Source organism: Amblyomma americanum, chromosome 8 (genome assembly GCF_052857255.1).
Source record: "Amblyomma americanum isolate KBUSLIRL-KWMA chromosome 8, ASM5285725v1, whole genome shotgun sequence".
NCBI classification, from domain to species: domain Eukaryota; kingdom Metazoa; phylum Arthropoda; class Arachnida; order Ixodida; family Ixodidae; genus Amblyomma; species Amblyomma americanum.
The window spans coordinates 21706022-21778110 of NC_135504.1; the positions used below are offsets into that span (position 1 = coordinate 21706022).

Sequence of the window (72089 nt, forward strand, 5' to 3'; positions counted from 1 at the left end):
CCTTCCTTTTCCTTCCTTTTCCTTCCTTCTTTTTCCTTCTTTCCTTTCTTCTTTCCTTTCTTCTTTCCTTCTTTCCTTCCTTCTTTCCTTCTTTCCTTCCTTCTTTCCTTCCTTCAATACGAGGCGTGATCGGCTGCGCCGATATCCTAGTGCTGTCGCGCAGTGGCCAGCGAAGCTGATCTGTCCACAGCGCCACGGGTTTGCATCAGTCATGATAACGGTTATTTTTAATTAGTAATGGTTTGGCACGGTTGCAACGACGGTGGCGACGCGGCTCAACCTATGAACGGGCGCTTAAGAGCTGAGCTCTAAATGGAATATGGCTGGTTCGTTCACAACCATTCTTTGTAAAAAAAAAAAAAAAGATACTGGCCGGAGCCTTGCTCAGGCTATCGTTTCGCCCATTTTCAGCGTGAGATTTTTCACGCTCGTAAGCGCAAAGGGAGAGACCTGCCGCATAAGCGACAGACATGGTTATCCGCCTCTGATCGCGGATGCATTCCCCTTGTCGCCCGCATAACAGGTGAGCTTGAAGAGACAGCATAGACAGCCGATAATGCGAACGTGCAGCTGAAACTAATCAGTTCAGGTTTCAGAGATAACACGCATTGCACGCCAGTTGTCCAAGGCGCAGCAACAGCGTGAAGCGCGTTGACTCATATGAGGAATTTTTCTCGTGACAAAGCCCTGTCTGTTAGCATGGCGAAAGCAGGAACAGTGGTGTGTTTTCGGGTGCTGTTATTCACGTCGGCGCTTTCTCGCATTTGCGCTGGCCAGCAGACACAAAGCAATTTGACATCCACCTTCGCGGCTTCAGCGGCTAGCACCCCTAGGGCACTTCTGGGGTACGCAAGCTTACATTTCGCAGTTTAACCCATTCGTGACTCACGGGAGTAGCAATGTCACATAATCTAAGCGCTAAACCGCGACGTGTATACCCTTATATAACAAGTCTATAGGCAGTCTATAGACTTCTTGTGGACTCCTTTGCCTTGCTATAGATATTTCTTTGTGTCTATTCATAGTCTACAGACAAAAGTCTACTAAATATGTACGGCCATAAATCTATAGATTGTCTATAGGCAGTCTATAGGATTTGTATTGCCTATAGACTAACCTATAGAAAGTCTGCAGACTCTATAGACAGTCTATAGGCTTTCTACAAACAACTTTTGTAAGGGCACAGCTGCGTGCTCAGTGGTGCTCTTGTCGGCGGTCATATAAGCCTTAGGGTTGCAATTACTGCGATAGCAGTACCAGAGGTGCTTTTACTCTCGAGTTAAGTAGATGGACAACACAGGTGCAGGGCGTTCCTTACAAACGTGGTCCCACTAGAAAGATAATGATGGTCGGCGCCATATCCCATCAGCGTCCTTAATAGTGAACCGATAATGACAGCGTGTGTGAGATATAGAACAATGGAAGCTCAATCAGTCTGTGAGACATGGAATGCTTCATTGTCTTTCAATATCTCTCAAAGTAGTAAGGCCTGAGATAAAGCACGAGGATTAAAGCTATGTGCGCGGCGCAGAGGCGGGAAATCATTGCTTTATTCAGGGAAAAATGTGAGTATGGAATAATTCATTCACATGTTTATGGATTGACACAAGAGTCACCCCATAAAACGATGTGAGGTGAGCTTCACGCTGACCTCAATTTCCTTTCCCGTGGAAAATAGATGCAATTGACGCCCTTAAAACTAGCTGAATCATGCTGATGCAAGAAAACGCAGCTCGATAAGATAAGGTACCCAGGATACAGTGACCGTTACATAAGGATTCTTAATTTTTCAGTGAGGAAACTCATTACCGCACACGCACATTAAACGGCCCTGACACCTGTACTTTGAGAGTGCAGGTTCAATTGTTCTATTACTTCTCCCCCCCCCCCCCCCCCCCCCAGTAGTGCAGCAATGCGGACATTAATGCGTTACAGCTCACCGTGCGGACTAGCTTGCATAACTCCGCGCGGATAGCATAACTAAGCCGCTGAGGAAGCATACAAAAATGTCACGAGGTAAATAAGTGACAGTAACTAAACAATGGCCCTCCGTAGGATAGGTATTAATCAGTCGGAAAATGTGCCAATAAAGTAGGAGCAATATTACTCTTGTTAATCGTTGCGTGCATAAGAAAATGCGCTTAGGTTTTTGAAGAATTATGCTTAAGAGATAACGAGGAATACATCTGCAAAATCCAATTTGCTGACGATGACAGTTATGCAGTAATTAATCCATGGATTGCTTGCAAACACTACTGAAATTAGAGAAAATTAAATATAGCACAATGCGTGTAAATGTAACATGAAGCAATCCGAAGCAGCGCTCAGCAGTCCGTAAAAGAGCCAAAAATTTAGGCCTGCGATGCTCAGTCGATGAACATGTGGAGTACAAATATTGAACCTCAAGCTTCGTCAGTGCCTTCTCATTGAAGTAGCGTAGAAAGATGGCGCGCTGATTCACAAAAGAAAAAAATTACGGGGGGCACCTAAGGAACTTACGTCCGAATGATGCGAAAGCGTTGCAGTTCTATTCTAATTCTATTTCAATTCTGTATGAAGCCTATTCCAATTCTATTCTAGTTATATTCTATTTGTTTGTAGTTGGTGCAGCTGTAAGGACTAGAACTGACAAAAACTGGTTAACTTTTCGTATTTTCCCGCCTTTGATGACGTCACGCCGTTACAACTGATCACTACTTTCGTAACACCGCCACTTTTTTGACGACGCCAGGTTGTCGTGTCGACGCTTTCGCATTAAAAGTACTTTCTAGTTCAACTGGAAAATAACAATACGAACAATGAAACGGCGCGCAGAGAATTAAGTGCACGCTACAAATGTGTAGCAATTGATCCAGAAGCATTTCCTCGAGTGCTGATGTAGTGTGGTTTTTGAAATTAGATCTGTTATTTCTTCTGCTAGGAGCAAGGTTTTGCTGGAAGAGACCTCACGGTTAGCCATCAACGTCACTTCCTCTCCCGGGCAAAGTGCCCGGAAGTGGACTTGTAACGCTGGGCTGCTCGTACTTCAACTCGGTATGAGGATTGGGGGAGGGGGGGGGGGGGCTGCGAATCGGAGGTGTACGCGTGCCCATATGGCAGCGGCGTGCTGGGGTCGATGTATATTTGAAGAGGCAGCGCTGGACATCATTCTCCAGCAGGCGTATCTCGAACGTAACGTCAAGGACCAAGTGCTTCAATGATAAACTGCAGGCTGATTGCGTGCTTGGCACCACAGGGCAGGACGTTGGTGTCAGGTCACACGCCTACATCCAGCCTTGCTACAGGACAGCTGCACTTCTTTGAGAGGCCTTTGTTTGTCGATGTTTGGTGAAAGTGAGACCCTGGCATTGCGAGGTCACACTCGGATGTCAATGCGACGAACACAGAGGCGCAGGAAGTTTATCTCGCCGCACGTGTCCAAAGCGGTACGCAGCGAATTATCTGCTGTCGAGCATCAGACCTCCGGATTGGAGATCAACTTACGGCTTTTACGATTACAGAATTTTATAGGACTGAGGGCCGCCCATTTTGTACTATAGGGCAACTGGAAAGGGAAGTCTGAATAAGTGGGCGCCGGAAAGATTCCTGCGTTGCCATGCTGAACTTTTCAGGATGACTGTATCAACATATTCCAAGAGGTCATGGTAGCTGCCTACCTGTTTTGCTGAAGCAACAGGTAGCCATGAGTGATACCAAAACCCTTGTACTGTGCGACGTCAGTGCGCGTTAAAGAAGCCCAGGTGCTCAGAACTATCCGGAGCGCTTCACTACGGCGTCCCACATAGCCTCAGTCGCATTGGGACGTTCAATCTTATAAAGCCAAAATGAACCAATGGCTGCACATCTGGAACATGTGGGTCATGCAGAGAAATCTGCATGCCTGGGGTTACTGGAACAGCGCCTAGACCTAAAACATTGCTATATCAATCCCCTATCCACGCAGGCAAGATGGACGACGCGGAGACAAGCAGTGTTCTTATCTAGGGCACTGATACTGTTCATCTATGCATGCCAGCCGGTTCGCCGTCTGACCATATTATACACTGGGAATGACCTGACACTATCCCGGCAGGCTTATGGTGCGAATTAGTTCAAAGAATGCCAGAAGCGGAGAAAGTTTCTGGAAAACTCATTCATCCGCCATTTGATAAAGACATCACTGCCATTTCATCATGGACAACTGAATGCAAAAAAAAAAAAATTGGAGGGGACAATTAAGGTTCGCCCTAAGGATATGAACGCGATAGCGAATGGGCTAATGTAGCACAAAATCTAATTAACGGATTCGTTACATAACAGCGTTAGTGAGAAACATGACGTAGTTTATCATTGTCTTCCACTTGATTACGTGTTTTTTTCCGGTGGCCAGTTGCACCAAATCTAATTACATGTCGGCGTTACTGTCCGCTTCTTAGAAACCAGCGGTACCAAATGTAAACACGAGTCGGCGTTACTATCGGTATGTGCAAGCACAGGCGACGTTCAGGGGGGGCACGCTGACTCACCCATTCAGGTGCATCGGCGTGCCCTTGCTCTGTGTTTTCCTCCTCGGCCGCTCCCTCTATCCCGATACACTTGGCGCTGCGTGTGCAAGCACTTTCACGTTCATTCGCACCGCGGCAAAGATAACGGTCGCGCACCTTCCTTTCTTTACTTAACTATACAGGGAGTGCCGAGTTCGGACTGCCGAGTAGATAGCGTTTGCTATCCAGCGTTCGTGCGTGACAACGTGCGACAGGTTAAAGATCAATGGTTACCTAGGCTATATGTACTGCTGGTATGTGGCTGTTAGGCCGCTGGGTCACTGACCTTTAGTTCAGGTTCTCGAAATCACTGCACCTAATGCGACGGAACATTTTTATTCAAATTTATTCCATTGGATTTTATTCCAATTTCATTTCATTCTTATTCTTTTTCTAATAATCTCACGCCTTGGATGTCACACGAACGAGTTACGCACGCAAATGGATCGTGAAAATCGAGCAGAACTCGACGGAAATTATGCATCACATTGACATTACATCTTCCACTGTGGTTCGAGCATCCGCCTCGCAGGCGGGAGGTGCGGGGTTCGATCCCCAGTGCCGCCGGGTATACCCACCAGTGATACAATGGGTACAAGCTTTCCCCTGGTCTGGTGCTCGGCTTCTTTAAGGTGAAATTCTTGGGAAATGGGTATTTGACCCCGCCTTGAGAAGAAAAAAAACCTTGTGCCATGGCTATCTTTGGCCACATTGTCCTTGCGCAACAAAAATTCATGATCATCATCATCATTCCACAAGGTGTCGTTGCTCCGAGGAAAATTTAACAGCGCACGAAAAAAGGTGACCTCATTTCTATCGCGTTCCATCTGTATACGCATGGTTATAAACCTATATTTATAGTCTCATGTGGTTAATAATGTTCACGGTTATGAATACGAACCAAAAGGAAAGACTTTAAAAGTTCAACGCCAAACAGAGAGCGGCAAGCTTCAGCTCGCTTGCTCATATTGTGCAGAAGGAGCGTGTCGATCGTGGGATCATCCTGACTGCTAAGCCTAAACGCAAAAAAAAAAAGATTTTCGTTTCCTTATTTGCCCGCTCTGCAAACGTTTCTATCTTCAACGCCTTTGGGTATTTTAAATCCTCTCCAAAGGGCACGTCGAAGGTGTACTTCACTGCTCTCACTCCAAACGTTCCCGTGCTCCCCAACAACACTAGTCTGTTAGCCTCACAGCAGGCCGCAGCCAAGGGCAATCAAGCGAGAATTAATTACGTAACTACCTCAACACTGTCGGCTGACCACAGAAGCAGTCCTCATTGACACCGCCATGTTGGATCAGTTCACGCGCCACCAGTGTCGCGAAGATCGCCAATAAATCGCAGACGTAAACTCGTTGTAAGCAATTTAAACCGACAAGCCGCGCGAAAACATGACGCGACAGTCTTTATCAGAGATGCACTGCTGGGTCTCTTCTGCGGGTTCTAGCCGTGATAGATTGTATACGATCGAGAGCAGCTGTAAGGACGTCTTTTGTGCCACTCAAAATTTGCGAAACAGAGCCAGAACTTTCCCGACGTCATCAGCTATGAGCATAGCGTCGGCAAGGTGGATGATGCACTTCAGCTCTCTCTGTCTTCTCGCCCAAGCGCTTTTGAGTTCCAGCAAATTTTTTTGCATGCGGTGATCTGGGCCACCGTACGCAGACGGCGTTGTAGCAGACTGTTGTAGCAGACGGCCAGCTCTTCAATCTTAATGCCGTGGTAGACCTGTGGACCTAATCACGTCCCTAGGAAGCGAGCTTGCCTTTGAAGCCCTGTGCCCCGAATGCTTCACACCTTAAGCCATGTACCGCGCTCAGTTGCAGAAGAATGGACAGCTTGGCGAGTTAGAGTAAGTTCTCCGGCTCGCAGTGCAGCAGATTTCTGTTCTTTGCCTCTTTCTGCTGTACGGCAGCGAAGGACATATTTATTGGTTAGGAATTTGCATGTAGACCATTTCCCCGCTCTCGATTCAAATTCGGGACGTCTACATCGAGATTGACTCCGTGATCACCGTTTTGAAGCGAATGGCGCTGTAGCCTAGCCTCTTGGATCAGCACAGGAAGAAACCGCGTCGACGCACTGCAGTTCAATTGCGAAACTGCCCGGCGGTGTCGACACCTGTAGTTTCTTACTGGCCTTTTTTAGCTTATGAAAGCTCCTTGTCCATTGAACAGCGTCTATTAGCAAGAGTTGGGAACAAGCGTTTCTAATTCCCTTGCGTGCCACCACGCGACGCATCGCTTTCAACGTTCAAAAATACAGCGCTATAGGCCGCCATTCTTAGCGGCACAGGGTGGATAATGTCCCGAATCCCTGGCAATGTATCGTTAGAATACGGTAATCTATGGACAGAGGCTAACCTAAGTTTTTCTTTAGTGTCCCTTTAACCTCTTCTGGCAGAATCCTTGCAGGGGATAAAGGGAGGGAAGGTTCGGGCGCGACACACAACTGTTACAGTAGCGCTAACGATGGAATAAAGGTCAAGGGAAGGTCACTAGTAGAAAGGGCCTGCGTACAAGTTCTTAAACGGTATCTACAGCACCCACCAGTTTTTCAAACTCTGTATAGGTGGTATCAAAAAGCTTGTAGGAGAGAAGCCTGAGGAGGCGCGAAGATAACATTGTCGCCGCAATGAGAACGTTGTGATCCCTCTGCTTTATCTTACACACGTTAACAAAGCCTACAGTGCGGAGAAATCTCAAAGGCTTATCGACAAAATATTGAAGACTGCGCTGACAGCACCTCTGTATATGCGTTCTGTAGAGGTTTTATAAGCGTATACGTTCTGCGAGTATAATAAATTGAAGATGTTGATAGCGCCGACGGGTTTTGTCAGATTAAAATCGTAGGCGTCTTTAAAAAAAGCGATATCGGTATTCCCAAGTCCACCATTTCGTGGCACCCATGTCAATTATGAAACGCTCGTTGATATCGTGCGGCGGCGATGCCTCACTGATGAGCAATGTCCAGTTGCTTTCGCAACATTCGCTATCGCGACACATCCAAGAGGTCCCGATGATGTCACCCGCGCGCGTACATCGAATACAAGGAGCGCCGCAAACTTGCGCGCAATTATCCCCGGATTTGTGCAATAAAGGGAAGGGAATGGGGAAGAGGTATACATTGGAACGTCGTAGCGTTGAAAGCCCATCGGTATCTCAATAAGGACGTCCTGAAACCAGCGCCTGAGTGGAGAAAGAAACCGATAACTCTTATCAGTGGCACAGTCTCTCGCCCCATGTAGTTGTGCAGCAGCCGATGTCCATCGGAAGGACCCCGATCCTGGGGACCTCTCTCAACTCTCGCGCTCAACGCGGCACCGGCTTGCACCGGTCTCACAGAGATAGTAAGGAAGACTCGAGAGACAACTGAGCACGCGCTTTTTTTCTGCTACCCTCATCCTGGGCTCTGACTCAGCTCGAAAAGAGAGGAGGGGGCCAGCGTCCGCAATAAAAGGCGCGAGACCTGCCGGAACCGGGACAGTTCCCCGCGCACACCGCCGCATCGGTCTCTTACCCAGACCGGCAGCGAGATCCGTGGACAGGAGTGAATTCCTGGCTGCCAGCGCCTTCGCGAAGGCGGTCCTTCAGTCCGTTTCCTGGCCACGCACGTGAATGATTTATACGGTCCCCAAGCGACAGTGGGAAGCCTCCGGTCAAAGCTGGGCTCCTGGCGTTGCCTGCGCGCTGCTTCCTAGGCGCTGACACTGAACCGGGGCTGCTCGCCTGCTGCCCACACGGCGCTCAGGTCAACGGCTCTGGTTCACTGCAAAACACACCCGACTCTGCAAGGAGAGTCAAGCGCCTCTGAGACGACGTTGTTCCGAGGCAGGAAGGACCCCTGGGGACAACATCCGGTGAGTGTCCTCCGAGACTCCTGGTCCCCCGTTCAGAACATGCCACGTCTGGTGGTTTCGCTTCTTATTTTATGGGGCGCGCAATGGTGTAATGTGATGCCAAGTGCTCGTGCACATACGACTGGCAGAAGAGTGCGGAACAACACTGTTCAAACCTGGCGTACTTCTGCTTCCAGAAGCTGCGCTCTGGCTATGTGATACGAAGCACTCGGCAGACTCAAGAGTCCGTATTAATCTCGACCTTTTGGGTTTTATAGCGGGCGTCAAAATTGTGACTCCACTTGCTAAGAAATGCCAACACCAAGGCTAGGTTTTTGGTTCCACCTTCTCGTCAAGTTACATAATCACTTGAAGAACTACTGCGGAGCTTGGAGATTACAGGATTAAAAACGTCGGTCACTGCCGACAGTAGGTGTCGCCATGACACGCTTTGCAGTCTGTCCACACCTAACTCTGTCTCATCTATCGTCATTGTCTCATCCATATCCGTGACTCAATCGTTTAAATCCCTCAACTCGTGCTCTAAATGTCATGTGGTACATGTTGGGGATGTCGGACAGCCCCTTAAGACTACTCTACTGAAGCGAGCTAAGCCGCGGCTGGCTCCACCCTTACAAAAATGGTCTATAGACAGTCTATAGACTTCTTATAGACTATATTGCCTTCCTCTAGATATATATTCGTCTATAGACTGACTATAGACAAGTCTACTAAAAGTGTATGGCCATAAATCTATTGATTGTCTATAAATTGTCTATAGGATTTTGATTACCTACAGATTTGTCTCTAGGGTTTGTTTATAGACAATTTACAGACTTTATAGACAGAAGTTTATACACAGTCTATAGACTGTCTAAAGAAATTTTTGTAAGGGCAGTTGGTATTAATTTGTTCATACAGGGATGTAGAACGCTGTCTCTAAGCATTTCATTGTTATCATTAATGAAGAACTACGGGCGTCAGTTCAATCCACTCGCCTGAGTAGAAAAGAGCAAGATTACGTGCGCGCGACTTACATGTACATGCTCGGAATGTATTGCTTGAAGTACTGACGGCAATCCGCCATTGATTGGACCCTTAGATGCCGTCCAGAGCACTCGAGAAAGGAACAAGGCGCTGATAATTGCTCATGTCGTAATCCTCAATTGAGGCAGCGTAGTGCGACGCGGTGAAAGATAAGCGATCTTCATCTCTTTCTGACTGCCCGTGTAAAAGTGCTCTATAGACAGTCTGCAGACTTCTTATAGACTCTATTGCCTTCCTATAGATATTTCTGTTTGTCTATCCATAGTCTAAAGACTGTCTATAGACAAAATTCTGTTAAAAGTGTATGTCCATAAATCTATAGAATGTCTTTAGGCTGTCTATAGAATTTGTATTGCTTGTACACTTCTCTAGGGTTTGTCTATAGAGAGTCTACAGACTTTATAGACAGAAGTCTGTGGGCAGTCTATGGACTGTCTAAAGAAATTTTTATAAGGGTGGAACACAGACAAGTCATTGATGAAGCGCTCACTGGCCAGCCGAAAAAAAAAATGTTGGCTAAAAGCGTGTTCAAGTCCTCTACATCTCTACACAACCTCGACAGAACATCAGAGAACAGCGCTTTTGCAGGCAAGGCATCCTCTGAGCCGTCCCAGAAGCGTTACGAGTTGTGCAAGGGGCCGCAGATGTGTGTCAAGGTTCTAGCGCGAAATTCAAATCGAGACACTCGTGACAGTCGTAGTGCCGTAAACTAGGTACCAGGGGCGCACCTCTGGAACAAATTCTGCACACTTTGACACGACTGGTTTGTCTTAATTCTCTCGGCTAACATACTAGCAAGGCATCATTAAGCGGGTACAAAGACACAGGTTAATAGAATTCAGCAAGAAAAGACTGGCAGCCATACGATGTGATGCTGATGCAGCAAATCGGCGTTAGCAGGATTGATTTTATATTTCGCTTTTACAATGACCGCCCTTCCCATTGCGCCGGTTTATGGTTCTGCTGCTGCGTGGGCCTGCAGTAGGTGGACCTTCTGTAGGGTTGTGGGCGGTTGTGGTGGAGGCGCGCGAGCGCACACGCAAACGCACGCACATTTTCGTAGTATGAGGGCTATACTGCTAACGCAGTGAAATGTATGTAAACGGACCGGAGCACGCTATACATTTTCCAGAACATTTTACGCTAATTGTAACGTGAAAGTATGGTATGTGTATGCCAGTAGCGATCGCCAGCGCGGTTTGTTGAAGGCAATGTTTCTTATTTCTGTTGGGCAACACACGACTGCACTTAGAACAAAATAATGCTGTCCGTTTACTTATGTCCGCGACCGGAAACATGTAATTGATAATCGTTACTGACAGAGTGAATGAATACAGAATAGAAGTGACAAATACGGGGGGGGGGGGGGCGGCAATGAAACCTGGTGTTTTTCAAAATAAAGCGCCTCGATTAAACGGACTACGAGTGATAATAAGCCTGAGACCATTTACTGCTTGTAGAATTTCTTTCGGTGACAAGTTGGGCACCCGTATTTTTCTCGCCGACGGCAGTGCGTGCTCAGCTGATGGAAGCTCGAGGCGGCGCTGTCGTCGTCAGTCAGATATTCGTGTGACGTTGCAGTCACGTAAGCAGCTTCGGGGGTCGGGAGGGGGGGGGGGGGGGGCAACGCGACTACCCGTTATGGGGGTATGACAGCGTGACGACGTAATTCAACCTCAGTTCAGCGCCTGGTGCACTATATAGAGTGCGTATATGTACATCGTATTTATTGCGCGGCCTTCTCTCCCTTCATTAAGGTGACTTAATTATTTATGAGATACCATCGATTATGTCGGGACAAAGATAGGTGTGGTGTGATCACACAGTGAAATTTGACCCTAAACATTTGACCAACACTGTTCCCACTTCGAGTTATTGATCAATTCGCTCTCGCCCTACCACAATCTTGCCGTCCCGGCTAGCTCAGTTGATAGAGCGACTGCTCCGGTGAAGCGGTGGTCCCGGGTTCGAACCCCGGACCAGGACGAATTTTTCTTTAACTCCGAGGTTTCTGAGAAAGCTGTACAGCTTTCCTTTGTAGCCTTATGGCTGCACTTGGGTGGATGTCAATAAGTAATCACTGCCTTATTACAAATATAAAAAAACGTAAGCATACTAAACTCAGTCAAAAAAACCCTGAACAGGGATACAAAATTAGTTCCTATCGTTTTCGATTGGGTTCTGGCGGCAAAAATGCACACGTTGACTAAAAACGAGAACAGCTCCAGAGTGACGAGGACCTGTGCCCGACCTTCCAAAGTCCGGCTGCCTCACCGGGTCTGCCCTGTCTGCAGCCCTTATCGAACGCACTCGAACGTGGTGCGTTCCCGGAGCCTACGTACTCATGGCTGTCACTCGGCCCTGATTGAGAGACAAGGCGACGAGAGGCCGAGGTCCGCCAGCCAGGTGACAAAAGCCTTAACGTGGTCGAGAAAGGTAGGGAGGGAAGCCCTTTGTTCGGTACAGCTGCCCCTCTTTGAATTGCAGACGTCGACACATACTTGGCGTTGCTTGCTGTTTTGGCATTCATGCTAAGAGCAACGAGTCAATGACACGAGCGCACGTGGAGATGGAGGCATGCTTTTCTAGAGCGCTCTCGAGCAGAGCGCTGCGAAGCAGACGAAATGAATTCTCGACGCACTTGCTCAGGTGTGGGCAAGGTGCTTGTGCCTGCTCGATTCGTATAGCTATTTGGCTGCGCTATTATCTCTGAAACTCTGTACCTGTTTTAAAATATTGCAGAGCACCGCTCGAGGGATTTACAAAAGTGTACTTACCCCTGTACAGTGCGCATGCGTTTCGTAGCGATAGCTACATTACAGTAGCATTTTGAGCCTTCAGCGTGGCGGTGGCACGTGTCGGTGGCGGAGCAGCTGCTGCTGCCGGCGGCGCGGTGCGCCGGGAAACCGAGCTGCAACAGCTTTGCGCATGCGCCGGGTCAAGTGGGACGAGGATGAAGGAACGCCCAGCGAAACGGAGCGGCGGAAGACTGACTTTGCAATTCGACTGAGCAAGTTTCACTCGCCCAGGTGTAGCTATCGCGTCACTCCAGGTTTAAGCAGAGCTAAACCACCACCAATTTCTTTCAGTCGACGTGCATACGTCTGCATTAGAACTGGCTTGAACGGTGAAAACCCGGGACTGATCGTTTATCGAATGATTTCCTGATCATTCATTTGACTGACTGACTTATTGACGGACTTAGACTTATTGATTGATTTATTGACTTGTTGACTGACTGACTGACTGACTGACTGACTGACTGACTGACTGACTGACTGGCTGGCTGACTGACTGACTGACTGACTGACTGACTGACTGACTGACTGACTGACTGACTGACTGACTGACTGACTGACTGACTGACTGACTGACTGACTGACTGACTGACTGACTGACTGATTAAACCTAAATCGATAGATGAACTAGCTGACTGACGGTGGGTGTACTGGCATAAAGGCAGAAAACGCCCAATACCCCATACCCATGGCTACTACCACTCCTATTGCCATCGCCATCTCGCACCAACCGAGCTTTAGCGCAAATTCGCACTGCCCCGATGACGAACATCCGGTGAATTTCTGATGCGAAAGCACTCATGCGCTAACCAACCCCGACCATGAATCTTGTCAACTGATCTCGCGTACTTGAGCCGCTGCCTAGCAACAGCGACGCCACGTTAAGCTTTCTGTGCGTTAAAAAATAAATAAATAAATATTGCCGCGACTGGTTTTCGAAGTTTAGAAGCAGCAGGGGACTAATGAAATCGTCAAGTGGCCCGGAAACTTTTGGCGGCGACTGCTTAGTCGTCAAACAAAACATGTGCGTGACAGTACAGCACTGGTCGTAAGGCAATTAAGGTATTCACGGCGTACCGATCCTCGGCTACTGACCTATGGCAGTAATGAACACTGTGCAAGCCTCTCTTCTCCTTTCGCCGCCTATTTCTCTCTCTCCCCCTCCCCCGTTTCCACCCTACTGTCACGCGCGTCATTCGCGCATTGCATGTTTACGCAAAGCGGGCGAGCGTAATATCCTTCCGCTATCAGCCACTGCTTATCGTGCGTATCATCTCTAACGTGGCTAGCGTGCCGTCGTATCGATACGGATGCGAAGCTCTTTACATCGTCCGCATTTGCATTTTACTCGGCGGTCTATACGAGCTAAGTGAGCGCGCTGCGCTGCTCGATGCCCCGACTAGCGGATACTGCATTACGAAAAAAAATAGCACTTTTATACCTTCATTACATACATAGACGTCCCAAGGCTAAAGAATGTAAAACAATGAGAAGTTAAAACGAAAGGAAGGAATAAGAATTTCAGAGCAAGATTTGCGAGAGGGTTTGGAGAGTTCATGGCGTTGCTGTTCGTGCAGTCCGAATAGAGTCTCTTTAAAAAAAAGGAAAAACCACGATAAGCAGGGTGTAAATGCTGCTGAACTTCAATCTCAGCGATTGACCGCCGAAGCCTTTGCAATCCGTAGAACTGTCTTGTTCTTCGTCAACGTTTACTTAATCTTATCGCCGCCGCGGTGGCTCAGTGGTTATGGCGCTCGGCTGCTTGCCCGAAAGACGCGGGTTCGATCCCGGAATTGGCGGTTGAATTTCGATAGAGGCGAAATTCTAAAGCCCCGTGTACTGTGCGATGTCAGTGCACGTTAAAGAACTCCAGTTGGTCGAAATTTCCGGAGCCCTTCACTACGGCGTTCCCCAAAGCTTGAGTCGCTTTGGGACGTTAAACCCCCATAAACCAAACCACTTAAACTTATTATCTTGATATTTTCCCCATGATCTTCTTGATAACACGGTAACCTGCACTCCTACCTACGGGACCATATATACGTGGTGTACATACGCTGTACGGAGCCATATTGGCGCGAGACTTTGTCATTCTTGTTTGTGCATGCTCTAAGATGTCTGCATGCGGCCTTATCACTTTTCTTTTGATGCTATAGAGACGATCGCATTTATTTGACCATTTTGTGGGCACGTGCCACTATTACTGCAGTGTTAGTCATTGTCATAGGCACCATACGCGTCTTATTCGGTAGTTCTTTGTCATCTTTATGCATTAAGCGAGCAGTCAAGTTCTGCTATTAGTCTAGCCTTGCACGATCATCCAGCGCGCTTGTGCTATATATATCGCCACCGCCGTTCAAATATTTGTGCGCGCAAGTCAGCCTGATGAATAATTAGTTTGACGCGTCATTCTGCTCGTCTGTTGTTCACGGCGTTGTAACTATCACGTTACAATATATAGTGCGCGCTTTCAGATGCTTGTGCGGCCTTCACAGTTATCGAAGTGAGCTTAGGCCAGGATTGTTATACAAGCAAGTTCTCAAGTGCGGACGCAAAATTGGACGCATGAAAATGTGGCGGGCAATAATAATAATAATATTAATAATAATAATAATAACTGGTTTTGGGGGAAAGGAAATGGCGCAGTATCTGTCTCATATATCGTTGGACACCTGAACCGCGCCGTAAGGGAAGGGTAAAGGAGGGAGTGAAAGAAGGAAGGAAGAGAGAGGTGCCGTAGTGGAGGGCTCCGGAATAATTTCTACCACCTGGGGATCTTTAACGTGCACTGACATCGCACAGCACACGGACGCCTTAGCGTTTTCCCTCCATAAAAACGCAGCCGCCGCGGTCGGGTTCGAACCCGGAAACTCCGGATCAGTAGTCGAGAGCCCTAACCACTGAGCCACCGCGGCGGGTCAAACGCGGGCAAATCCTTAAATGCATTCTTGAATTTGTTAAACAACCTGAGAGACTTAGCCGCACTGTACCGATACTTTACAACGCAAAACGAACAAAAGACTGCTCGGGAGCCTCAGTGTACACTGGATGGATTGACGAGCGGCTTCGTAGATGTGGTAACTGAAAGAACAGCTCTTGACGACAGCTATCTTAACACGTATCGATTAGCCAGAAGCGCTCGAATTTAGGTGGCTGTGACGAAACGCCAAATTGCATATTGACAATAAAATCTTAATTATTACCACAACCATAGGCATCAACGTTATTATCATCAAGTGACCTGAGCTACCGGCATGAAGACCGCTAGCGGTCTCGGCCTGTTACATACCTGTCCGGCACCAGACGCGGTCACCCTCTCCCAGCATTTTTTTCTACGTTCACTCCACCCCAGCGATAAAAATATTTCGTATTCAAGGCGCGTAAAAAAATCTCTAAATACGATTACGATTCTCCCTAATGCGAAACTTTAGCGATGCTCTGTCCCCGCTGCGGTGGCTCAGGGGTTGGGGCGCTCGGCTAATGATCCGGAGTTCCCGGGTTAGAACCCGACCACGGCGGCTGCGTTTTTATGGACGCGAAACGCTAAGGCGCCCGTGTGCTGTGCGATGTCAATGCACGTTAAAGATCCCCAGGTGGTCGAAATTATTCCGGAGCCCTCCACTACGGCACCTCTTTCTTCGTTTCTTCTTTCACTTCCTCCTTTACACTTCCCTTACGGCGCGGTTCAGGTGTCCAACGATATATGAGACAGATACTGCGCCTATTCCTTTCCCCCCAAACCAATTATTATTATTATTATTATTATTATTATTATTATTATTATTATTATTATTATTATTATTATTATTATTATTATTATTATTATTATTATTATTATTTCCTGCCGGCAGTTGAAGACGAAATATGACTCCTACTCGTCCTTCTACCTCACAGTCAGCGCGGAATTTTACGACCAGCTTGTTGACCCTTCGATGTGGCCTACGGGCTGCATCTTCAAGGCTTTTCGTGGAAAGCTCCTGGATGGTATGTTGCATCCTTCCGAGCTGACGGTTGATCGCAGTCGACCCTAACTTGGATATATATTACCAAAATGCCCGAGGTCTTCGGACTAAGGGACCTGTATTTTTTTCCAATGTTTTAGCCTCTTGTTATTCGGCTGTTGTAATTACTGAGACCTGGCTGTCTAGCGAAGTTAACTCAGGTGACTTCTTTCCTAATAACTATTCTGTTTTTCGAAGTGACCGCCCTGAATCAGCTTCTAAACAAAAGGGAGGGGGAGTGCTCATTGCTATTGACAGTTCCGTGCAGTGCGTTCGGCGTTCCGACCTGGAAACCATCGAAGAATCTGTCTGGTTAGAACTCACTTTAACTCGACATCAAAAACTCTTATTGGCAGCTTTCTATATTTCCCCTAATCTGCCTCCTCCTGCCTACGATGATGTACTACATTCTATTGAATATGTTATCACTTCTCATTGCAAGCACAAACTGCTCATTTTAGGGGATTTTAATACTCCAGGTATTAACTGGAATACCTTTACATATTCACACAACAATCATTATGTAGTTAGTAAGTGCAACCGGCTTTTAGATTTCATAGCTTTTAACACCTTGCAGCAACACAATTTAATTGAAAACTGTTGTGGTAATGTTCTTGACATTTGTTTATCTAATTTTGAAAATGTTCGAGTCTCGTCATCTGACATCTCACTTACTCGCTGTGACAAATTTCATCCTCCAATTCTAATAACGGCTTCGGTTTCTGTCCCACCTTCTGCTAATTCAAATCGTGCGGGGAATTCCCCCCGTTTCGCTTATGCACTTGGCGACTATGTTGGTCTCTTCGGTTTTTTCTCTTCTGTCGACTGGTCCGTCTTAAACGAAATCAGCGATGTTGACGAACAAGTCAGTCGCTTCACTGTAATAGTCCTCAATGGTATGCGCCAGTACATACCTGTGCACACTCCTACTCGCAGCAAGTTTCCGTTCTGGTTTTCCAAGGAACTTAGAACAGCGCTGAAACTTAAGGAGCGGGCCCACCATAAAGCGAAACGCCCTGGGCTGGATACATGGGCAGATGAATTTCGCCGCTTGCGTTCCCTTTGCAAACGCCTGTACAAGCGTGATCATGAGTCCTATCTTGAATATTTAGAGAATAGTGCCTCTAATCGTCCTACTGAATTCTGGAGATACGTTCGCAAACGCTCGAATAAATCTGATAGTCATATTCACTTAGTTGACTCTCATGGGAATGAAATTCGGAACGTCGCTGACGGCTTTGCTCAACACTTTTCCTCCGTGTACAAATCTCCACGTTGCGATTCCGTATGCCTTCCAGCTGGCGCACCTAATTCCGTTCTTCTTGACGAGAAGTTAGTAAGTGAGAGTCTTAAGTGTTTGAAACCATCTTTGTCCCCTGGACCTGATGGCATTCCAGCCGCCATAATAAAAGCCTTCAATAGTACCTTCGTCCCTGTTTTAACCACGATATTTAATAACTGTTTGAAAAATTCTGCCTTTCCCCGCGTGTGGAAAACGGCGCGTGTTTTCCCTGTCTTCAAATCAGGAAACAAATCTGATGTTTCGAACTACCGCCCCATTTCTCTTCTTTGTGCAACCTCTAAGCTTTTTGAATTAGCTTTGCACAAAGTACTTTCCTTCCACCTCAAACATGTAATCATACATAATCAGCATGGTTTTATAAAAGGTCGTTCTACTACAACTAACCTTGTGACTTTTATGACGTATACATCAGCTGAAGTCCTTCAGAGGAGTCAGGTAGGCGCTGTGTACTGTGATTTGAGCAAAGCTTTCGACGTTGTTACTCACTCATTACTTCTTCAAAAGCTTCTGCTGCTTGAGATCGACGTTTCAATTGTAGCCCTCTTACGCAACTATCTTCTTGATCGGTCCTGCTTTGTCAGTGTAAATGGACAGACCTCATTTGTTTACACTCCAACCAGCGGAGTTCCTCAGGGCTCGGTATTAGGCCCGCTTCTGTTCCCTGTTTTTATCAATGACGTTTCCTCCGTGGTCAAAAACTCCTCGTTTCTCCTTTATGCGGACGATATAAAAATGTTCAAGGCAATACATACTCTTCATGATTGCTTGTCATTGCAATCGGACATATCCGCCTTCTCTGATTGGTGCTTGAAGAATGGGCTCACTCTCAATTCATCTAAAACCAAGGTTGTCTCATTTACGCGTAAAACGCAGTCTTCTCTACTCTTACTCTGTGAATGGTAGGCCGCTGCCCAGGGTTGATGAAATTAATGACCTCGGCGTACTTTTCGACCGTAGCCTCAGCTTCTCCTCTCATACAAAACGCATTGCTCTACGGGCTATGCGTACACTCGGCTTCATCTGCAGGCTTTCGAGAGAGTTTCGATCCCAACTCCCTTTCATAAAGCTCTACCTCTCCATATGCTTGCCGCTTTTGGAATATGCGTCTGTTGTTTGGAACGGCACTTGCCAGTCGAACTGTGAAAAAATCGACAGAGTTCAGCTAAAGTTCTTACGCATATTTCAACATCGGTTTTCTTGCAAAACTTCCAGCTCTCGTCCCAGACGGAGTAACTCACTGCAGCTTCCTTCTCTTAGCTGCCGTCGCGTGAGGGCAGATATAATTTTCTTGTATAAACTTTTTCATGGTCACATTCTATGCCCTCAGCTCCTAGCGCGTATCCTTTTGCGTGTACCGCGAAAGAGCATAAGGGAATTCAGACCATTCCAAGTTTCTGCGCTCCTGCACTCCCTCTACCCTCTGGACAGAATGCAAAAGTTGTTTAATTCTCTTTGTCCTCACCTTGATATATTCGAAAATTCTCTCCCTTCCTTTATATTGAATGTCCGTGACGTTCCACTTTGAGCACTCTTTTTCTCATACATAACTTCCCCTTTCATGCATTTTGTCTTTACTACACTTGTGCGTTTGCACCGGTATTATATTGCTTTTTCTCTCCTTAATTGTACATCACGTATACTTGTTTTCATTAATATTATTTCTTTAATACTGTGTACTCACGCCTGATTGTCTGTAACGCGTTCACTAATTACATTTCTTACTGTGTATGATTGTATTTCTAGCTTGTATTTCATAGATCTCTTATTCGTTCATATTAGTATTGGCTTTATTCTTGTTTGTATTTTGATATATGCTGTACTTAGCTGTTATCGGTCGTTCTTGTGTTCATTCTCTTTGTTTATTGTTTTATTAGATATTTATATGTCTGTTGCCTGTTCTAGCTGTTTTCATTTACCGCTGTTCTTGCTGTTTCCTTGTTTTCGCTTTTTTGCTTCATGCTTGCTGTCACGCCTAGTTTTTGTCTTTTTTTTCTATCGCCTTTACAGCTGCATTACCTCCCCTGAGTGTCTTCCTTTGTAGTGAAATAAATGTACATTTTGTGCGTGTGAATGGTGTACCAGCACCAAGACCTTTGGGTTGTTCCTGGGCACCGAAAAAATAAATATTGATTGATTGATTGATTGATTATTATTATTATTATTATTATTATTATTATTATTATTATTATTATTATTATTATTATTATTATTATTATTATTATTATTATTATTATTATTATTATTATTATTATTATTATGCTCTGTCGGTGTCTCAGGCTCTGTAGGCTTATTGAGCTTTCCTGGGTTGTCGGCACGTCTGGCGACGATATTATTTCGATAGTAGTAATGAAGACTACGGTGTTCAGTGCACAGCGATATAGTGTGTTGCTGTTTAACACCAGGGGTGATAGGCTGCGGAGATAGCATAATGCTCTCGTGCAGTGGCCAACGAAGCTGATCTGCTCCAGGCGCCGCGGATTCGAATCCCTGTCTCAGCAATGTTTATTTTTGTTAAGTTGTTTATTTGTTTGCTTTTTTTGCCCGGTTAAACCGACGGCTCAACCCAGGACGGGCTCTCATTACGTAAGGAAAAAACGTGGACGCCACGCATTCGACAGGATAAGAACAGGATAAGCCAGGATAAGAATAGGATAAGCCGTGGACTTTCTTGCTGTCCTATCCATCTTCTGTTTGTGCCCATTCATTTCTTGCACAAGCGAACCAGGCCGGAAATGTGACTTTCACCGCAAGTGACTGTGAGGGAGAGTCGCCACCCAAAAGTGAAGAGCCATCCCAATGTCGTGCGTGTCGCTAAACGAGGACGAGCCTCGCACACCCTTCGCCGCCGCCGTTGCGACAACGGCGGCCGTAACGGCGCGTCGTAAAGCAAGATTTAACACCGGTGCGAGGTCATTTTGTTTGGCGCGCTTTCTCTCGCACACGCGCGGAGCACATGCATCCTTCGTGACCATTACTGCCCCCTTTTTAAATGTTCAAGATGCGTCATCATCCTTGCTTCATATCAGAGTCCGAGACCCGCCGCGGTGGCTCAGTGGTTAGGGCGCTCGACTACTGATCCGAAGCTCCCGGGTTCGAACCCGACCGCGGCTGCTGCGTTTTTATGGAGGAAAAACGCTAAGGCGCCCGTGTGCTGTGCGATGTCAGTGCACGTTAAAGATCCCCGGGTGGTCGATATTATTCCGGAGCCCTCCACTACGGCACCTATTCCTTTCTTCTTTCACTCCCTCCTTTATTCCTTCCCTTACTGCGCGGTTCAGGTGTCCAACGATATATGAGACAGATACTACGCCATTTCCTTTCCCCAAAAACCAATTATTATTATTATTATTATTATTATTATTATTATTATTATTATTATTATTATTATTATTATTATTATTATTATTATTATTATTATTATTATTATTATTATTATTATTATTATTATTATTATCAGAGTCCGAACATCCATCCAACATGTCGACCAGGGGATACGCTATAGTCGGATACAACTCAAGGGCGCAGCGGCTTTTCCCCGTCAAAGAACCCCCTTCCAGACAATGGCGTCGGCCTATTCTCAAGACCGTGCTGGCCTGACAACGCAGGGAGCGGCACCACAATAGAGTGGGGGTCTATCCCCGAACATAGAGAGAAGGGATTTTCCCGTTTCATCCACCATCCCCTGCTTTGTCGCACTAGCAGGATCATGAGACTCGGCCGACGCTATTGGCTGGAAGGGGTCTTTCGACGGGGAAAAGCCGCTCGCAAACTGCTAGGTATACATCAAGACAACCAGTGGGAGCTGCGACACATGGCATTTGCAGGACTTTGTCCTCCGTTATCTTGATTGGACATGTACCCCGTGATGTTGTCCTTGTCACACCTCATCGGTTTCTCAATGAAAAAGAAGTTTTCTTTTAACTCCTCCCTTTTTAATGAAAAAAAAATTAATTGGAACTAAAATTGTTGGCCTGCCCCTCTATTCCAGGAGTCCATTAGATCTTGCCTTCACCCTTACGGTCAGCTCCTGCTGAACTCTCGGGTCTGAGTTCGATAAAATTTCCTCCCACCGCTCAATCGTCGGTTCTTCTATCCTATCTATTTCCGCGTTGTCTTGACAGGCCCATGCCATGTGGTATAGGTCCGCCAGTATGCCACTATGGGCGCACTGGGCATCACGGTCTTCTGGGTACATTGCGTGAAATATTCCTGGGCGTGCACTGACCTATCCTTCGGGGGTACGACCGCGGCGGCTGCGTTTTTATGGAGGCAAATTTAAACGCCAAGGCGCCCGTGTGCTGTGCGATGTCAGTGCACGTTAAATATCCCCAGGTGGTCGAAATTATTCCGGAGCCCGCCACTACGGCACCACTCGTCCTTTCTTCATTCACTCCCTCCTGTATCCCTTCCCTTACGGCGCGGTTCAGGTGTCCGCCGATATGAGACAGATACTGCGCCATTTGCTTTCCCCCAAAACTAATTATTGTAATTCCTGGACGTCAATACGTGTGTTGCACTCTTCTCGGTGTTATTTCTTGTTCATTGTCCAGCTATCCTCTCTTTTGTCTTTTATTAGGACGAAAGATGCGCTCATGATGATGATGACGATGATCCGGCTTAACCCTCTGTAGCGGGCAAAAAACAAGGCAGCGGCATCTAACGGGTAGCGGTTGAACTCGGTTATAGCTCCCATTTGAGTAAGCGCGGCCTAAATGTAGGGGGTGTGCTGCCGCTATAGCGACACGGCTTTCTTCCTTTTAATAAATCGATGGTTCGTTGGCGGATCGGCTTATGGGTGACGAAGGTGTTCCGCGCGACTCGAACCTTGCTGACGCCACTTTTAAGCACCACCTACTACTAAAAGCGGCGAACGGTCGGGTTGAACCACACATTAGAAGGTCACAATGCCGGTATTGTGACAGCCGGAAAAAAAAAGCTGTCAGCGCGTGACCTCTTCACAAGCGCGAATCCACCACGCCACACACGACGTTAGGAAACCAGTAGAAACAGCTGTACTTTTTTTTAAAACTTCGTGTGCTTTAAAAAAATTTCTCGTTTTCATGCCCCCCCACTTTCTTTTTTATTTTTCTTATTTAAGGTTGTGCAAAGGGCCCGAATACCGACAACTCCACTAAATCTCCCCCCCCCCTTGCCCATTTTGAACGACACTGAATAAAAAGGCGGGCAGCAAACTAGGCAGCACCAGTCTCCGGCTTGAGTATAAGTTGCTAACATATCACCCGCGCGCATCGCACCCGTGGCAACGAACTATGCTAAATTGGCAAACGCTCTAAACACTCTGCGCAATCTAACGTAATTAGATAGTTAGGGTAGTGACAGCAAATCTGCAAGAAGTGGAACCTACCGGCAGTCTTGAGTAAGTACGAATGCGACGAGAGTTATAAGAAATTCAAAGATAAACGAGACGTCGTTCTTTTTTATCGCACGGAATTTGATACGATAAAGAGAGAAACACGCACTATTCATAACGTAACTGAGAATTGGCGTTACTCTTCCTTGATTGTTTTTTTATGCATTTGAACCTCTGAACGTACCTTTACATTAAAAAAAAGAATAGCTGATCAAGGTGCGGTGTTAGCTTGGTTAATCGTGATCCAGAAGCCAAACAGATCAATAGAAGATATGAATCTTTAAGTTAAGATCGAAGATCGTTTTACCCAAATGGCATATTCAGAAACATATCCAGCAATCCCGGGCAAATTTTTTTTAATATTGGAATATTCTAAGCTACTGCAATGGGGATATTGAAGATAATCGTCCTTTCTTTCGATGCGTAGCAAAATCTTTCTTTTAAATTTTCCCATCTTTGGCATCGAGTAGCTAAAACTACCTTAAAAAAAATGAGGAAAGTTTTTTTGTGACAGCAAGAACGTCAATAGCAATAAAATTCAAGCCTGTTCACGGGAAATCTGTGGAAATATCGACTGTTACTGTAAAATCTTCCAATATATGAAAAAATGGTGTTCATAAACTTTTTCCCATGGAAAAATTCTTTTGTACAGAATTGCTGGGTATGAACAGCACCAGAACGTTGGTGAATTAAGAGGGTTTTTAACCGAAAGGGGCCTGTTAAGCGCGCTAAATTGAAAACAACCATTGGCTGCCTTTTTACATGTTTTTCCTTAGCTTTTCTGTAAAGAAGGACTGGATGATGATGTCGTAACTTGGGGAGAACTACATCACGGCGCACGAAGACATTTTTTGTTTGTTTTTATCTTTACTTGCGGGTGGCCCAGGGCTCGAAACTTTACTTTATTGCGCATGCGCGCGCTTTGCCACTCATCGTGTTTAACTCCTCATGTCTTTAATATCCGTATCGGGCCCGCCTTACATCAGCGATTTTTATAATTGCACAACAGAGCACGCTGTTCTAGCGCTGTAGACCGGTGTATCTGCGCGTCGGTAACCTAAAAAACAACAAACAAAACATGCCTTGTCAATGCCACAGCGGGGCTATGAGAAAGAAAAAAAACGAGATTATGAGGCGTTTAAAAGCACAAGCTCTTTATCTGTGAGCGCTACAGAAGGGGCGCTAACGCAGTGGGTGCGGTTTGTTTACATTTTAGCAGCTACAATTATTTCGCACACCGGCCTTTCTCTGTTCTGCATGGTCGCCGTGTCCTTTTCGTTGTCTGTGTTTTCTCCGTGCTGTTTCTTCGACCATTACTGTCACTGCAATTTGTTCGCGCTAATAACGGGCTGTTGTCTGCGTCCCTTACAAAAATTTCTTTGGTCAGTCTATAGACTGTCCATAGACGTCTGTCTATGAAGTCTATAGACAAACCATAGAGAAGTCTATAGGTAATACAAATTCCACAGACAATCAATAGACAATATATAGATCTATGACCGTACACTTTTAGTAGACTGTCTACAGATAGTCTATAGACTGTGAATAGACAAAAATATATAGGAAGGCATCATTCTATAAGGAGTGTATAAATAGTCTCTAAAGAGTCTATAAAGAGTCTATAAAGAGTCTATAAAGAGTCTATAAAGAGTTTATAAAGTGTTTAAAATGAGTCTATAAAGGCTTTATAAAGGGTCTATAAAGGGTTTATAAGGACTCTACAAAGAGTCTATAAAGAGTTTATAAAGAGATTATAAAGAGTCTATAAGGTGTCTATAAGGAGTCTAAGGAGTTTATAAAGCGTCTATAAAGGGTTCATAAGGAGTCTATAGGCTGTTTATAGACCATTTTAATAAGAGTATCTCGTTCCCTGTAAAAGCTGTTTGCTGGGTGTTTGCAAGGGGTCATTTCTGTCGCTGCTTGAGTCAATAAAAACTTTCTTTAGAGGCTTTACTATGCTCGGAGCTTCATCGTCCACCTTGTCATGTGACAGCACGGAGGCTTTAGGCCAAGGAGGCGCTGTGCTGAGCTCAGCGCGAGGCCCCAGAAACTTCCACAGGATGCGCGTACGAAGCGTCGTAGATATCGTCCAATCGCGGTGGGTCGCGCGAACGCCCATAAACTCGGTGAGCAACACCTCGGCACGCGACTCATGCCTTGCATACTTCCCCCAAACCTCCGCACAGTTTTACTGCTATCCAAGGTTCACCTTGTTTCCGCTGCGGCGTAAAATCTTTTTAGCCGCAGGCAAACACGCCGGAGCTGAGCAAATAAAATCCTGCGGCAAGCGCGTGTGCCAAAACCTCTCGAATTAATAATAATAATAATAATAATAATAATAATAATAATAATAATTGATTTTTCGTGAAAGGAAATAGCGCAATATCTGTCTTTGCCCCGCCACGGTGGCTCAGTGGTTAGGGCGCTCGACTACTGATCCGGAGTTCCCGGGTTCGAACCCGACCGCGGCGGCTGCGTTTTTATGGAGGAAAAACGCTGAGGCGCCCGTGTGCTGTGCGATGTCAGTGCACGTTAAAGATCCCCAGGTGGTCGAAATTATTCCGGAGCCCTCCACTACGGCACCTATTCTTCCTTTCTTCTTTCACTCCCTCCTTTATCCCTTCCCTCACGGCGCGGTTCAGGTGTCCAAAGATATGAGACAGATACTGCGCCATTTCCTTTCCCCAAAAAACCAATTATTGTTATTATTAATATCTGTCTCATATATCGTTGGACACCTGAACCGCGCCGTGAGGGAAGTGATAAAGGAGGGAGTGCAAGAAGAAAGGAAGAAAGATGCCGTAGTGGAGGGCTCGGAATAATTTCGACCACCTGGGGATCTTTAACGTGCACTGACATCGAGCATGCTCTAAAAAACGAATCGAGCATGCTCTAAAAAACGGAGGTAGCCTAAAAACAGTGAAGAGGAAACTAGGCATAGGTAAAAACCAGATGTATGCATTAAGAGACAAGCAGGGCAATGTCATTAGCAATATGGATAAGATAGTTAACGTAGCCGAAGAGTTCTACACAGACCTGTACAGTAGCCAATGTAATCAGATCGCTAATGAGAAAGACAGCAGTGCACAGCAATGCGTCATCCCGCCAGTAACGAAAGATGAAGTAAAGAAAGCCTTAGAAGCAATGAAAAGGGGAAAAGCAGCTGGGGAGGATCAGGTAACAGCAGATCTGTTGAAGGATGGAGGGGACATCGTGCTAGAAAAACTAGCCACCCTGTATACGCAATGCCTTATGACCTCGACTGTACCAGAAGCTTGGAAGAATGCAAACATTATCTTAATTCATAAGAAAGGAGACGCCAAGGACTTGAAAAATTACAGGCCGATCAGCTTACTATCCATTGCCTACAAAGTATTTACTAAGGTAATCGCTAATAGAGACAGGGCAACGTTAGACTTTAATCAACCAAATGATCAGGCAGGCTTTCGTAAAGGATATTCTACAATAGATCATATTCACACCATCAATCAGGTGATAGAGAAATGCGCAGAATATAACCAACCTCTATATATAGCTTTCATTGATTACGAGAAAGCATTCGACTCAGTGGAAACCTCAGCAGTCATACAGGCATTGCGTAATCAGGGGGTAGAAGAGCCTTATGTCAAAATACTGGAAGATATATATAGCAACTGCACAGCTACTATAGTCCTCCATAAAGTCAGCAATAAAATTCCAATAAGGAAGGGCGTCAGGCAAGGAGACACGATCTCGCCAATGCTGTTCACCGCATGTTTGCAGGAGGTATTTCGAGGCCTGAATTGGGAACAGTTGGGAATAAGAATAAATGGAGAATACCTAAATAATCTGAGATTTGCTGATGACATTGCCTTGCTGAGTCACTCAGGAGGTGAACTGCAAATCATGATCAACGAGTTAGACAGGCAGAGCAGATCGATGGGTCTAAAAATTAACATGCAGAAAACCAAGGTAATGTTCAACAGCCTAGCAAGGGAACAACAGTTCACAATTGGCAGCGAGAGCCTAGAAATTGTGCCGGAATACGTCTACTTAGGGCAGGTAGTGACAGCTGATCCGGATCATGAGAGGGAGATAACTAGAAGGATAAGAATGGGGTGGAGCGCATATGGCAAATTCTCGCAGATCATGAGTGGCAGTTTACCAATTTCCCTCAAGAGGAAAGTGTACAACAGCATAATCTTACCGGTACTCACCTATGGGGCAGAAACGTGGAGGCTAACGAAGAGAGTTCAGCTTAAGTTAAGGACAACGCAGCGAGCCATGGAAAGAAAAATGATAGGTGTAACGTTAAGAGATCGGAAGCGGGCAGAGTGGGTGAGGGAACAAACACGGGTTAATGACATCCTAGTCGAAATCAAGAGAAAGAAATGGGCTTGGGCAGGGCATGTAATGCGAAGGCAAGATAACCGCTGGTCTTTAAGGGCAACGGAGTGGGTTCCAAGAGAAAGTAAGCGTAGCAGGGGGCGGCAGAAGGTTAGATGGGCGGATGAGATTAAGAAGTTTGCAGGCAAAGGGTGGATGCAGCTGGCAAAGGATAGGGTTAATTGGAGAGACATGGGAGAGGCCTTTGCCCTGCAGTGGGTGTAGTAGGGCTGATGATGATGATGATGATGATGACATCGCACAGCACACGGGCTCCTTAGCGTTTTGCCTCCATAAAAACGCAGCCGCCGCGGTCGGGTTCGAACCCGGGAACTCCGGATCAGTAGCCTAGCGCCCTAACCACTGAGCCACCGCGGCGGTTATAATAATAATAATAATTGGTTTTGGGGGGGAAAGGAAATGGCGCAGTATCTGTCTCATATCGTTGGACACCTTAACCGCGCCGTGAGGGAAGGGATAAAGGAGGGAGTGAAAGAAAGGGAGAAAGAGGTGCCGTAGTGGAGGGCTCCGGAATAATTTCGACCACCTGGTGATCTTTAACGTGCATTGACATCGCACAGCACACGGACGCCTTAGTGTTTTTTTCTTCATAAAAACGCAGCCGCCGCGCCCAGGTTCAAATTATGCAAAAACTTGAAACGTTTCGTGCACCAAGCACGTACAGTCTGGTACAAGATCAAAGGGAACTCTTAGTTGGCACTTAAGAACCGCACTTTTTTAATTTTTCGGGACACATTTGTGAAAGAGGATGTAGTTTTGAAAAAGTGCATGATATAAACGTGCACTTAGCCTCAGTAGTTAGGGTGCATTATAATGAAGTGTTTCCTCTTATTCTACACTGGACTGTATGCAACACGGACTGGAGCTGCGTCACCTAGTTTGGTTCTAGCCTGCGAGCACCTCGAATTCTCGCAATATTATTCAAAATTGCGTGTGCCAAAATATTTCGCATTGCGTAACGGACGTATTAGCAGCGCTGCAGACGCAGAAGCAATAACACGGGGAGACATCCTGCAGAAGTAAAGCTTCGCGGCGTCATAGCACAAATTTCTTTAATGGCGTGCTGCTGTGCCCGAAAGTATGAAATGATTCTCAGTCTGCACTGGTTTGCTGCGTAAAGTAGAATACATGTGCGCAGGTTTATTAATGAGTTAGCATTTGAAGGGTCTGTACAAGCAGAAATAGCGACTGGCGTCCCAGTAACAGGGATCTTTAACGTGCACTGACATCGCACAGCACACGGGCACCTTAGCGTTTTGCCTCCATAAAAACGCAGCCGCCGCGGTCGGGTTCGAGCCCGGGAACTCCGGATCAGTAGCCGAGCGCCCTAACCACTGAGCCACCGCGGCGGGTCACCAAAGAGGTGCAGAAATTATACGAGGCGCACAATGTTGTCGAGCTGTATAAGGAACGAAAGTAAGCACGCGCTATATGGATAAGGGATCAGCGAAAAGTGCAGTTAGTTGCGTGCGTTTTTGAAGACCACGTGATCAACGCAGGAAGGGGCGTGACGTGAGTCGATACTGGTTTTGGGAAACGAAAACCGAAATCAAGATAGCAAGACCTTAGTGTCTAGAAACTATACTGCGTTCAGGATTTTGGAGGCGGGTTTCATTACAGGCATGACATTTTTGTAATAAAAGACCCAAACCTCTGGTTTTACAAAATATGGTTTTACAAAGTTCAACAAATAGGGTAAGAGCGTACTGTGCATCAGACGCGTTGTCCCCCTAAAGGTTTTTCGAAACCCATGCCAGGAAAGTGTCTAGTGCGTGTAAATTTGAACAGAAAATAGCATTGAATTCCGCAATATGTAGACAGACTTATGTGACGTGTTCGCACTTGCATATAGTTTCTTTACCGCAGCGCAGTCTCAGGGGAAAAAAAATCGAGCTATCATTTTGTAACTTCCGTTCGTAGTTACGTTCTCTTTTTTCCCCTGAATAAATTTAATATATGTGTTCCTTACGTTTTCTCTCAGCAAATATGAGCGCAACAATTCATAGGACTTCAAAGATTAAAGAGCAGAGACTCCGCTGAGACCGTGCATTGGAAATTGCGGCTTATTTTCGTTGAGCGGAGGTTTTTGTAGGACCAGTGGTCAGCACTCTGGAGTGCCACGTGAAGCTTGAATTTAAAAAAAAATGCTTTGCAGGTTGTCCAAGAGGAACGATATTGAATACAATCTACACCCCCTTCGGGGACTCACACAAACATTAGAGCAACATCGTTCCTTCTTCGAGTTGTTGATCAATTCGCTGTCTCCCTACCATATGCTAGCCGCCCCGATTGGCTCAGTTGGTAGAGCAACTGGCTCGATGAGGCAATGGTCACGAGTTCGAACTCTGGTTCAGGACGAACTTTTCTTAAACTGCGAAGTTTCTGTGCCAGCTGTATAGCTTTTCTCTGGGGCCGGTATGGCTGCGCTTCGGTGAATGCTAATGAGTGTGTTCTCCCTTATTGAATACATTCTTCAAGCCTAGAAGGAAAGAGTTGGAAGAGATGAGCAAAACATAGAAGCTTCTGTATTGGGGAGCTCCCTTTATGATGCACACATGCCTTTGATATGCTTAGAATACTTATGCTGTGCTCTTTATGTCAATATACAATATACAAATATACAGGCTGTATGTGCTACTTTTTAGATTTCACCGTGCTTTCACTGCTTCCTTATCTCTTTCGTTCCATAAAGTGTTGACCTGATTTGAATAACCAATGACATGTTTTTCTGCGAAGTGTATTTTTCTGTTGCTTTTTCGTTATCATTTTTTGTGTACGCTTCATTCCTCATTGTCTTTTCTAATGATTTTTGTGTATGTATGTTGCCTGCTGCCCGGCAATGTAGAGGCCGAGGGGCATGTCAAGCCACAATTTGTGGCTTTTTTCCCTCGACCCTCACCATGTATACATGGGAAATAAGTTGAATTGAATTGAAATTGAATAGTATACATCTACCCTCCCCACTCCTCCCCGCCATGGGGTGCAGCTTCCGAAATCCCTGTAAATGCTGGGCGTTTCCAGCGGATTAATAATAACAATAATTGGTTTTTGGTGAAAGGAAATGGCGCAGTATCTGTCTCATATATCGTTGGACACCTGAACCGCGCCGTAAGGGAAGGGATAAGGAAGGGAGTGAAAGAAGAAAGGAAGAGAGGGGTGCCGTAGTGGAGGGCTCCGGAATAATTTCGACCACCTGGGGATCTTTAACGTACACCAACTACCTGCCAGCGATCTGCCCCTTGCGCTGGAGGACGTGCGTGCGGCCATTCACGACCATCTCCGAAAGCAGCACCCCGACCCACGCATCGCGGGAGGTGAGCGCATCGACAGTGTCACCGGCTGTCGCGCACTTACACGGTCGCAACGTGCAATGATCCTCCGCGCGCGCATTGGCTGCGTGTGGCCCGGGGAACGACGGGTGCGTCACGGAATCGCGACGAGTGATGTGTGTGACGGATGTGGTGCAGTGGAAACACTAGAACATCTGCTTCTTCGCTGCTCCGCGTTCGCCGATGCTCGTCGCGATATGCTCGCGGCCTATAGGGCGCAGGGCATACTACCAGACTCCATCAAGACGCTATTGTGGCCGCAGGGCAGTGCGCGCACTCGTGAGCGAACTTTGGTGAGCCTCTGTGCATTCCTCGAACACACGGGCTTGACGTCCCGTCTGTTCTCCGTCAGTTAATTACACGCAGTGACCGAACGCTCCGCGAGTTCTACCTTGAACGATCAATAACTGGACGCCCCACTCCAGTTGTAACCTACACAGTGCTGTGCGCGTGTGTGATTTAATTCCTCTTAAATGAACTAATCACGCGCACAACCTGGACACATTACTTATTGTGTAAATAGTTTGTACATATTACTTCTCCCCCTGTCCTCTATTCCTGTCCCCTCACCTCTTTCATTTCATTTCTCCATTCTGCCTGCTGTCCTTTATTTCCGCAGCCCCAGCTCAGGTGCTTCAGTATCGATGGCAGATGCCGGGGCTAGCAAAAATCTTTTCCTTCCTTTTTACTATTATTTTTAATAAAACCACTACCACCACCACCATCTTTAACGTGCACTGACATCGCACAGCACACGGGCGCTTTAGCGTTTTTCCTCCATAAAAACGCAGCCGCCGCGGTCGGGTTCGAACCCGGGAACTCCGGATCAGTAGTCGAGCGCCCTAACCACTGAGTAATAATAATTGGTTTTTTGGGGAAAGGAAATGGCGCAGTATCTGTCTCATATATCGACGGACACCTGAACCGCGCCATAAGGGAAGGGATAAGAGAGGGAGTGAAAGAAGAAAGGAAGAATTAGGTACCGTAGTGGAGAGCTCCGGAATAATTTCGACCACCTGGGGATCTTTAACGTGCACTGACATCGCACAACCACTGAGCCACCGCGGCGGGTTTATGATGTTGCGCAACCCCCCATTGCGGGACCGAGCCCGTCGTTGCCTCCGGAGCGTCTCTGTTATTATACAGAAGCGCGAAACGTCCGGCCAAGCGCGTCTCGCTGTACGCGCGAGTGTATATAACGAAGCGGCTACGAAGAAAGAAGGAAAGTTGCCGCGTCGTTTCGACGCGCGCTGATGTACCGACGCGACAGCCCGTGACGAGCGCGTGAAGCGGCTTCCAACTTCTTTACGATGATCCAAGGTTCGCGGCGTAGAACCGTTGTAGTACGGAGTAAGCCCGTGATGACGGGAAAACATAAAATAAGGATGAAAAAAAATGCAGGCTGAAATGGCAAGTGCGGTGAAACCATAAAAAGTTGAGTGCGTGAGACAAGGTGACATAAAAGGAAGATAAAGGAAAAAAAAAAGACGTGAATGAGCTCCGGACGTCCCGGTGTTGTCGTTGCCTTGAAGTACTTTGGGGCAGCGGTGTCTGCGAGGCCTTCCGTTTGCTGAGGGGAAAGGAATAAAGGGAGAGGGTGTGAGCGAATGTACGATGCGGGCAGCGAGAGGTTTTTCTCACGCTCTCCCCTTTTTGTTTTCAAGCATGCGCACCATTCGCATGCCGGTATTGTTGTTACTGGTGGTGTTTTCGTCGGGGTGGGTCCCGTGAAAGTACTGCCCATATTTACTACATCGCACTCGATAACAGATATCACTGAGCACTTCCGCCTCAAACCAGCATGGCAGAAAAATACAAAAAAAAAGATGCGCGGCACCTTCAGCAACTCTTCTCGAACCGCATTATAAAACATACGTGTGTAGTTTTCGAGTTTAGAGGAGGTAATTGGTTTAATTCAACTACGGAGCCTCATATCTGCTGTTATTACATTGCGATAAATATGAGAATAAAGATTACATTGCATCTAATAGTACTATGCGAATAAGTGCCAGTCTGAGAGTACAGGAAAAAGCGCGTACTATTAAATCGCCGCACCTTCTCTTCCATAGAATTTTTTTCATATTCACCGCATCTACAGTGTCGTGGGAGCCGCACAAAGCAGGGAAGGCAATGTGACAAACTCGCGGAAAATTTTTCCTATCATTTTCAAATGCTCTCAGCAAGAAATCAATTTGCGTGATCAGTGACGAGAAAATTGATATCTGAGGGCGCAGCTTGAGCTTTACCATAACACACCTTCACAGCACACCTGCACAGCACACCTGCACAGCATACCAGCACAGCACACCCGCACAGCACACCCTCACAGCACACATGAACTGCACCTGCACAGTATACCTGCACGGTATACCTGCATACCTGCACGGCATACCTGCACGGCATACCTGCACGGCATACCTGCACGGTATATCTGAAAAGTACACTAGCACAGTACACCGGTACAACACTAAACGCAGGGCACGTGAAAACGATAATGCGCATCAGAAATGACTCGAAGTAAATCGAATATGATGCCTCACTACATCAAAATACGATTTCACCAAACTTTGATGGCGGCTCGAGATGATCGCCCGTTTGGGCGACGTTGTGTTAGTAGGATAGTTTTAAACCCTGAAACAAATGACTCCGCCCGCTTCAAAATGTGATGGTCGTTCTACAAGCCTTGCGCTGCAAAGCACCTCTATGTCCTGTCCTGGACTAGTGCGAGCACCTCCTTTCAGTTATTTTCCCGTCTCTCGCCGACTTGTCTCAGCCGCTTTCCGTTTACGAGTAACACGGGTGGATGATGACTAGGTGAAAACAAAAATTAAAGGTTGCCGGGTAACACGGATCAGAACAAGAATACGACCCCCTCCGTATCTCAGTTTTGTAGTCCTAACTGCTCCTCTGGTGGCCGCTCTGTCTCGCAGATAAGGCCCTCTCCCAGCGAGTTCGCTGCCTGGCTGCTGGCGTACCGCCCCCACCGCTGCGTCTGGGTGCCCCCATCGAGGTTTTAGAGCTGCCGCAGCTTCCGCCGCTCCGGTATAAATCCCCAGCCACCGCCGCCTCCGTCATGGGCAAGGAGGTCGTGCTCGAGTCACCGGGAGCTGTCTACCACCACACAGCCAACGGCTTCCGCCAGCGCAGCCACTCGGCCACCAACAAGAAGCACTGTCCACCGAGAGTCAAGCAGCAGCCTCGCAACGCTTGCAACGGCACATCCCGAACAACCATGAGGCACGACGCTATCCTCTTCAGCAACCTCAAGCCCAGGGAGTTCGCCCAGGAGGTCGTCGGCAAGACCAACAAGGTTAGTTCTTCTTTCCTGGATCGAGGTGTGAACATTGTCGAGACCGTGGATGCGAAACACGTGGGAAACGACGCTGTGGTTTTTGGTATTGCTATTCCTTGTTCTCTGCTGTTTGTGTCGATCACTGCTGCCTCCCTACTTGATTGTTTTGACCGGGACTGGTGTTACAGGTGGAGGACACTGTCCTTATGGAACAGCGGTACAGACACTCATTCAAATCAGGCGAAGCAATTGCAGGCAGGCCTCTGTAAGGCTAATTCCACCTGTAAATTCACATCACCACCACCACAGTCATGTGGAACAGCTGCAGAGTTCCTCAACTCTGGGTACGATCGTGGTATTCGAAACTGAAACATATGGTAGTTATGCACTATTCTTCCTGATACCTGGAGTATAAATCGTCTCCGATTTAGTTTAAACACTAGGATATGATAATTCTAGATCAAGAACAATTCTGGAGATACCTTTAGAAGCGCTTCGAACTTCTTGAGTGTGCGCCGGAAAATGTCGCATATAGAAAAAAAAATTCTTGCATTTCCGAATCATATAGGAGAGGTAGTTCCTTCTTCGCTCCAAGGTGTTCTTGTGTGTTTTGGTTGCAACGTTACGATTGCTATCAATTGTTCAAAAGGACTTTGGCATGGTTTAGAACGCACATAAATCCGCTTGGTTGTTTCGAGCCTCACCGTAAAACATGATCGCATTGACTGACTCTCACCTTTTTGAGAACTCAGAGGAGAAAATAACAAATTGACCACATACACGCTACGTAGGAGCTCAGTTTCTAGTAGTAGCCGGCCAAGAGGCTTTCGTGATTATAAACTTCCTTCCGTGGCTGCCATGACTGCGATTCCCTTCTCCAATATATTTAATAAATTGTATACCCAGGTCTCAAGATGTATTACATCTGTGTGCTTTGGCAGTGGTGTCGAACAGCGTTAATGCAGAGCTACTGGCGAGACTGAGCTGTCCTCGTCGGCACAGTTGATAATCTCACTGCGGTAGATATCTGTTAGAACCATTAGAACCACCTTTTTTCTCGGATATGTGCTTATGTGCGCTCGTTTCACTGTTGCGACTGATTATTAGTGCTTAAATAGGCTTTACCGCTTGTTGGAATCCATTTGGCTGCTTTTTTTTGACAGCCACCTTATTCAAGTTCTCGCATTAACTCCCACCTTCTTAAGAGCTCCTGAAAAGGCAGAAAGCTACGACCTTGACTATACTCACTGTATAACAGCATAAGTTCTAAACTCAGCTGAGAAATAGAAAAATTATTTTTTTGGGGGGGGGGGGAGGAAATGGCCTACTATCTGTCTCACATATCGGCGGACACCTGAACCACGCCGTAAGGGAAGGGATAAAGGAGGGAGTGAAAGAAGAAAGACGTGGCGTAGTGGAGGGCTGCGGAATAATTTTCGACCTCCTGGGGATTTTTAACGTGCACTGACATCGTACAGCACAAGGGCGCCTTAGCGTTTCGCCTCCATCGAAACGCGGCCGCCGCGGTATGGTTGAACCCGGGAGCTCCGGATCAGTAGCCGAGCGCCCTAACCAGCTGAGCCACCGCGGCGGGTAAAATAGCTTTAGTTTATTTTGCGGTAATAAGTCTCCTTCCAAAGCTGCCACCCCTGCGATCGAGCTTTCCAATGCAATGGACAGATTTTACATTTTCCGGTCTAAGGAGTTCTAAGGAGGAGGATACAATAAACTGCGTCTCTGGTGAGCAATACTAAAGGTCTAGCTGGTACGGCTACTAAACTCTCACTGAAAATGCAAGACAACTAAACAGAAATAGAGATGACGAAATAAACAAATGTCAGTTGTTATCACAACCCTGAATAAATGGCGGCAAAAGGACATTTAATGCTTAACTTTTACGTATGTTATCGCGGCGGCTCTCAGCGCCTAAATGCGAGGTACCAGCGCGAGGCCTTCGAAGCAAAGCAGAGCTAATTGCGCGGCTCTTTGCAAAGCAGCTCTCAGGCGTGTGTGTTTTCCCCACAGACAGAGTCGTTGACCGTGGATACGAGGTCGCGACCTGTTTCGCCGAAGCTGCGACATGCACTTTTATTATTATTTTTATTTTCACAGTGCTTCCTTTGGTGCCCAAGTTGAAAGTTGGTAGGATAGCATGCACGCGATAAGCCTGAGGTTCATCCATCTTTTATTATAGAGCAATATAGCGATGGTGACCTGCTAATCCCTTAAGGCGCGCTTAGAAACAAGGGCACATTCTGTCTCTGTGTCTTTTGTCTTGCTTTCGTGACACGACCCGTAATTGCTCTTTAGAGGTAGCACTGAGGATTAGGTGCTGCAGGCTTATCACCGGCACTGCCACTCTTTTTTTACCGTTGTTAAGAGCCCCCGGGCACGCCACTCTGTTGCCCAGGCAGTTTGGAACGCTGCCTGCTGCGGCCTGAATGGACTCTAGGGAGCGAGCGAAAGAGCCCTTTGTCGAAGTGCAGAGGTTTCTGCCAGCGTGCTGGTGTGCGCGGTAAAAGGGGATACGAGAGAAAAGGGGCATGGTGGCGAGCGAAGCCCCATGCAGCGCAGATAATCGGCCCAATGTTAGAATAGGATGGTTTTACTCTGGCACTTTGTAGCACCGGCCTTTGCCAATACATTCCCAATATCGCGGGCCGATTACAAGTACTGCTTGGGCTGTTGCGTCGCATCTGCTGCGCTAGAATTCTGCGCCAGATATCCCGAGTACTCTTACTTGCGCGCCAAACGATGTATTAAAATTGGCGCTTTATTCAATTAAATTTGTTTGATTTATTCGCGTTGCATTTACTTTATTAATGCGATAGCGTTAAATCTCCCATGACACGGAAAATCCGGCGCCGTCTTCGTCTCTGTGAGAAAAATCCCCGAGAAGCAATCAGGTTGGGGACTTAGGCCACGCCACCTGGTGGCGGCATAGCAAACTGCCCACAGGATTGCGAGCAAGCTGTCCACAGTGGCAGGTGGCAGCTCAACTAACGACTGGCCACCCGAGAAGAGCGACCTGGGTCGCACAAGCCCCACAGGTGGCAGCACCTGCCATTGCAGGGCAGTGGCGCATCGCTTAAAACCGCTGCACCACTTCGCCAGGTGTGGTGTGATGTCTTCCAGGGATCTATGAATATAAAGGAGAGAATGGCCAATTCCGCTTATATGGGCAATAATTAACACATAACGCTATCGCGTCATGTCGTTAAGGCGGAGCTTAAGTGACCCTTCCAATTTTTCAGTTGAATCGGTCAAAGATAGACAGAAAAAAAAATACAGGGCTGTAACATGTCATCCAACAACAACTCTTTGCGGTCGTGGTGACAACACTGTTCATGCATTGAGTTTGTCTTCTTGCTTTCTGTTTGTGCACATGAAGTCACTGTGCTGTCAATCATGACGCCACTAAGTTTGGACAACTCAGAGACATGTTGCTGTGACGTCATGCGTGACATCATTGCACGCTGACCAATAAGTCTAGCCCGGTGCTTCGCCGACAATGTCGACGCTTCGGAACCGCGGGAAACGTTTACTTAACATCCCTCGTTGTAAAATGCGCAGAGGCAGCTCTTAAGGCACTCATGCATTAACAAAATCGCGGCCATGAAACCGTTTCACGGCCGCCATTAAGTATTAATAAAGCGCTACAGGCTCCTTTTTTTTTTCTGGCAGTATGTCGCGTTCAACGGGGAAACGAGACACACGCATTATGGCTGTACGCTATGTTTCACACTGTGTATTTGCTTCGAATGCAGGTCGATTTGGACAACCCATTCTACATCGTAGACATTGATGACGTGCTCTACAAGGTTGACCTGTGGCGCAAGTCCATTCCGCGGGCGAAGCCCTTCTACGGTGAGATTTCTTTCCCCGCAGTTTTTTCGGAAGTCATTTGACAGCAGGTGCTACCAAGTAACAATAAGAAAGGAAGAAAGTTAGGTGTAGTGAGTAATCTTCATTATAATGGGGTTGGCAGAAAGATTTGATATAAGGGTCAATGGCTGCCTTGCATGCAGATTCTTAGGAGAGCAGCAGCAGGGGTCGGGCCCGAGCGTCGTTTGTCGGTGTAGTCCATTCACGGTATGAGAGCATATGTATCTTGAGCGGCTTTTCACTGACGTCATGGCAACCAGGCAGTCCCACAACAAGTGCTGCACCGTTGGCGGGCGTCCAATGTTACCTTAAATCTTGTAGTAAACGTTTCATTTCTACGTTAATTTCAATGCTGTACTAACCAGAGAGGTTGTTTTATGTTCCCAGTTTAAGCGACCCCTAAAGGATAAGAAGTGGGGGATTGAGTAATGTCAACCGAACAAGTTCAGCTTCGCGGCCGTAGGCAAAACACGAAGACGCAAGTCAAAATTCAAAAGGCCTAAGTGATTACAGCATTGCAGCAGGTCCTCAACACGGTTCCTAACGACTACCTTGTACACCTTCTTTGTAGACCCAGAAGCACGTGTAGTTAACCATTGCTGTCTTTATCCCTAGATCTTGGGTCTAAGCCATTCCAAAAGATTCCTTAGACGTAACTGGATGCTTTTTCGCTTTGCCACCCTTGTGCAGACGAGGCACATAATGTATAAGAAAAACAATGAATGGCGATTACACAACTGCAGAGTGAACAGGGAAGGGGAAAACCTAAGGGTGCTTGCCAACGTTTTGATTTCTGCCAACGTTTCGATCTGATTTCTTTTGTTTTCAAGTTAACAGAAGGAGTGCTGACGCACTTCTCCCCTCGTTGGTGTAGCATACGCCTCAAAAAGTTAGCGGTCAAGCTGGTTCTTGAGGTGTATGCCATACACCAACGAGGGGAGAAGTGCGTCAGCACTCCTTCTATAAACTTGAAAACAAAAGAAATCAGATTTCTCGGTGGCTGATTAGAAGAATCTTGTCACCTAGATTTAAGGTTTCATGCTTTTATCATATGTATGGGTTTTATATATTAACATTGCTACAATAAATTTCTTTCAGTTGATAGTCAGCGCCCCTGTGTGTGTCTTCTTTTCTTGGTCCCGTCTACTGCGCTGTTTCCATGCAAAAAACACAGAAACGTTCGTTATACACGAGGTTGGCACACGAATGTTCGTTATACCCGAGGTTAGCACACAAATGTTCGTTATACCCAAGGTTACCACACGGAAGTTCGTTATTACTGAGGTGACATACTTACGTTCGTTATACACTAGGTGGGCCGCCTCGCGTGACAGCGGTCGCTATTTCCGCTTGCACAAACCGTTCTAATGCTAACGCATCAATAACCGCAGATAGCCCTTCCTTACCTCTTATCTTTCTTTGCTCTATCTCCCCATGTTCAGCGGTGAAGTGTAACGACAACCCGATAGTGCTGGAGGTGCTCGCCGGCCTGGGCCTGGGTTTCGACTGCGCCAGCATCGCGGAGATCGAGACGATGGTCTCGCTGGGTGTCCACCCGTCCAGGATCATCTACGCCCACCCGCAGAAGCACATCAGCTACCTCCACCGATCCCAGGAGCTGGGCGTCGACCTCATGACCTTCGACTGCGTCGAGGAGCTCTACAAGGTAACGCAGTGGAGCAATCCGATATTCCGTCCCCTGCTTGGCTTGGCAGATCAGCTGTTCTGGCTTGCGCTAGGAAAGTGCTGTCCCTGAGCCATTATACTTTTTGATTCCCATTCTGCACTGAGAATCTGGTCAAGTGTGATGAAATATCGTCTGTTGTGGTATTGTAGTTTAGGCGCAAGATTGACTGAAAGAGAATAAACTCATTGTTTCGAATCCCTTACGGGTTCCTTGACCGACACGACGCCATCAAAATACAGAAAAGAAGAAACTTGCCTTCTTTTACGTCAGACGACAGGTAACAACATTCATCCCGCAGATGGTAACATTGTGGTCAAGGGTTCCGTACGAGTTCCTAACTCTAAATTTTATCTTTTTGTTTTACTTGGCAGTTGGCTATAGCTTTGCGTTTCCAGATTGAGAATCTCAAATATGCAGTGCATAGAGAGGATTCTAAGACGACACACACGCAAAAACGCAGCCAACTTCTGAAATTATTACTCAGATAAGTTTATTCCTCCTCTAATCAACGCCCGAAAAAAGAAAGTAAATATTAGCGATGTTCCTTCGCGATTCTCTTGGTTTCAAAGAGTGTATGCCTCTTCCATCCAGCCGCCGCGGTGGCTGAGTGGTTATGGCGCTCAGCTGCTGGCCTGAAAGACGCGGGTTCGATCCCGGCCGCGGCGGTCGAATTTCAATGAAGGCGAAATTCTAGAGGCCCGTGTACTGTGCGATGTCAGTGCACGTTAAAGAACCCCGGGTGGTGTAAATTTCCGGAGCCCTTCACTACGGCGTCCATCATAGTCTGAGTCGCTTTGGGACATTAAACCCCCATAAACCAAACCAAATCAAACCAAGCCTCTTCCATTCATTTATCACTAAAGCCTCCCACCCCCCCCCCCCCCCAAAAAAAAAAATGTACCCTACTCTTCTATCCTCTCCCCTTCCAGCATTCCCATTTTGTGTTTTCGATTGCAGTGTCGTTTTCTCAATTGTCGATAATTCACCCGCACAGATCAAGGAGCACCACCCGTACGCGCGCCTGGTCCTGCGCCTCAAGGTAGACAACAAGAAGGCCCTGTTCGCCATGGGCGACAAGTTCGGCTGCTCCGAGGACGAAGCACTGCACCTGCTTCAGCTGGCCAAGGACCTCGACCTCACCATCGTGGGCGTCTGGTGAGAGAGCCTTCTTTTCCCGGCCACGCGTCCATCACTTTGTTGGCCTCTGGGGAACCGAATGGAGCTATTTTGCGGATCAGAGGAGGCACAATATGGAGTCAAGGCACCCCGCGCGGTACCCTGGCGCCTCACCCTTATCTTGCATCATGTGCAGATCTATTGCTTCGCTTTGAATCTATAAAGAGCCCTAATGAAAAAAAAAAATAGGCCCGACGAATGTTTTCTGACATCCATGGATGAGTATCTGGTCTGACAGCGTGAGAATTAACGGGTTGAAAATTTGTGAAAAAATGTGGACTTTTAGCCCGCGAAAACACATTCCGATATTCCGATACTACAATATTCAAAATTATTGTCCAAGAATGCTGTACATGCTGGCATTGGTATGTTGTGACGGATATAATAAAGAAGGGCTCTCAATTGATTGTTCCCACTCGGTAATCTTTTGTGTGCGATAATATCGCCCAATAGAAAGCGACGTTTCTGCATTTCGGTCAGAATTCGATCCCGTGATCTCGTGCCCAGCAGCCGACCATGACAACCGAGACACCGCAGCGGATCTTCACGATCGAGGGCTAGCGAACAGCCTTGTAAGACTCGCCTTGTTGGTCCTTCGCTCTGCAGCTTCCACGTGGGCAGCACCAACGAGGATCCCGGTGCGTTTTCCGGCGCCATAGCGGCCGCGAGGCGCACATTCGACGCCGGCCGGGACATGGGCTTCGACCTCAGGCTTCTGGACATCGGCGGCGGATATCCTGGGGAGAAGGGATTCGAGCCTGTCTTCCTCAAGGTGAGCCCCTTCCTCTTAACACGCTCGATGAAAGGCGCGGCGAGTAGGACTTCAATTGAACAGCGAGGTAGTTTCAGCCAAAATTGTTAGCTGAGGAGTTTTTCAAGGATTGTCTTCTAGAGCACTAGCCTTGAAGCAAGGAAGCCAAGGGTCGATTGACGCTTGGGCTACGGGTATAATTTCTTTCTTTCTTATTCCGCCGTGGTGGCTCAGTGGTTACGGCGCTCGGCTGCTGACCCGAAAGACGCGTGTTCGATCCCGGCCGCGGCGGTCGAATTTCGATGAAGGCGAAATGCTAGAGGCCCGTGTACTGTGCCATGTCAGTGCACGATAAAAGAACGGCAGGAGGTCGACATTTCCGGAGACGTTCGCTACGGCGTCCCTCGTAGCCTGAGTCGCTTTGGGACGTTAAACCCCCGTAAACCAATATTTCTTTCTTTTACCTGACGATCGATCATTAAGGGCCAGACTCTGTGAAAGAGGAATAGTTCGGATGAATCTCGTCAACGCCTCCTGCGGGCTGTACTGCGTTGTAAACACTGTTGTCCACTCCAAACGGGTCAGTATGCTCGCCTAGTGCGGCGATACTTATATGAAAGCTTAAGTAACAATTCTTGCTTTTCTGCGGTTTCTTTATTGTAAGTTACTGTGCAATGTTGCAATGAAAAAAGTATTAAGGAGGAAGGGACATTTCTGGTACCGACAGTTGAGGCTGTGTCTGCGTCAATGGAAACGCGGTGAGACGCGACTGGACACAGGTAGACGTCCAAATAAACGATAATGCGGCCAGACCCTAATTTTTTAGCCAGCCTACTGGCCGGCTTCATCCAAGGTACGGCCCTCCCAAAAACTGCGCAACGTAGTGCATTTAACACGCTTATTAATTTTAGCATAGTTATAAAAAACGTCATTTCCTCAAGCACAGCCGCATATATTCGTTGTCATTGGACATATGTACACCTTTTGTCAAAAATATGCTGCCCAAAGGCTTTGCTTCTGTGCCCTGCAGCATGACTCGTTTTGCATGCTCAGCGACCTTAATCTCTGGAAGACGAGAAGGAACACGCGTCCTCAAACCTTCCAGGCTTAGGACTGCCAGATGCACTAGAGCCTCGCTAGACGGCTTAGAAACAAATCCATTTGATTGTACACTTCTGCCAAAGGCTGTATATATGGTGTTTAAGCTTTGTTTGGTACAATGTTGCATGCGGCTACTTGTGGTACGCGATTGCCAGGAGGCGCCACTCCATTATTATAATCTGATCCAGTTAAAATGTTTACATCTGGTGCTTAGTTGTGGCTCTTACCATTGTTCTGGAAGAAATGTGCAAGCACGGTAAGCAGCACTAAGACACGGAACGTACTACACAGTCAGATGTTCGCGCAAGACAAACACACAAATTTAACTACTGCACAAGAATATCGTGCATTTTTAACGCGATAGCGTTAGCAGCCTCGTTCACGAGAAAATCCGGTGTAGGCATTGTCGGTGTCAGCGTTGTGAGCGAAAAATCACGGGCTGGTTCCCCAGCGAGCAACGTAGGAGGCAGGTGGGTCACCTAGGTCACATGACCTTCCGGCATCATGACAACCTGCCCATCGGAGAGTGAGAAAATTGCCCACCGTGGCAGGTGGCAGTTAAATAATTATTGCTCGCTCAGGAAGAGCAGTATGGTTGAGCAACCTGCTCAAGGCCCATCGCTGGCAGCACCTGCTACCGCAGGGCAGTGACGCAACACTTAACCGCTGCACCACTGCGCCAGGAGTGGTCTGGGGACTTCCGGGATCTATGAATGTAACTCGCGTTTGTAATGTTAGAAAGTGTGCCGTATCTTTTTGGTTTTTTTCACCTACCTCCTCCCATCATCATCATCCCCCATCGTGATCCTCTTTTTTTCTCCTCTTCCCGTTCCCCAGTGCAGAGTAGCAGGCCAGGTATTCATTTTTCCGACCAACCTCTCTGCCTTTCCCGTCAATGAACCCTCTGTCTCTAAGAGTGTCATCCAATTTCCTTCATAAGCTCCGTGAAAGCCACAAACTTAATTTCTGCAGCCCCTGAAACGAGCTGTAATGTTTTTTTTTTTGTCGAATTCATCCCTTTTCTGTCTTTCCATGGTGCTTTCCTCAAGCGAGCTGTATGTTTTTTTTTTCGAATTCATCCCTTTTCTGTCTTTCCGTGGTGCTCTCCTGAAACGAGCTGTAATGTTGTTTTTTTGTCGAATTCATCCCGTTTCTGTCTTCCCGCGGTGCTTTTGCAGACGGCGGACATCATCAACGCTGGTCTGGACAAGCACTTCCCGGAGAGCTACGGCGTGAACATCATCAGCGAGCCGGGGACATTTTTCGTGGCATCCGCCTTTACGATCTACACGAAGATCATCGGCAAGCGCATGAGCGAGAGCTACGACGGTGAGCATGCACATGGCAATAATAATAATAATAATAATAATAATAATAATAATAATTGGTTTTTGGGGAAAGGGAATGGCGCATTATCTGTCTCACATATCGGCGGACACCTGAACCGCGCCGTAAGGGAAGGGATAAAGGAGGGAGTGAAAGAAGAGAGGAAGAAAGATGTGCCTTAGCGGAGGGCTCCGGCATAATTTCGACCACCTGGGGATCTTTAACGTGCACTGACATCGCACAGCACACGGGCGCCTTAGCGCTTTTCCTCCATAAAAACGCAGCCGCCAAGGTCGGGTTCGAACCCGGGAACTCCGGATCAGTAGTCGACCGCCCTAACCACTGAGTCGCCGCGGCAGCCGTGATCGTACGACAAGAGTGAACAGTTAGTTGGCCTTCAAGAGTAGACTAATCCTCTGGTTCGATGTTTTAACGCTTAAACCCTACGGACTAGTGACATCCCAAGGACGTTCACCCAATCCGCAATATTAACCACGTTTCCTCAGAAGCAGGACCGGAGAGAGAAGGTTATTAACGACTTCGTACTAATTCGGTGTTTAATGTGGTGAAGATGATTACAGATTTTTATGGCGCAAAGACATCTATGGCCAAACAGCGCCATGGCACAAGGTATTTTCGATTTCTCAAAGTGGGGTCAAAGACCCATTTACCATTTTCCTAAATAAGCCGAGCACCAGACCTGGGGAAAGCTTGTACCCATTGCATCTCCGGTGGGTACCCGGCGGCACTGGGGATCGAACCCCGCACCTCCTGCATGCGAGGCGGATGCTCAACCACTCGGCCACCGCTGCGGTTTAATCTATGCATTAATTGGTGAAAAATAATTGCGCCAAACCATGCAAACCACAAGAAAGAACGAAGGCGATACACAAGCGCTTGTGGTTTCTTTCTTGTGGTTTGCATGGCTTGGCGCTAATTTTTTTTCACCAATTCCACAATGCACCAACTAGCTTAAAAAGAGGTGTTAATTTAGGCCACTGGAAACTTTTTCGCTGCCTTTGTGATGTGTATTAGGCACTTTCCTAACTAGTGTCCTACGGCGCACACATGGTACAGGTGTGTGGTGAGCATTGCTGCCATGCTTTATCGCTTTACCGTTGCAGACACCAAGCCCAAAGAGCACATGTACTACGTCAACGAGTCTGTCTACAAGTCATTTGTGGTGTCCCTCTTCAGCGATGATCCTGTACAGCCTGAGTCACTAAAGGTGGGGAGCAGTTCAAATCAGACCGAATCAAATCAATTTCACGAATTCCAAAATAAACGAGTGCAATGTATAAAAGTTCTTACCAGCTTGACAAGCTTCTGGGTGCATAAAGTTTGACACTGTAGCAGAGGCAGGAGCATCGCAGTTAATACGCACGAAGGTAAAAGTAACATACAAATGCCAAGTATAGTTTCGCAAACAAACGGGGTGAGATAAGCGTAGAAAGATAACGAGGGCAGATAGCAAGATACGCTAAAAACATCTCAGAACTAAGGTTATTAATTTAAAATATTATTACTATGATTAAAATATTATTAATATTAAAAGTGGTACTAAAAAAGCGATGCTCTTGTACAATTAACGTTGTTTAATGTGTCTTGAAGTTTCTTTAATGCAAAGTTTCTTTAAAGGAAATGGCGCAGTATCTGTCTCATATATCGTTGGACACCTGAACCGCGCCGCAAGGGAAGGGATAAAGGAGGGAGTGAAAGAAGAAAGGAAGAGAGAGGTGCCGTAGTGGAGGGCTCCGGAATAATTTCGACCTCCTGGGGATCTTTAACGTGCACTGACATCGCACAGCACACGGGCGGCTTCTCCATAAAAACGCAGCAGCCGCGGTCGGGTTCGAACCCGGGAACTCCGGATCAGTAGTCGAGCGCCCTAACCACTGTGCCACCGCGGCGGGTCTATTAGTCGCGTTCAGAGCTCTTTTAGGGCGGAACTAATTTGGTTTCACCTTCTAAGCATGAGAGCATGATGTATGTACAGCTCACTATATTCATTGCCTATATAAGAGATCGTCGTCTCCTCTGGTAGGACGTAGACGGGCCCCTGCACCCTAGCATCGTGTGGGGCATCACATGCGACGGCCTGGACAAGATCAAGGGCACCTGCAAGCTCCCCGACATGGCCGTGAGCGACTGGATCTACTTCGAGAACATGGGCGCCTACACCCTCACCATCAACTCTCAGTTCAACGGCTTCCCCACCGCGGACATCCACTACCGCGCCAGCAAAATCGTCGAGTGAGTGTTAACGGGGTCTCCGAACACTCCCCTCGCGGGCCCGTTGCGAAGGGAATTTTAATGCGAAGTTCCGAGGAATCAAAACCACTGGCGAGAAAATGTGGGATGCACTCTATACAATTTTTAATTGTAAAAATCTGTTCTGTGGCTCTCCCTGCCCATGTTACGTTTTCTTAAAGACGGATTTATGACTGAAGAAATTCCATTAAAATTTCTCCCGCCACTCAATTCAAATCCGTGGCGGTTACAAAATAAAGGACTCCGCGATCCCTGTTTAATGTGTAATGTGGCGCAGCCTGGCCTCTGGGATCCGCGATGGACGTTCTGTCTCGAGCACGCAGTTTACGCGTTAAGTCTACGATTATGGCGACACCTGTATTTTATTTTTTGACCTTTTCTAACCTATAAAAGCTCCGTTTTCAGTGGTACTTGTAGCTAGAACGCGGTAGTCCAGATACAGGTAAGCTTCAATTTGTAGTCAGTGCGCTTTACAGCAACCCAGCCGTTAAACTCAAAAGCGGATCACACCATCAAAGCTGTATAAAGCCTCTCTGTTTAAGAACACCCTGATACATGTTTCCTGTTTGCTGCAAAGAGTCCACTTAGAGCTGTCTTGTCGCTTTCGAAAACACCCCATTTTTACTCGCATTACATCTCGCGAAGGCTGCACGACTGCCGTTAGGCGACGGAAGAAAACCAGGAATTTTTTTCAGTGCGTCTTTACACTTCCCACGCAGTTTTTTTCGGGTTTGTAACGGAATTTCGTTCGTCCGTGCTTGATACGAACAGTACAACGAACGAAAAGAAGGCATGCCACAGAGAGCGATGTTGCCAAATGCGTGCAAATTCAACGCATGCTTCTTTAAACGGATAATCTCTTATAAAAATGGTCTATAGACTTCCTATAGACCTCTTGTACACTGTATTGTTTTCATTTAGATATATCATTTTGTTTACTTGTAGCCCATAGTGTCTATAAACAAGTCTACTGAATGTGTGACCGTAAATGTACAGTTTGTATCCACACTGTCTAATGAAATTATACGGTCTATAACTAGACCATAGGATTTGCCTATAGAAAGTCTATGGACTGTATTGACAAGTTTTATATTCTGTATCGAAAAGTCGATGAGCTGGGTGTAGGCTGTCGACAGATATTTGTAAAGAAACGAGTTCAAAATGAAATTGGCCTGTACCAATAGATTACCGCATCCTGATGACGAAAACGTTGCTTGTACTAAAAACGAAGCTCTTAACAGCGAAGCTGTTGACTGAACCTTCATTGCCTTCAAAACAGTGACCACGGAGTCTTTGTCTGTGTCGATGTAACGAGTTAGAATCGAGTGACCATAAAGAGATTAAATTTTTGTTCACACTAAATTTGCAGCAGGAAAAACATCAACATACCAAGGAAGAGCCATATAATCGATCTTTACTAAGAAACACACGGACTCTGTGAACACAGTTACATAGACAGGCCGGTCCTTGTCGCAAAATGAGTGGCGGAAGCATTTCAACAGCCAATTATATGAAGAGTGCTGTGAAGTCAATTCAAAACTATTATTAAAATCACGCCGCTGCGGATAGTCACACCTACAATGCTTTTGAAGTGGCTTTCAGGGGGTTGGGATGAAAGCTTGACTGGGCACGCTTCTTTTCTGCGTTTCAGAAGGCTAGGCAGATTTGTGATGCAGTTCTCTATAATTATGTTACGGTGCACATTCAAAACGCTGGCAGTGTCATCAAAGAGAGCCCTTACCCTCTCTTTCTCTCTCAAATTTTTCCTTGCAGAGACCACCTGCGACGAAAGAAACTGATCCTTTCCATTTTGGACACCGCTTGACAGGGCCCGCACCATTTTAGGCTTCCCCCGAGTTGTTTAGTCGTCTACCAGTATGGTCGAGAGCTCCTAGCGATGACCGGAACGCCTGGTGTGACTACCACACGAGAACCCACCTTCAGATGACGACATCGTTCGGAGAAGGACCAACACGAGAATGCTCCCAAGATATTTTTTCGTGAACCCGAACAGCTGTTCTGAAAGGCAGTTTGTTCAGACGAAGCAATAGGATTCTGTGGCTGGCTGTTCTGTGAATGTACACCAAGTATTTAGACTGTTCGCGAGGTAGAGAGCTTGTGGATTGTGAACGCGTAGCAAGATGGAAGAGGTTAACGATGCGCGTTGGAGAACGACACCTGTGATTTTATTCTACTTCTGTCATCTGATTTTATTATTAACCGTTGTATGCAGGATATTATCTGGTATTACAATTCTCGTGTTCTTTGATCAACCTCTGATGGAATTTCCACGCGGTATCGTAGTCGTTAGAAGCAAACTGCAAGAAACACGACACAGCTGTCATCGGCTGTATATTTGTTAGTTTTTAACGCGTCAGCCTGAGAAAACTTTTCTGTGCCAATCCATATACCAAAGCTAGACACTCTGCGCAGAATACAGATTGAAACAACGTTGTGTTGACAAATAGACATCGCATCAATTTTTATGACCACCCAAATGTTAAATAACGGTGCCCACTCAGGAAGCTTGCGGCAGTCATGCCGACGGTTTTAAACAATGCAGAGTTATGAAATGTGTCAGTGTTTATATTAGGATTTCTTTTGCTATGTTGAGAGTGTCATGTGAAGAGATATCTGCGCTCAATCTTACAATAAACAGACTTCCTCAATGCAATGGCCGTTTCTTTTTGACTCTGATCGGAAGTAAAAAAATTCACGAAGATGGCTCACGGCAAGAGAGAGGCAATGAATGAGGAGTATAGAATTGTGTTTGCGGGAGCAGGTTTACCATCAAGTTCTATCCTCGCGCTGTGACCTCATGCGCAGTATGGATGATTAATAATAATAATAATAATAATTGGTTTTGGGGGAAAGGAAATGGCGCAGTATCTGCCTCATATATCGTAGGACACCTGAACCGCGCCGTAAGGGAAGGGATAAGGGAGGGAGTGAAAGAAGAAAGGAAGAAGGAGGTGCCGTAGTGGAGGGCTCCGGAATAATTTCGACCACCTGGGGATCTTTAACGTGCACTGACATCGCACAGCACACGGGCGCCTTAGCGTTTTTCCTCCATAAAAACGCAGCCGCCGCGGTCGGGATGATTAGGGGGCAAAAGCGCACTGTGGACTCTTAAGGCGGTTGCCCTCTAGCGGGAAACGGATTCGCTATTCGAAGCTTGCTACATAGGTCGAGTGGCTCCGTCGAAGATGCGTAAGCCTTAACTAACACTTCTAAAAAATTGTTAAGTCACTTTTTACTGGCGATACCCGTTCCTCTATTCTTTCAGGATCAGTCGCGCCGCTCACGCTGGGCTCATCAAACCACCGAAGTGTCCGGCGTGAGGCTCCAACCAATGTGGACTTCGTGCAAACGCACTTGAAATGCAATATATTATATATATATATATATATATATATATATATATATATATATATATATATATATATATAAATATATATATATATATATATATATATATATATATATATATATATATATATATATATATATATATATATATATATATATATATATATATATATATATATTCTGTAGGGGTTCCAATGCGCCAGTTTACAAGTGTAAGTACAGTATTACGACAAACGCGACTGTTCGTTTTAAAGGTTTATTGTGCCAACAGTTTCGGGAATGGTATTCCCTTCGTCAGGGCAGGCTTAGGTTGTAAGCCTGCCCTGACGAAGGGAATACCATTCCCGAAACTGTTGGCACAATAAACCTTTAAAACGAACAGTCGCGTTTGTCGTAATACTGTACTTATATATATATATATATATATATATATATATATATATATATATATATATATATATATATATATATATATATATATATATATATATATATATATATATATATATATATATATATATATATATATATATATATATATATATATATATATATATATATATATATATATCGTTGGGCACCTGAACCGGGCCGTAAGGGAAGGGATAAAGGAGGGACTGAGAGAAGAAAGGAAGAAAGAGGTGCCGTAGTGGTGGGCTCCGGAATAATTTCGACCACCTGGGGATCTTTAACGTGCACTATGATCGCACAGCACACGGGCGCCCTAGCGTTTTGCCTCCACAAAAACGCAGCCGCCGCGGTCGGGTTCGAACCCGGGAACTCCGGATCAGTAGCCGAGCGCGCTCGGCTACCATCCCCGCGTACGTTTGCGCCTGTCAACCCAACCCGCCGCGGTGGCTCAGTGGTTAGACCACGCTCTAACCACTGAGCCACCGCGGCGGGTAGGCTGAGAAATCCCGTCTCCCATTTTCTTACGCGAAAGGAGCGCGTCGAGTAGCCTTTCCTCCGTGCTACCCGTGGCTCGCTTATCGCAACATCTTTTCATGTCAACTATAGGTCTAGAGTAGGCTGTAATTTTCTACTGAATAAATGGGACACTCCTCACCAAGCCATCTTATATGTGGAAAGCTGTTCATATTGCTGCTATGTGCGGCTATGAAACAGGTTAAAACACTACGTCAACCCAATCTTTCTAAAATGCCGCAGCAAATGACCTTTTTGGCGCGGCTGTTAGCCACGGCTTGTTTTTTTTTCTTTTTAAGAGTTAAAGAATGTGATTAGTGCGCCAAGGATGACAGCGCTGGAAGGCTGGGATGCCACAACGTGTCTTCCAATTGAATTTCTTGAGGTGCACGAGGGAAAAAGACCGAGGAAATATAGGGTGCATCGTGTTCCCCTTTTAACGCGATAGCGTTAAGGAGCTCGAGTCGCAGAAAAGCCTGTTGTTGTTGTGAAACTTTATTTCCAGCGGATATAGAGGGGCGACACGAAGTCGCCCCCCGCTTAAACGGCGGCCGCTATCCCTTGGGCAGCAGCGGCGTCTTCAGCCAGCTGGAGGAGCTTGATCTGTATCCCCGGGTCGGGGCTGAGCAATGGAGCCTCCCAATGAGCAGAGTCGGTAATGAAGTGACTCGCGGGTAGGGACTGCGGGCAGTTCCATATCATATGATTTAGATCGGCTTTCGCATCACAATTTTTGCATTTGTTTGAGTAGAGTCCTTCCGTATAGAAGCTACGGTGTCTTCGGTGTCGTAGTGAGCGAAAAATCCCTCCTCCTCCTCCTCCTCGCAATTGTACGCTGCTGCCCCAACAGGTAGCGCGCAACAGCAGCGCAAGGAAAGCAAGGGACGCCTGACATATTTCTGTGGACAACCCGTACCGCGCTGCAAGAAAATTGGTTTTAAGGAAAGGAAGTGAGACCTGTCTCACATATATCAGAAACACCCGAACTGCGCCGTAAGGAAATAATAATAATAATAATTGTTTTTCGGGGAAAGGAAATGGCGCAGTATCTGTCTCATATATCTTTTGACACCAGAACCGCGCCGTAAGGGAAGGGATAAAGGAGGGAGTGAAAGAACAAAGGACGAAAGAGGTGCCGTAGTGTAGGACTCCGGAATAATTTCTAAAATCTGGGAATCTTATAACGTGCACTGACATCGCACCGCACACGGGCGCCTTAGCGTTTTTCCTCCATAAAAACGCAGCCGCCTTACGGAAAGGAAAATGAAATGAAAATTGATTTTAAGGAAAGGAAGTAACGCGTCTGAAATATCTCTCGTTCGGGCGCAGTAGGGCCGTGCGGGCACGCAGGAATCACGCGGTGAGCGACGAACAACGCAGCGCACATCCAAAGCGCGTTCACCACGAAGCTTGCGACCCGCCGCGGTGACTCAGTGGTTAGGGCGCTCGGCTACTGATCCGGAGTTCCCGGATTCGAACCCGACCGCGGCGGCTGCGTTTTTATGGAGGAAAAACGCTAAGGCGCCCGTGTGCTGTGCGATGTCAGTGCATGATAAAGATCCCCAGGTGGTCGAAATTATTCCGGAGGCCTTCACTACAGCACCTCTTCTTCCTTTCTTCTTTCACTCCTTCCTTTATCCCTTCCCTTACGGCGCGGTTCAGGTGTCCAACGATATATGAGACAGATACTGCGCCATTTCCTTTCCCCCAAAAACCAATTATTATTATCACGAAGCTTGCGGCTTGCTGCCCGTTCGTTCGGCGCGGGAGCTATGCTGGCGTTCGTGGCATCTGGTTTGTCGAGAACGATGTGCCGACGAACAACGACTGCAACTTGAGTCCTGCGCGTTTCGGCAAGGCGCCTGGCAGCGCTTCTACATTGTTTGCCCCTCCGCGGTACGTAGCAGAGCGATCTGTCTAATGGGCGAGGCGTCGCGCCGAACGGGCGATGGCATTCCGTGGACGCCCTGGGAGTGCTGCAACACGCTGTCGCGTTCCACTCTTAAAAGGCGAAGCTTAAGGGTCCTACAGTTTACCTTCGTCTGGCATCACGTTCTGGCTAATAGACGTTCACGTTCTGAGCAGCGCAATGCGAGGAGGGCGCATTCCTGAAGCCGACTTGATGGAGCTTTCTGCGCACCCAAAAAAAATGAACTCTCATCTAGTAATAGTGGGTGCGTTTTTCTGAGAGGTCTCCGAGGCGGTAGAACCAAGCGAACAGATGTGGCATCAGTAATATATCCTCGGTGTACTGTTTAGAGGTTATTTCCCCGAAGTTTTCACGCATACGCCTGTTTTTTCAAGTTTCTACTCAGTACACGGTACAAGTGTTATTTTTAATACTTCAAGGGCCCGTCTCGCAGAAAATCCTGTGTCGCCGGTGGCGTTGGCCGTGAGCGAAAAAATTGAATGTGGTTTAGCTCTGGTTAACCCTAGTTTATTTGCGAAAGCTTCGTTTCCTCGGCACGCCGTCGTCTTATTTTATTCGCATCGACTCTGGCAGGTAATAACCTGACATGTAATCGTGACGTTGTGTCCCGTGACAAGCCGTCAGAAAATAAAATCAGATTTGTGGGCCGCGGCGTGAATGGTCAGTTAGAGAATCCCATTGTCCGGAAGAGTACGCCACAATTCAACCTGCTGTCTAATTGTCCCAAATCTAATTGTCCCAAACCATCTGCAGTATCCGCGCGTGGCCTCCATCGAAACGCCGTCGCCGCGGTTGGTTCCGAACCCGGGTACTCCGGAGGCGATGAAAGTGAAACGCAGAGGGCGCCCGCGCGCTGTGCGATGTCAGTGCACGTTAAACATCCCCAGGTGGTCGAAATTATTCCGGAGGCCTCCACTAAGGCACCTCCTTCTTCCTTTCCCTCTTTCACTCCCTCCTTTATCCCTTCCTTTACGGCGCGGTTCAGGTGTCCAACGATATGTGAGACAGATACTGTGCCATTTCCTTCAACAACAACAACAACAACAACAACAACAACAACAACAACAACAATAATAATAATAATAATAATAATAATAATAATAATAATAATAATAATAATAATTGATTTTGGGGGACAGGAAATGGCGCAGTATCTGTCTCCCATCTTGGCGGACACCTGAACCGCGCCGTAAGGGAAGGGATAAAGGAGGGACTGAGAGAATAAAGGGAGAAGGAGGTGCCGTAGTAGAGGGCTCCTGAATAATTTCGACCACCTGGGGATATTCAACCTGCACTGACATCGCACAGCCCATGGGCGCCATTTCCTTTCCCCCAAAACCAATTTCATTTCCGCAGAATAACTGCCGGTGCCCTGGAACGAGTCTTCCGCCATCGTGGCCTGCTCGAAGAGTTCGCCGACGTGGAATGCATCCCCGTGGAGAAGGCCGCAGCCGAGCTAAGGGCTGCCCTCTGCGCGTTCGACGACATGCACTCCTTCATGCGTTTAGCGGGTGTCGTTCGCGCGAACGTCGTTTGGACGCCCGGCAAGTCCGGAACGCAGCTCGACGACCTGAACGAGCCTTCCTGGATGGCGCTGCAGCGCTACGTCTTCTTGGACGACGTGTATATATATATATATATATATATATATATATATATATATATATATATATATATATATATATATATATATATATATATATATATATATATAAAAAGACCGAGATCGACCGTACTTCTGACCTTAGTTGACCGAGCACTTGTTCTATCGCTGCGTGCGCCGCTGAACTGCTTTTTTGTTTGAGACACGAGTTCACCCAATAAAGTTTCCGAGTTGGAAGCAAGCTTTCTTGTCGTCAGTGTGGCCTGACTAAAGTTGCACGACGTAACAGAAAAAACTAGTACAAGTTTCCTATGTTGCCACAGATAGTGACGCATACTGAGCATTGCATTTTCAGAAATTATGTCCAATGAGTGACTTCAGCTACCATAAAGAGCGCCTTTTTTTTTGTTGTCCACGTATGTTCAACCTGCGGCGTGTCCTGAAGCGGCCTAAAAATATTTGGTTTAAATATGTTTGTAAAAGATCTCAGATTATGCAGTTGAATGTGCAATGCCCTCTATTCTCTTAAATTCAGGGACTTTTATTAATATGTAAGCATCGCAAATCTTAATTTTTAGTTCCTTGCATTGTAAGCTAAGCCAGCTGGGATAACGCGCATTGCTGTGAGGTTTATTAGTGCAGCCCCGTTAGGTTTCGGAAAACTTCTTTTTGGGGTGCTACTTCGATTCCTGAATGACGCGAGGAAAGTTCATCCTCACGGGAGGTTTATCGAAAGGAATGACGAGGCTGCAGAAATGCATGAGATTAATGGAAAGCTGGTAGTCATCGCCTCTGAGATAAGTCTGTTCGCTCGTGAAGGTTTATTTTATTGAGACAGAGCGCTGTTCGGACCTAATTTTGCTTTGTAGGCAGTTAGTTCGTGCTTGCAGTTACTGTCAACAAATAGCAGTTTTTGCGTTATCATCGAGTGGGACGGGCGGTATGTGAGACGCCGCCAAACTTAATAATAATAATAATTGGTTTTGGGGGGAAAGGAAATGGCGCAGTATGTCTCATATATCGCTGGACACCTGAACCGCGCCGTAAGGGAAGGGATAAAGGAGGGAGTGAAAGAAGAAAGGAAGAAGAGGTGCCGTAGTGGAGGGCTCCGGAATAATTTCGACCACCTGGGGATCTTTAACGTGCACTGACATCGCACAGCACGCGGGCGCCTTAGCGTTTTTCCTCCATAAAAACGCAGCCGCCGCGGTCGGGTTCGAACCCGCCAAACTTCAAAATGCCTTTCCCAGAGCAGATCTGTGCTGCTGAATCGATGTTTCAATACCTTCTAATTTGACTTTTAATGGGGAACACTTTCGTTCTCTTCTGTCCTCAGCAGAGGTGGGCAACCTCATGAGGTCGACCTCAACCTCAAAATGACCTCGACCTCACGTCGTGAGGTGAGGTTGAGGTGAGGTCGACGACGGCACAAAATTTTGTGAGGTCAGGAAATCAGACCTCAACCTCACGCGTGAGTTTGAGGTTGAAGTGAGGTCGTCATTCAGTGAGGTCGAAATTTTGAGTTCGAGGCTTTTTGCAATTGCGCAGCTTAGTTCGACGAGTGCCGCTTCCGAAGCGGAGTTTCAGCGCATCACCGCAGTGTTCATGCAGTGACGCTCGGTGTTCGGTTTCCCCTGTTTGGACAACCGGATGCACAGTTCCCTCTTAGCTTCCGGTGCTGCGCCGTAATGTCCGTTCAGTCCGAGCCTACAGGAAGACGCACCCCTCTGGTCTTCCCGGAAGGAGTGTTACTATAACAGCACGCCACTCTCCCTCCCCCTTGCCCCGCTGGCGTAGCACCCGGCTGCCTGCCGGTCGGCTCAAACTCCCGGGAGCGCGCAAAGCACGCAACTCACGTTGACCCGTGGCTGCTTTGTCTGATGCCGCAAACAAATAAGTTCAGTCCAACAATCACGCAATAAATTCGTCGCAGCGCGGATGGCCCCAAGCAAGTCTGCTTCGTGTTCATGCTCGTTGCCGGCGCTGTCGTCACGGCTCTTGCGTTGCAGTCGAGTAAAGGGATCCTGCTGTACATTACTCGGTGACCTAACAGAAACTGGAGCAGTCGGCACAGGCGAGAAAATGTGATTCAGGTAGTTCCTAACAAGGACACGTGATAATTCGATGAAAAGGGAACGAAGCCAGAAAAGCCTGTAAAACACCGTCGAAGCTTTTGATCGGTGTCTTCCCCTTTCGAATGTCACACTAATTCTGTATCTGTTCCCGTTCCGTAATGCAAGCAGATGCAAATATAATTTCACTTTTATATCCTTCCGAATAACCTCTCTTTGATCTCCCGTTCCTTGTTCCTTCTGAGAAATTCACATAATATGCCGAAATGCCGCAGCACGGGGCGAACGTACCAGTAATAATAATAATAATAATTGGTTTTGGGGGGAAAGGAAATGGCGCTTTATCTGTCTCGTATATCGTCGGACACCTCAACCGCGCCGTCAAGGAAGGGATAAAAGAGGGAGTGAGAGAAGAAAGAGGTGCCGTAGTGGAGGGCTCCGGAATAATTTCGACCACCTGGGGATCTTTAACGTGCACTGACACCGCACAGCACACCGGCGCCTTAGCGTTTTTCCTCCATAAAAACGCAGCCGCCGCGGTCGGGTTCGAACCCGGGAACTCCGGATCAGTAGTCGAGCACCCTAACTACTGAGCCACCGCGGCGGGTACCAGCATATAGCGGTATAATAGCGGTAAAATATGCAAAACTGTAATGAATGTATAGTGATGTGGTAGCTGATTACTTTTACTTTTTTTAATGAAGATGTGTGAATAGAACTGATTACGTGCTGGCGCTGTGCTGCTGAGTCGATGTTTCAAACCTTCTAATATGACGTTTAATGCGGCGCAGTGTTGTTAGCTTCTGTTTTTAGTGTGCGATTTTTGTTTGCAAGTTTGTAATCATGCTCTTTGTTTTGTTTTGTTTTCGTTTCTCGTATGGGATCAGTTCAGTTAGTGGCCTGCCTTGCAGACGACCAGAAACTGCTCACACCGTTTTCTTTAACTATTTTGCAGAGACCCACCGTTCACCTTAAAAGGCTTCGCAGAATGCTCGCGCGGTGCTCTCGGGTAAAAAACTTCTGAGATGCCGGCGTACTATTGAATAGTTCAGTTTTGAAGGAAAACAAGTGAATGACTCAGACCAGCTTCTCTCAGACTGGTTTATGAAATGGTACCCAGAATTCCGTTCGGGTGTGTAGTATTTAGGCGTTTTTTTTTTTTGTCACGGGTTGGGGGGGGGGGGGGGGAGATTTCGCTGCGGGAAATTTGAGCGGAGAGCCGTGGTGCTCTGGACAGAGAGCGCGGTTCACGCTGCCCACTCTAGGCCAGTAGTTTTGGACCGTGTGATTTCAATAGTCGACACAGTGTTCGAAGACGTAATTTAGCCCCTTCCTGCAAAGTGCCGCGGGATCACCGAGTCATCGAAGAATTCCCAGGATTTTGAAACCATTACCATCGCCACCTGGAGGGAAGAGGCGTAAACGTGGGAGGGTCTTGACCTCCCGAAAACATCAACATCATCATTAATTTTTACCTGCAATTATTCCTGTTTCCCCGCAGAATAATGACCTTCGGTTGCTGGTAATGTACTATATTTAATCAATATTCTGGAAACTTTTCATTTGATAGCGGTATATCGACTTCCCCCGGCTCATAAAGATAGACTGTTATCATCGTCATCATCATCGCCATTACTCGAGGGTCAACGGCATGTGCAGTTTCATGATCGTTGCAGTATGTCACAAATGAGAACTGGCGTGTTTACCTGCTGGACAATACGAATGTCATTAATGTGGACCGGGTTGTGGGCACACTTTGTAATGCGTCATGCGCGCATTTGTAGTAATGTGGGATCCATACGGACTTTGAAATGGCGGTGGATGGGGACCTGGTATGACGTCACATTACATCGCGGTCACGTGGCCTGGTAATACGTCACCCCCTTCTGATGTTATCACAAACACTAATGAATATTAGCATTTCCTAATTACATTAATAGGCATTACAAAGGCATGTTGATCAATGTCTGTTAATTGGCATTAATTAATGACGTGACGCCATCATATTCGTGACGTGGCTCGTCGGCTCGTGACGTCGAATCGTGCCGTTTCTTGCAGGCACTTTTTTGCTGGTATGACCTTGAAACTGAGTCTTCTAATGCTTTCGCATTAATAAAAGAAGCCGCTCGCTGCTACACAGGCATAAATACAACGCGCCACTGTCGGTGCCCTACAGTCGCAGCTTGTTTTCGAAGGCAGCATACAGAAGACTGAAAAGAGCGTTTGCTGGGTGGCAAAATTTTCATCTACGCTGAGTGCTCTCGCTACGCCGGATCGAGGTAAAAAATCGAAATATACTGATATACGTCTGCGTAGCCATCACACTGGAAAACACATCGGCGACCAGTTTCTGTATATACGCAATTCTCAACTTTAAGAAGAGTATAGCCCCCAATTTCTGGTAGATGGCGTAGAAGGTCTGTGTTTGTCATCTGCCGGATCGTTCGTGATTGAGAGGCTTCCAATACAAACAAGTATACGCGAAGCAGTTGCCGAATATTGACACTGGTAAGCTTACAATTTGTGAACCAAACTTCACCAAAAAAAGTATACCCTCCGACGTACTGGTGGTAACCGCGTAAGGGACACCCCTGTGCGCAGGCCATAAACTCTCCGAGGATTCTTCCCAGATTATACGCTTCTCCTATTGCGTGCACATCAATGGTGTCTCTACACACCTCATTAAAAATTACAGACCGCTCAGTGCCGCTATTGTAATAACTAGTAATCATTATTGTACCATTATCATTTTGGCTTTCCTGTCTCACAGGATTCTTAGAATTGTTTTTAACTGAAAAACTTCTTAATCGCTTTTTTTTTCTGAGGTCGACCAGCCGACCTCAGCCTCAAAATCTGAGGTCGAGGTGAGGTTCAGTGAGGTCACCAGTGGCGTGAGGAAAAGTGAGGTGAGGGCGTCTTAGGAGACCTCAACCTCAACTCAACCTCAACTGATGAGGTTGAAGTTGAGTGAGGTGAGCAAATTTTTTTCGAGGTTGAGGTGAGGTCGAGATTCTTGAGGTCAAATACTCACCTCTGGTCCTCAGTGTGCATTTTTTTTGTATGTTTGTAATCTTTCTCTTTTTTATTTTTCGTTTGGGGTCAGTTAGGTTGACGGCCTGCTTTGCAGACGACCAGACACTGCTCACACCGTTCTTTTTCTTTAACTATCTTGCAGCGACCCATCGTTCACCTTAAACGGCTTCGCGCAATGCTCACGCGGTGCTCGCGGGTAAAAAACGTCGAAGAGGCCGGCATACAATTGATTAGTTCAGTTTTGAAGGAACACGAGTCATTTACTTAAAACAGCTTGTCTCAGACTGGTTAACGAAACGGTACCCAGAATTCTGTTCAGGCGTATGAGTATTTAAACGCCGTTTTTTTTTCCAGAAGGGGGCGGGGGGGGGGGGGGGGGGGCGCTCGGAAAAAATTTCACTGCGGCGAAATTTGAGCACAGAGCCGTGGTGCTCCTGACAGAGAGAGCAGTTCACGCTGCCCAACCTAGGCCAGTTGGCTGCACCCGTGTGATCTTGGTGTGGCCCGGGAGCGGGTCCCAGGTTCAAACCCCGGACCAGGGCGAATTTTTCTTTATCTGCTGAGTTTCTGCGAAAGCTGTATAGCTTTCCTTTGTAGGCATATGGCTGCGCTTGGGTGGATGCCAATGAGTAATCACTCCCTTATTACAAATCTACCCCACCTTGGGGGATTGCCCTAAACATTTAATCATCTTAACTGATGAGGTTGAGTGAGGTCGACAAATTTTTTTTTTAGGTTGAGGTGAGGTCGAGATTATTGAGGCCAGATGTCCCCTCTGGTGATGAAAGATGGATAAAATGTCATTGGCTGCCGAATCGACGCTGCCAGGAGGAGTTAGTTTTAAAAAGATTAATATATCTTCAACATATCTAAAAACCTTAACAACCCGAGCGTCAGTATTTTAAGCCTGTTAAGTAACATTGTCAGAACTAGATAAAAATATTTGGCACAACACAGGAGCTACGCTGGAGCCAATAGGAATACCCTGATTCTGTATGTATCTACGATCCTCATGCTCTACAACATTAGATTGCAGGTAACAGGTTAAAAGTTCCAGAAACGAGTCGACAGATAGACACGTGCTGTTCTGAAAAGGAATCGCACCTCTGCTTTCGATGAGGTCACACACAGTCTCAAGTAACTTCTTGTGCGGTACTGAATAGAACAAGTCCTCGACGTCAATGGATATGGCGGAAGTGGCACCCATTTGACCACTGGAGATGAACTCCGCTACGCTCATTGAGGACTGGACTGAAAAGGGGTCGTCCTCCAGTGTCTCCAGCGTCGTCTTTATGAATTCCTTCTCTTGTGCACGCGTCCTGTTCAGCTGGTTTCTTTGCCTGGTCAATAAATGCTTTCTGCTATAACTTAGTCAGTGGTCACCTCAATCACGCTTTGAGCTGGTGGTGCATGGTGTCCACTAACAAACTGAGGCAGCTATGCACCTTTCCTTTTCTCAACCAGCGGATGGTTCAGAGAGAGACACAAATTCATTTGCCACAGGTGTCGGGAATTGGGGCTTGGCTGCCAGGTGGGGGAGACGTCCTGGACCCTCGAAATGAGTGCAAGGTGAGTGGTCTTGCCTGACTGGGTAAGGAGTTGGTCCCAGCTTTCCTCAGAGGGAGCTGGCAGGAGGGCCCGAGGGCGGGTTATTTTCGCATCCCCAGAGGGTGTGCGCCTGAGTGCGGGTTCTCCGTGGTTGCAATTCGGGCGTGTGGGGTCATGTTCACCGTTGGTGATTAGTGATAGACTGTAGTGGGTGAGGATTGAATGCGTCTGCAATCTGCGGGGCAGGATGGCTTGCGCTCGGTCGAGGTCTGGGTGTAGAGGCGGGAAATGCGGCGTCTCGTCTCTTTATGAAAAGTTGTGATGTCGGCAAAAGACAGGGGGGGGGGGGGGGGGGGCTTCAGCGAGGGCGTTTGGATCCGTGGGGCCGGCTGCTCGGATTGCTAATCCTCGGGCAAGAACATGTTCCCTGGCCGACACGCCGCGCGCGCAGTCAGCGCGAAGCCCGGGCACTGGATGATTTCTATTTTGCCGACGAACGCGCAACATACGAGAACGCGGCAAGGCAAGATGTAACAACCTACGTGGCGTGTGCAACCACGCCGCCATCTACCCTTATCTCCGCCGCCAGGGTGCGCGCCCACTCCCCCACCGCAGCGGAAGAGACAGCGATAGCGCTGGCCATCGCTGACCGCCGTACGCGCACAGTCCTCAGTGACCGAAAACGAGCAATCCTAAATTACTGAGCAGGCTACATCTGCCTTCCCGCCGCACTCATCCTGCGAGGGTGCATTCCCGACCCCAAAATTATGGGTACCCTGCCCACGCGGGCAACTCTGGAAACGAAGGGGCCGACCGACTTGCCCGATGGTTTAGACATTATGTATAGACTCCGTTGGTTTTGAGGAAAGGATCACAATCGACTGCTTTGAGGTACACGGCGGTGGTGCTCACCTGACGTGTTATACGGCTGCCGCTCACCCCCAAGTTGCTTCTACTGAGTGGCATATCACAGTTGTTACAGCTTTCGCTGTAAAAACGGGTGGCCCCTGCCTCCGAGAACATTCTTAGATTTGGTTTCGCTTTCCTGAGCTTCGCACGAGCCAGCCGAGCGTAGAGTGCCTCTAGCCGACCTAACAAAGCTGCGCGACCTTTCGGACGGTGATTGGCGCCTCTGCGCGCTTCTCTCGCTTTCATAAGCTTCATTCTTCCAGTGGGCTGAAACTGCGTGCTTGCCACGCAGCGTTCGCTTTTTGTGCGGGAAGCGTGAACGTGTGGTGCGCGTTGCAATCGAAGACAATTCCCCAACCCCCTTTTTTTTTTAGTGCGAAAGCGCTATTCCGATGGGTCAACGCAGAGCAAGATCTTGTGATGTCTGCGCCATCACTGACGACGGTACCGCCATCACATAACATCGTTTACTCTCCCAGCGCCCCCGCTCGGCCGATACTCACCCTCCCCGCAGCGCGCCGCCGGCGCGCTCCGCCGTCCCTGCTCCCGAAGTGCAAGCGCCATCGACGTCGGAATCACGTGAGCAACTCCGCGGCGGGTTGAACTCCGCGACGGTTCAACCCGCCGCGGTGGCTCAGTGGTTAAGGGCGCTCGCCTACTGATCCGGAGTTCCCGGGTTGGAACCCGACAGCGGCGGCTGCATTTCGATCGAGGCAAAACGCTAAGACGCCCGTGTGCTGTGCGATGTCAGTGCACGTTAAAGATCCCCAGGTGGTCGAAATTATTGCGGAGCCCTCCACTATGGCACCTATTTCTACCTTTCTTCTTTCACTCCCTCCTTTATCCTTCCCTTACGGCGCGGTCCAAGTGCCCAACGATACATGAGACAGATACTGCGCCATTTCTTTCCCCAGAAGCCGATTATTATTATTATTATTATTATTATTATTATTATTATTATTATTATTATTATTATTATTATTATTATTATTATTATTATTATTAACTGCGCGGCGGCGATGGACGCGCGCTGCTCGTGCCGTGTCTTTTCATGCGGTTCTGCTTTCGTACGTTTATAGAATTTAGGCAAACATTAAGGGGGCACTTTGATGACCTAAAATGTGATGAGGCGAAAGCCTTTAGCGCGGTGTTGCTGCTTGTGTCAGTGATGTGTGGTTAAGATGTTGAGTACACAATTGTTTGTGAATCTTGAATGCTGGAGACACTGGAGGGCGTTTGGGAGGCATCCGTCTGGTTCGACGCCTTTCCGCAAACACTCTCCGGCGTCCTAGACAAGGAGAACTACATATGCATTGGCAGGAAGTAGCCTTGGCGTTAGCACGCACGACTGCGGAATGGAAGGATGGTGGTTCGAATCCCGTCGTGCAGGGAGATTTTTTTTTCTTACCGAGTCACTGAAGAACGTGACACCAGACGGACAGGCTCGTAGGCGCGAGTAGGAGCCATTGAAGGCTTTCGCCTTTAAAATTCTGCGATTTTTTTTTTTGCAGTGAAAAACGTGTGCGCATTAAATCGAATAAATGCGGTAGTTCTGTGCGAAATTATTTTAAAGGATTACTCGGTTAAATCTCTTTAATAAATGCATGCAACAACAAAAAACCATGCCTTATGATTTCCCTAATTCCAAGCACTGTTGGCTTTTGTAGACCTCCAGTTGAAAGCGGCCCTTAGTTTCACCGTACATCCCACCGCACTGCGTGCCTGCACAGGCACATAGCGAGCCGCCTTGCAGACGACGCTGTACAAATCTCCTCAACGCGCATGCGCGACCAACACGCGCGAGCGGTGACGCATCGAGAGAGAGGAGTCCGCTTTGCGGCCTCGTCTGCTCCATTCCGAATACTTCTCGCCGAAAGCGCACTACAAGGGAGGATGTGAACGGCAGAAAAATTAAAAAAGAAAATGTGTGAACGGGGCAGGCAGAGGGAAAGAGATTTCGCATAGGAGCGACTCTCCGGAACGTTGTTGGGCAAAAGGCTACACGGAACGTTGCGCTTAGTTAGTCGCGCGCCACGCGAGTCTAGCAACGGAGAATTTTAGCGGCCTCACTGTGTCCGAGGCTTTTGATCTCGACAAAGGACGCTCGGGCGAGAGCGGAAGTTGCGAGGAGAGCGCGGATGCTACTGCGATCGCGACTTCCGTTTTCTCTTCCTGCGCCCCCTCGGAAGCTGAAAAGCAAAAGAACAACAAAATAAAGTAAGGCGGCTCCTGAGCGCGTCCGCCCGAAAACTTTTGTTCCGTCTGGCGACTGCGTAGCGGCAGGGCGTGGATGTGTGTACTCGGCATCGCGCGGTTTACCGAAATGAGGCAGCGCTGGTGTGCTCGCATCCAAATCACATAGGCTGCTGCGTCTCCGGTTTTCGCCGCGTCAGGTGGACGTGGCGCTGTGTGCGAAGGATACCGACATGCGATAGACTGAACAAAAGCGGTAAGTTCGACCAAGCATATGCCTCCCGCACTTGCGTACAGCCTTCGCCGAAAGTAAAGAGCCCATGGGAGAGCTGTGTTCCCATGCTCCTGTTTGCGCACAACTTTCGGAGAGAATTCTACTCGCCTGCTGGAGATTTGTAGCGATGCTGAGGGGGACAACATGAACTAAAAACAAATCCTGTGGGTTTTAGTCTAAATTCCCGATACAGACTGTACATGTCGCGCACTCATAATGCGGGAGGTCGACGAGCTATACGCTTGTAGCGTGCCATCATAAGTTCGAAAGGAGGTTAGCGTCATGTTCAATGTTAATTCTATCACCATTAATGTTCCCATTCATGTCCTTGAAGAAAAGGGAAATAAAAAAAAATGTTTTGATTGTATTAGTGATGCCTAAGCTTAGACAACCCCTTGTCGTCGTTAGATATACATAGATACAGAGAGGTCGCTATTGGATACAATAGGGTGATGGGAAGCCTAGTGCCCTCTTAGAAACTCTTTGCTAGGTGTCCAGACGACATTCGGTACGATGCCTGAACACACAACGCGTCGCTGAATAGAATGAAGAAATGGCGCGCTTATCCCGATGGCTAAACGTGTGCAACAACTCGCAGAGCTAGAAAGTGAGAAATGAGAGACTCCTTTAGGACAGACGACGGCAGTGACATTTGTCGTCTAAACGTCACGTATCGCGCAGCTTTTATGGCTTCTTCTTCTTTTAAACATTCGAATTTTGTTAGCGCGCGAAGCAGCTGCTATCGGTACAGAGCAGAGCTGTTCGATTTTGAGTCTGTACGAAGGTTTAAAAAGTTGTATCCGGAATCTTTATGAAAGCTACAGCCACCAAGACATGCTGAACTGTCCGACGCAGGTCCGAGTGCGTCGACGTATAGTGTTTTGCCTACGTTGGCGTGTAACCACTGCCGCAATATAGTGGCGCCAAACTCGTGCTTTGAACGATTGCGCGTTGGTCGTTCCAGTTGGTGTACGTGTTTATGTCAGCCATCCACAAGAAGAGGAGAGAGAGAGAGAGAGAGAGAGAGAGAAAATGCATAGAGGTCGGGAGAGGGGAGGGATGGAAACGGAGAGGAGAATGCGCATGACATGGAAAAGATGACGGCGTCATGAGACAACGAGATGCATGGATCGTAACAGACAATTCACGTGTCCACTCACAAACCGGCTTACACACGTCTCATGCGCGGTATAAAAACACACCGTGCACAACATTTAAGCATGCAAGCAAAACCGGAGCAACTGTGAAAAAGTATGCATCGGTAAAGGACTTTGGAAAACAGAAGTCGTCATCTTCTCGCTGCGTTCCTGCAAAAGTCTTGCAATTCTATAAGCCTGTTTTACTCCTTTCCGGCACTGAAAACAACGTCGTCAGGGTTTGGTTTTCTTCTTGTACAAAGGATGACTGCATGTGTTCACGATGCATCACCGAAAAAGCAGATTAAAAAAGAAAGTAGCCAAGCACGATGACGTCAGACTGGCCGCAAATCAAGAAAAAGGAAAGTTCTGCGCTGGGCCGGACAACATGTGCCGGCCAACAAGACTATCGACGTGCGACGTATCAAAATGACGAGGGCAATATTTTCAAAAGCTTCGGTTTCGAGGACAGAGAAGACGCTGTATCTGTCTCACTCGCGGTGTACACCTCAACGGAGCCGTGGGTGAAAGGACTAATTAAGGAAGGCGAGAAAAGGAGAGAGAGGAAATGCGTGGCTGTAGTGGAGGGCAACGGATTCGTTTCGACCACCTGGAGTTCTTGAACGTGCACTGACATCGCCACAGCGACGTTATCCCTTTTCACCTTCATCGAAACGCGGTCGCTGCGGTTGGGATTCGAACCCGCGACCTTGAGATCAGTAGCAGTACGTCAGATACCTACCGAGCCACCGCGGCGGGTAGCGCAAGCTTCAGACGGATGCAACTCAAGAAATGCCGCTTCTTTGAGGTGCATGCTAGAGAGGGGGCAGGTAGATATAGGCTTCTTGCAAATACAAGGGAAACAAGCGGCTGGAAAGCCTCTGGGAGCTTGCGAACGTTACGACAAAGGTATCATTGAGGAGCATTTTTATATGCACCTCAAAAGAGGCCCTAAACCCAATGGCATCTAAAGGTTCTCGTGACGTCGTGATCAATCCCCTCTCACCTTGTAGCATCACATCGCAAGACATCGGCAGGTGATTATCGACGGATTAGCGGATTAACCGTGACTAAAGACAATCGGTCGTCGCCATAGGCTGGAGGGCGGCCTTTTAGGGGCATAACTGCCGCTTCGTTCTTGAGTTGGAACGTCTGATCATGCTTGATATCAGTGCATTGCACCCCCGTGCGCAAGGTAATGCCAATTCACCCGACTGTCAGCGTCGCACCACAGGACACAGCATCCGCTTCCCGCCGGAAGGCTGCTGCGGTGGTCGCGGCGAACGCCGAAGCGAGCGCACCGAATGACGTGTCCGTCGGCTCTCTTGCGCGCCTGATATCGACAGCGATGCTCGCAGTACGCGGCGGATGCCGGCGGGCAAGTTCAATGTGACGCTCGCGCAATGGCTCGCCATCCGAAACCCCTGCTTTCTGGTTCAGCGAGCAAGGGAAACGTCGCCGTCAAGCGCTGTAAGCAGACGTGCGCATGACTGCGCACTGCCATTGTTCGTATTTTGTGTACAAGCACGAGATTATAATTTTTATTACAGATACCTCAATTTGGTGAGGGCCCCTGAGGTATCTGCTCAAGTAGGTGTTGATAATTATTCTCTTGTCTAAATCTAACGCAGCAAACTTGCCTGAAAATTTTGGACGGTAATTGGACGTCAGACGATGTGGCTCGTATTGGCCGCGCATTTTTCTTGTAACTGTAAATGCATCGAAGCAATGCCTAAATTGAAGTCGAAAGTTAAGTCGAGAGTAGCCGCAAACAAAGGGGGCAACACAAGCAGTGGTGTTGTGCACGAGGCAGCATGCGCTTCAAGATCGATATGTCCGGCCCAAAACATCGCCCAAAGCGGAGTATCGCCCAAAGAGTTCTTAGGATGTTGAAGTCATGTGTATACTGTTAGAAACAAATTAAATTACGAACACGACTATTACAACATGAACAGTAAAGCAATGGAACAGATCTTAGCCAGGGGAAGTTCAATACTGGTGTAAGTTAACTGCGCTTCGAAGGCGCGGAGATTGTCCTTTAAAAGTGTTAATCAGCCTCACTTGTATTTCTTTACTGTTTGCGTTTCTATGTTGGCACTTTTGTTCTTACGTTCGCGCTTCATTTGTTGTCGATATATACAGCCGAACATCGTTACAACGAAGCGGCTTATAACGAAATAATGGATTTAACGAAGGAATGACGATTTGCCTTGGAAGCTCGGTCAACACGGGCTATAACGAAGCTACGGCTATAACGAAGTAATCGCCGGGCCCCTTAGATTTCTCTTATAACGAGGCTCAACGGAGTACATTGCTGTGTATGACAGCTCGATTGCGTTTTTCCTTTCTCTCATTATTTTTGGCGATGTCTACTTTTTATTGTCCATTGCTCATAATTTGTACTGCCTTGTACTACTACCGGAGATTTCATTTTTCAATGCTTTTGCTCGTCCAGGCATACTCTTTGTCCTGTCTTTGTCCATGACGTAGTCGCCATCATGATTACGTCATGATAGTCATCGGAGTCGGTGGCGATAAGAGGGTTAACTAAATCCGCTAACATTCACAGCAGTCCTGGTTCATCAACACGGCGGCCCCTGGTTAAGCCATCCGCATTACGCTTTGCACCGCCGCCGCGGATGTTGAAACCAATAACGGGGTGCAGTTTACGAAACGGTGATGCGACCGTGGTATACCCGTTTTCCTTTCCGTTGGTCCTCTCAACGATTAAATTTACAAAGAAAACAAATCAAAGAGAGCGCTTAGCCTTCGATCTGGTAGCTGTGCGCGAGGCAAATTATTCGTCCTTTGGCCAGCGCAGTTTCAAGATGGCGGCCAGCGAGCCTGAGGTAGGCGTCCAGATGCGGGATTCGCTGAGCATCCGCGCCCGGGTGCAGTTCCGGGAGTCTCACTCGGGCCCGCCCAAGATGGAGGGATACCTCCGCAAGAGGACGGCCAAGCTGGTGAGACCAAGCTTCGTCTTTTCAAAGCAGACGGCGAAGCGTCCCGGATTCGGACCTCTGGTTCAGGTGTATATGGGTTTAGACTGCTGCTCGGCAGTGTGGCGGTTGGGCAAAACATGGTTGGTGCGCGTGAACAGGTCCAGTATGTGTGTGTGTGTGTAATGTCAGGGTAGGCTCCACACACCTGACAGCGGGTGGTGGCCAGGGCGGTTGGGTCTTATCCCTATCAATCTGCCGCGAATCGTACCGCCCAGCCGCCTACATCCGATCAAAAACACCCACTCACTTAAGCAGAACTTAGCTGCACTGCTGAAATCGGCACAGTTGTGAGGTGGGAAGACCGAGGGACAGTCAACGGTCTCCGGTGTTCACCGTCGGCGCAGAGAAATGTAAAAAAAAACAGAAAAATGCCGGACGATTTAGCGCAGTTAGGCCAACATCTCGTTTCTCCTTTTTTACGGAGGCGACGCCGCAGACCCGGGAAACGTGCCTTTGACAGCTATCGCTGTGAAACGCCTTGCGAGCGATGGACGCTTTAATGAGCTGCCTCTGCTCACGCTCGCATTGCCTCTTCCCAAATATGGCGAGAATTTCGACCACCTGTGGATCTTTAACGTGCACTGACACCGCAGAGCACACGGGCGCCTTAGCGTTTCGCCTCCATAAAAACGCAGCCGCCGCGGTCGGGTTTGTTCCGGAGTTCCCGGGTTCGAGCCCGACCGCGGCGGCTTGCTTTTTTATCGAGGAAAAACGCTAAGGCGCCCGTGTGCTGTGTGATGTCAGTGCACGTTAAAGATCCACAGGTGGTCGAAATTATTCCGGAGCCCTCCACTACGGCACCTCTTTCTTGCTTTCTTCTCTCACAACCTCCTTTATCCCTTCTCTTACGGCGCTGTTCAGGTGTCCAGCGATATATGAGACAGATACTGTGCCATTTCCTTTCCCCAAAAACCAATTATTATTATTATTATTATTATTGATTTTGAGCGCGTGCTGCATAACTGCGAGGAAGGGCATGCGAAGATGGCGGCTTTGCCATGTCACGATGTGGAAGCCAAGGGGAATCTATTGCATCTTCTTAAAGGCCAATGGTTCCCGAACCATGAGACCTTTCCTTAAAGGAATTAGCGAAGCTGCTGTCGGGGCATAACCCGTGCTTGTTTCGTGTGCCGTGCTCCTGCAGAACCTCAAGTGGTTTTGGCGCAAGTACTGGTTCGTGCTGGACGGCCGGTCGTTGCTGTTCTTCAAGTCGCAGTCCGATTACAACGTGAGTCACATCTACTCTGCTCTGAGGCGGTCTATGAGCGATCTAATGAGAACCGCGGCTACCTCTGTACGTGGACCACTTTCGCATTCGGTATAGTCTACACAAATACACCTATATGGGAGTAAAAAGGGAGTAAACTGTCCTTCAGCGCACACCGTTTTATAAAGGGGTGTGCGCTAGATGACAGTTTTACTCCCTTTTTTTACTCGTTTTGTTTAGAGTGTACGTTCGGGCGCTTCCGCGCTCAACATGAATTCAGACACTCGGCGCTTTTTCCAATCAGAACTGGCGGTCCATTGATGCGGTATGCGCCGGTCACAAAGCAAGGGTAGAAAAAGGAGCGGGAAAGGGGAGAATAAACTTTTTTTTTCACTTTTGGCGCCTCTTTTGGGATAGTACTGGGGTACTGTTAGAGTGCCTTAGTAGGTTGGGCATCGAGGCACCTTAAGTATACTGCGGTTGTGTTGTGTGGGGTTTTGTTCGGGGTGCCAGCAAGCCGAATGAGTGTTGAACGCACCGGTGCCAGTTTCTTGTATTGCGGGGCATTGCACGATCCTAAATTGTGTGTGCGAGGTTCATGCCGTGGGAGGCACGTGCACAAGGGTCTCGAAGATAGATATCGAGGTAGACGGAGGCGTCAAACGACAATGGTGCTGCATTTTACTGCGCGTAAACGAACTCTTCAAGGAATGTAGACACCAAATTTTTGCTTTCCTGTTTTCGTCTTTTCAAATAAGGCGTTAGACATTAATATACATGGATCCGCGCTTGATATTCGCCTACGACAGCTCAATAATTTATAATGGCATTTGTTCTTGGTGCTGTTTCAATTTCGTCAGCTAACCGATGATGTGAAGAGCATTTAGTTGACCGTTAGGTCACGTGAGGCATGAGAAAACGGTAATCTAACTGCCGATGCGTCGCTTGTTGTCATTCCAACTCTCGAAACGGACTGGTCCAAGCGCTGTAGAGAATTGAAATTACGTATCAGCGTTTATATTGCGTGTTTTTTGGTGCCTCACAGCCATCGTTCGGTTGATGAAACCGGAACCGAACAAGCATGAAAGATATGCAGGCATAAATTATTCAGCGGTCGAAGGCGAATGCCACGCCGTGTTCAGTGTATTCCAATGCCTAAGGCATCATTCGAAAGAAGAAAACACGCAACTAAAATTAGGTGTCTACAGTCCTTTAAATCGGGCGGGTTTACGGGTTACTCTTGTAGGGGGCGGTCCCATTCGAACCGCGTATTCTTTCGAATTTCTCGTCAAAAACAAAGCGGGGTTGTAATTGGTTTTGTTAAGTAAAATTTCTCGCTCGCGGCGACCCCCCCACTGCCCGCTTCGTCCTTATAAATCAAACCCTGGCTTAAACCGTTGGTTTCAAGTGTTACGGCGCTGATCTCAAGAACCTACGCCAACAATACTACTAACTGTGCAGTCACTGGGCACGTGCAAGGGCCTGGTGGACTTCGGTTTGGTGCAAGCAGTAAGGCCATCGCACGGCTCCAAGAACACCTACGCCATGGAGGTCATCACCCGCTCAGACGTCATACACCTCGTAAGTTCGCCCGCCCTAACATGTCGAACATTCTTGGACAAAAAAATTTTGAACACTGCAAAACTGTAAGGTACTCGTATGGAAATATTGAAGTTAATGCTTCATTCTTGCGATATGTAGCAAAATCTTTCTTTTCATATTGTTTCCATCGCTCGAATCGAGCAGTTAAGGGCTGCAATAGAAAACCAACGGAGAACGCTTTTAACGATATAAAAAAATGGCGGTGGTTTAGCTCTGGTTGAAGCTGGAGTGACGCGATAGCTACAGCTGGCCGAGTGGAACTCGCTCAGTTGAATTGCGAAGTCAGTCTTTCGCCGCTCCGTTTGGCTGGGCGTTCCTTCTTCATCTTCGTCCCACTTGACACGGCGCATGCGCACAGCTGTTGCAGCTCGGTTTCGCCGGCGCGCCGCGCCAGCAGCAGCTGCTCCGCACCACGTGGCTGGCCACGTGCCACCGTCACGCTGAAGGCTCCAAATGCTACCGTAATGTAGCTGTCGCTACAAAAACGTTTACAGCAAAAAAAAATGCAAGCCTGCCGACGGGAGTTGTGCGGATATATTGATTGTTATAGCGAAAGCTTACAATATATGAAAAGTTGCGCTCATAAACTCATTCTGTTTCAAATATGCTTTTCTCCAGAACTGCTGGGTATGCTACGCGTTCGGCGATAAAGTTCCTCCAAACACCTCCCTGCATTAGCGTCCTAGTGTCGTGCGCCGGTTCTGTTGAGAATTCAAAACTTGCATGCAGGCCGATACAACACCAACCAAACTCTGGTCATTTTTCGCCGAAACCATTCACTGAAGAATAACTTTCGGAGCTTTAACCCATATATGATATATAGCGTCCTACATAGGACATTGCTTCGTTGCGTACTATAACTATTTTTTTCTGTATGAAGGCTTGCGCCCGCTAGCGTAGGCTCTAGGGGGTCTATAGATTTTGTGCATGGGTTGTGTCGTGTGCATTCAGAGACGCCATTTTTCTCTGAACGCAATTTTTGAAATTCGACCCCATGAACTACTTTGTGATTCTGCAAGAAAAGCAAATAATTTCTGTCGTAATTAAACCACCGCGCGTGATGAAAAATGTGGTTTTAAAGTCGATGTCAAATGTTCGAAGTTCTACAACACGTAACAGGTAACTAATCTGCCTCGTGTATTAGTAGTAAGTGGTTTTGGTTTTATTATAATAGTAAAAAGGAAGGAAAAGATTTTTGCTAG

At 47.4% G+C, this 72089-nt stretch overlaps 2 protein-coding genes across 3 annotated transcripts in view; both read left to right on the forward strand.

Moving 5' to 3' along the window:
* Window positions 1–8004: 8004 nt before the first annotated feature.
* LOC144101079 (ornithine decarboxylase-like) lies at window positions 8005–48759 on the forward strand. Its single transcript, XM_077634084.1, has 10 exons — window positions 8005–8382; window positions 33527–33906; window positions 37656–37755; window positions 39216–39439; window positions 40455–40615; window positions 41243–41408; window positions 43667–43817; window positions 44939–45042; window positions 45859–46067; window positions 47859–48759. Exons 2-10 carry the CDS (start codon window positions 33670–33672, stop codon window positions 47908–47910), a joined length of 1404 nt encoding a protein of 467 aa, XP_077490210.1. The 5' UTR covers window positions 8005–8382; window positions 33527–33669; the 3' UTR covers window positions 47911–48759.
* Window positions 48760–63694: 14935 nt separating this feature from the next.
* The window catches only part of LOC144101080 (uncharacterized), a 17637-nt gene continuing 9242 nt past the window's right edge, over window positions 63695–72089 (forward strand). Inside the window, exons 1-4 of one of the 2 annotated variants that reach the window (XM_077634085.1) lie at window positions 63695–63922; window positions 67898–68039; window positions 69223–69306; window positions 70747–70866. In XM_077634085.1, the coding sequence (XP_077490211.1) occupies window positions 67905–68039; window positions 69223–69306; window positions 70747–70866 (339 nt within the window). In that variant the 5' untranslated portion in view covers window positions 63695–63922; window positions 67898–67904. Of the gene's footprint in view, window positions 63923–67892; window positions 68040–69222; window positions 69307–70746; window positions 70867–72089 lie in introns of both variants that reach the window. The other variant, XM_077634086.1, reaches the window with a different exon arrangement.

Excerpts from the sequence above, each read along its gene's own strand:
- LOC144101079 (XM_077634084.1), top strand. The coding sequence starts at position 33,670 with ATGGGCAAGGAGGTCGTGCTCGAGTCACCGGGAGCTGTCTACCACCAC. Across the intron at positions 43,818-44,938 it reads CATGAGCGAGAGCTACGACG|ACACCAAGCCCAAAGAGCAC; the intron begins GTGAGCATGCAC and ends TTACCGTTGCAG. Across the intron at positions 46,068-47,858 it reads CGCGCCAGCAAAATCGTCGA|AGACCACCTGCGACGAAAGA; the intron begins GTGAGTGTTAAC and ends TTTTCCTTGCAG.